Here is a 72,089-nt window from a genome sequence, read left to right as displayed (position 1 = left end):
TTGTACCCCTACATATGAATACACAGCCTGTTTGAGACCGAGCTTTATGCGGGTCAGATAAGTACCCAGCATCAGCATAACCAACAAGATCGGAACTGCAATTTTTAGAATAAAATAAGCCCATATCGGCAGTCTCCTTTAGATATCGTAATATGTGTTTGATCCCATTCTAATGTCTCCTAGTAGGTGCAGAACTATACCTTGATAGCAAATTTACTGAAAAGGAAATATCAATCTTTGTAGTATTTGCAAGATACATTAGTGCACCAATTGCACTAAGATATGGTATTTCAGGACTAAGGAGTTACTCATTCTTTTTTTGAGATCGGAATGGATCCTTATTCACATCAAGTGATTGAAAAACCATCGGAGTACTTAATGGATGTGCTCCATCCATATAGAATCGTTTCAACACCTTTTTGTGTAGGCAGATTGATGGACAAAGATACCGTTTGTCAAATGCTCAATTTGCAAATCAAGGCATAACTTTGACTTTCCGAGATCTTTCATCTCAAATTCTTTCTTTAGGTAATCAATTGCCTTTTGAAGCTCTATTAGCGTTCCAATAAGGTTTATTTCATCGACATAGACAGCAAGTATAACAAACTCCGACATTATTTTCTTTATGAAAACACATGGGCAAATTTCATCATTCATATAACCTTCTTTAGATAAATATTCACTAAGACGATTATACCACATGTGTCCAGATTGCTTCAAACCATATAATGATCTCTGCAATCTAATGGAATACATTTCCCGAGGCTTTGAACTATATGCTTTCGGCATTTTAAATCCTTTGAGAATTTTCATGTCTATCTCATTATTAAGTGATCCATATAGATAGGCTATTACCACATCCATCAAATGTATTTCAAGTCGTTCGTGGATAGTGAAACTAATAAGATAATGCAATGTTATTGCATCCATAACTGGTGAATATGTCTCATCATAATCGACACCAGGTCGTTGTAAAAATCCTAGTGCAACAAGGCGTGCTTTATACCTTTGTATTTCATTTTTCTCATTTCTTTTTCGCACAAAGACCCATTTATAGCTAACAGGCTTAACACCCTTAGGTGTTTGAGTTATAGGTCCAAAAACTTCACGTTTGGAAAGTGAATTCAATTCAGATTGAATTGTTTTTTGCCATTTTGGCCATTCATTACTTTGTCGACATTCTGTGACAGATCGAGGTCAAGATCCTCGATATGTTGCATAATTTTCATTGCAACATTGTATGCAAAGACATGATCCACTGCTATTTCAGATCGATTCAAATTAGTTTCAACATCACTTGAATTTATGAATAGTTCCTCATTTTCTTCAGTCTCAAACTCATTGATTCCTTCAGGAATATCAACATTGCTCAAATTTTAAGCTTCTATATGAGGATCTTTTGTAGTGTCATCTTGACCATTTATTTTTATTTTTCTAGGATTTCGATCCTTAGAACCTAATGGTCTGCCACGCTTTAAGCGTGCTTTAGATTCATTAGCTATGACACTAGTGGATGGTCCTTTAGAGACATCAATTTGAATCGGGACATTCTCTGCAGGAATATGTGATTTAGTGATCCTTTTAAAATCTGTAAATGCATTCGACATTTGATTTGCAATTCTCTACAGATGAATAATCTTTTTTACTTTTTGCTCACAAATAGAAGTACGTGGATCAAGATGAGATAGTGATGGATTTTTCCACAAAATTTCTCTTTTGATGTCTCTATTTTATCTCCCTAATTTTGGAAAAATTATCTCATCAAACCGACAATCTACAAATCGAGAAGTGAACATATCTCCCGTTAAGGGTTAAAGATAGCAAATAATGGAGGGTGATTCAAACCCAACATAAATTCCTAACCTTCTTTGGAGGCCCATTTTGGTGTGGTTTGGTGTTGTTATAGGTACATATACACCGCACCCAAAAATTCTCAGATGAGATATATTAGTCTCTTGACCCAAAATCAATTGTAACGGAGAAAATTTATGATAATATTTTGATCTAAGATGAACAAGTGTTGCAGCATGCAAAATTGCATGACCCAAAACAGAAGTAGGGAACTTAGTTTTCATAAGCAATGGTCTTGCTATTAACGATAAACATTTAATTAATGACTCAGAAAGGCCATTTTGAGTGTGAACATGGGGTACAGGATGTTCCACTCTTATCCCAAGTGATAAGCAATAGTCATTAAATGCTTGAAAAGAAAATTCTGCATCATTATCAAGGCGAATAGACTTAATTTGATTATCGGGAAACTATGTCCGTAATCGTATTATTTGTGCCAATAATTTTGCAAATGTCAAGTTGCGAGATGACAAAAGGCACACATGAGACCATCTAGATAAAGCATCTATTAGGACCATAAAGTATCTAAAAAACCCACTAGGTGGGTGAATGGGTCCACAAATATTCCCGTGTATGCATTCCAAGAACGCAGGGGACTCAATCCCAACTTTTGTTGGCGATGGCCTCACAATCAGCTTGCCTTGATGACAAGCATTGCATGAAAATTCACCATTCGAAAGAACCTTCAAGTTCTTTAATGGATGCCCATTTGAATTTTCTATGATTTGTCTCATCATTATTGATCCTGGATGTCCCAGACGGATCATGCCAACGTACGAAAGTATTGGAATTAGTAAACTTCTGATTTACTATAGAATGTGCCTCAATTGCACAAATCTTTGTCCAATACAGGCCAGAAGATAAAGCAGGAAACTTTTCAATAACACATGTCTACCCAGAGACATTCTTGGTGATACCAAGATATTCAAGATTCATCTCATCAATTGTTTTGATATGATAACCACTTTCACAGATATCTTTAAAACTCATCAAGTTTCTCCAAGACTTAAGAGAAAATATGGCATTATTTATGATGAGTTTAGTTCCCTTGGGCAAGATTATAATGGTTTTTCTAAAGCCTTCAATCAAATTAGCACTACCAGAAATTGTAGTGACATTAATCTTGCCTATGTTTAGATGAGAGAAATATTTCTCGTCTTTGAATATCGTATGTGTAGTGCCAGAATCAATCAAATATATATCTTCACAATTTGACAGCTTACTTTAAAAATTATTCATATCTTTAAATAAAATGACATACACCAAATAAGATATATATTAAATTTTTGTAAAGGCTTATACTATAAGAAATTATTAATCATACTTTACTAAGCAAAAAAAATAACTAGTACGTGATTAGCTTAGCTTAGCATTTTAGTTTTTAATAATTAAAAAAAATTAATACTTACTTATAGCTTTGCACAACTTTAATATAATAATTATATAAGTTAATAGTACCGTTAATTATTAGGTCACCTTATGCTCAAGTTAACTAGTACATTGTGTTGATGGAAGAATTGAAAAGAAACTGGCAGAGATTATTATTGCTGAAAGCATAGTTTTAAACAAATAATTATCACAGCAACAACAAAAAAAATAAAGTAATGGAAAGTGGAGTGCATCATCACAGCAGCATGCATGTTTGTTTTAATAACCAAAAATCACTATAACACATCCCCACAGATGCGCCTACCTTTTATGACGTCTTTTTTTTATACTTATTTTTTTCTTTACAATAAATAATGGCAATAAAAAATATTTAATGTAGTAATGAACTACAATAATATAATTGAACTTAATCAATACTAATCAAAAAATAATACTCATGCAAACAACTACTTTTACATAATTCTGTATTCACTAACTCTTATAAATAATTAAAAAAATTTTAAAAAAAACATTCATTCTTCCATGTTTACGGAACCATCACCAATCAAGTGACCAATCTTTCCTTGAGGATGCTTGAAAAAGTCTGTTACATTCAAGCATGTGATGTCAACATTATTTTAAAAGAGAAAGTTAGCCTCAGAATTTCTCTCTTTCTTCTTCAACGATGCTTGATAAAGGTCCACCGAGTGCTTGAGAGCACGAAAGTCACGTAAATAGTGTCCTTTTCCACCACATCAGAAACAAGTAATTGTTTCACGTTTCTCATCTTTTTTTTGTTAGATGAATGATTAACACCCGGACAGGGTTTCTTTCTTGGTCATCACGACCACGACCACGTCCGTGACCAGGGCCGCGACCTTTTCCACGCCTAGCATGGTGAGCGTGCACATCATTCACCTCAGGGAATGGTGCAGATCTAGTTGGTCGGTTCTCGTGATTTTTCATTAACAAATCATTATTTTTTTTAGCTGCGACAAGATGGGAACTCAGTTCAGTATACTTCTTGAAACCTTTTTCTCGATGTTGCTGTTGTAATAACACATTCAAGGCATGAAAAATGGAGAGTGTCTTTTCCATCATATCGTCATCATTGACCGTCTCTCCACATAGTTTCAATTGAGAAGAAATTTTGAACATGGCAGAATTGTATTCATGAACAGACTTGTAGTCTTGAAATCTTAGATGCATCTACTCATAGCGTACTTTCGAGTCTTTTAGGATATTCCACAATGCGAGTGAATCCTTAGTAGTAAGGTACTCAATTTTTAGAACTTCGTCAAGATGATGACGCAAGAAAATCATAGCCTTAGCACGATTTTGACTAGATGTTGTATTTTCATTCTTTATGGCGTCTCCAAGACCCATAGCATCTAGGTGGATTTCAACATCCAACACCCATGAAATATAGTTCTTTTTCGAACTTTGAAGGGCAACAAACTCACACTTCGTAAAATTGTTAGCCATAAAAAAAAAAAGAAAAATAATAATACCTTAGCCTTAACCTTCAAATTTGAGACGGTAGAGTCTCGTGCTGATAACGTGTTATAAAATAATAAAGAACAAGAAAGAAGAGTAGAGAAAACAGAGAGAGTAATTCTTATTTCTTCTCTTGAGGGATGATTTACAATGAAGGAAGCCCTTCTATTTATAGGAGGAATTTGCTCCTAGTTTCACACTAAAAAACAAATACATCAAATCCTAATAGACATCAAATAGATCTTGATATACATTCACTATAATTGATATATATCATAACACTTTTTATATTATAAATTTTATTTTAATTTAATTTTAATTTAACGCATTTTGATGGCAACTAATTCAATAAAGATTTCAATAATTGCATTGTATTATTTTGGGCAAAGTTCATATTCATAGTATTATTGTATGTTATATTATTTATTTTAATAAAATTTAATTTTAAAAATATTTTTTTAACAAAATACTTTTAGATAAAGATAGAGTGTGTTGAAAATTAGTTAGTTGAAATTGTGATAAACTTTCGAATGTTGAATTTGAATTAGAAGTAACAGATTTTTCTAAAATTTGTATAAAAAACAAGCTCTATACTAGATAAGGCATAATTTCAATTAACCTTTCCTATATAAATTCATTTTTCAATCAAATTTGCTTCTTAGTTCATTCTCTACTTATTTTTTTCTTTGAGCTTATTCCTTGATTGTCCAATCAAATTCATTTATTGATATATAATATTCATGGCTGACATATGCTTTTATTATTATATTTGTGCCTAATTTGCTTACTATTCAAAACTTAAGTTTAGATTATTTGATTATAATTTGCTAACAATTTTGTATTGTTTGGACGTGTGAAGAATTGAGATCAATGGTTTTCATGAAATAATTTTATATATTGGACGCTGACCTCTTTTTTTATTGTGCTAGGTTGCTTGGGTTAGTAAATATTTTTTATTATTAAATAAAAAGGTTGATTTCATATATACCTAGTTCAGAATAATCAATAAACTTTGAAAATGGCAAGCTGGAGTTGGAATGGTGGTAGATAAAAGGTGGGGGTGGGTATGGGATTTGATTGGGAGATGGGGATAGGGGTGGGGGTATATTGATAGTAGAATGAGAGCTTTTATTTGAATTAATTTAATAAATATAATAATAAATATAATTAAAATATTTAAAAATATTAATGATGAAACTAAACAATAGAACAAAGAGTAAAATTTAAAAGAAAATAATAAATATGTGCTTAGTTTTTGAATTGAGAGTTGTAAAATTTAAAATTTGGAATAAGAAATTTTGTAATTGATACAATTAAGTACTTTAAGTATTTGAAAAAGAATTTAAAGATAATTTTTTTAAAAAATAAAGTGTAATTAACTGTTAAAGTTGAATTGATAGACCTAAAAAAATTGAAATTTGAAATGAAAAATAAGAATATTATTACATGTCTTAACTGATTAAAAATATAAAAGTAAAAGACCAACAAAAAAAATTAAAAATTATTTAATATTTCATATTTTATAAATATTAAAAATCAGTCAATGGAATATGATTAAAAAATTTATTCATATTGTTCTTTTCATATCAAAATATCTAAAATGATTTAAATTATGATTAATTATTATATATCAGTTGTAATTTTACTATTAATAATTATTTTAATATTTCAATTATTTTTGAAATAGTTAATTTGATATAACAAAAATTGATTAATTTTATAATTTCAAAATAAATGAGCTAATATTTTCTTAATGAATATTTTTAAAATAATTCCGCGCATCGCGCGGGTACCTATCCTAGTAAAAATAATTAAAGAGAGGATATAATATATAGTTAAAAAAATGATATAAGGTAAATAATAATGTGACCCAAATTATTAGGAGATAAGTTAGAAAATTTTGTTTTCCATAAGAAATTATTCTCCAAAATTTGTTCCACTTCCCTACAATCCAATACTCACACATTTACTTTCTTCTATTTTAAATTTGTAATTAAATATAATATTTTTAATAAATATATATATAAGTACATTTTAAATAAAATATGGCCCTTAATTTTTTTGGTGATTGCTTTAGTGGCCTAGAATTTGAGTCGGCCCTGAATTCAATAGTAAAGCAAGATTGTATATAACTTGATATATACTCCCTCCGTCTCAAATTTTCTAATTTGATTCTCTATTTTACTTATCTTTTTTTATTAATCAAGACAAAAAAAAATCATGTTTTACCCTTTGCATTAATTACTTTTTCTTCAAATTAAATTGTAAACATCATTTAATAAGGATACTATGATAAACTAGGTATGTTATTAATTGTTTTTCTTAATTAATGTGTCATCTCAATTTGGGACGGAGGGAGTATTAGTTAGTTATAACGTGTAATGTTTTGGAAAAATTACCGGACTTAGCAAACATAAGTCCTCTAAATATTTTATTTATCTTAAGTTTTAATTAATGTATAAATAACATAAATTTCAACCCTATTAGACTTATTTACACTCTCTTTCACTTTATTAATTATTTTACTCTCTCCCGATTAATATACATCATACAACCGTCATATACATAAATTGCTACGTATATGTAAATCTTTAAACGTCTATTTAAAAGGAAAAAAACTGATTTCCTTCTATTAAGCACACAATTAACGCAGTATCATTAAAAATGGATTACTGCATCCCCAAAATTATGTAATAGCTCTACTAATTTAAATTTTGAAAACAACGAATACATAAAAAATAAATCAATCGAAAAACAAAATTCACCAAAAAAATTTGAACATTGATTTTTGATCTCTCTGAAAGAAAAATGTTTTTAATTGTATTGAAGAAGATGAATATTGCAATACTTTTGAGGCATTCTGGTGAATGAAAAATCGAAACAGAATATGTAAAGTACAAAAGTGAAGGAATTATTGTTGCAAAATCGATAATTAATTTGAAGTTTATTTTGTCAATTGTTGCTGAATTAGACATTGACGAATCTCAAAAAATTATTGATGTATGTTATGTTGTCTCTTTCATCAAGCACAAATCTATGTGGACGATCTGGACATGAGGATCACAATAGGCGTTTTCATAACTTTTTTTCAAAGGAGCAATAACTTTTAATTTTCCTCTACTTATATTGATTAATCAGTTGATTTTCATTATCTACTTTTATGTAATATTTTGTTGAACAATTTAAGTGGGTTATTGATTGTTTGACATAAATATCAGTTTTTCTTCACTTTGCCATGTGGTTGATGTCTTATTTTAATTTTATTTTATTGTATATGTTGTTGTTGCGTTATTATCTTGCTACTGCGTTATTAAGTTTCAATGACAAAATTAGAGTTAATATGTATTTATATACATATCTGTTATGTATTTGTCTAAGTCAGATATGTTGTTATATATAAAGCGATGTTAGATTTTATATGATATTTACAATAATCTTGTTAAATGTATGTATATTTTTTAGGTGACTTATGTCTATTGTATTTTTTATATTATGCATATGTTCATTGATTTTTTGATTGCTAATGTGTGTTGTATATGAATTTGTTATTCACTATTGTATATGTAGACATATACATACATCGCATTTATGAAATAAATAATTATCGATAAATATTATTTGTATGTATATGTAGACATATACACATACATTATAAGCAGTGTTACTATTTACCAATATTATGTTGTTTTCAGAAAAAAAATATTTATACAAACTAGCAATATGACGAATGTATATATGAATGAACATGACAAACTTATGTATATTCTCCTGGTTACTTATGTATATAATTATGTCGATATTTAACTATGAAAGACTACAAAATTTTAGATGTTAAAGTTAAAAAAAAAAAAAAAAAAAAAAAAAAAAAAAAAAAAACTAAGCTCAAATCTTAAAAATTACGAAATATTGAAAAATGGTGTTTTTGTTAGAATTGAATGCAATTAAGAGTTTGAATCAAACATGGTAATGAATTCAAAAATGGTAACGACTCATTGATTTTAGGCTTCTTTCAAGGAGAACAGACCTTACAAAAATTGAAAAGGTTATGTATATGTACTTTTAGAGAGAGAAATTAAAAAAGTGAAATTTTTGTAATATGTCTTTGAGAGTTGGATTTTGTGTAATGAGTGATACTTAAGTTGTGGTTTTATGTAATTTTTAGTTTAATTAATTACAATCAATAACTTCTCTTGTCAATTAAATACAATCTATAACCTCTCTCATCACTCTCCTCCCTCTCTCCCGATCTCACTCGCGTCCCTATCCCTCTCCGTACAAATTAAAGGCCGGAAAATATCGTATTTTATTTCAAAAAACCAAAAAAGTAAAAAATAAATAAAAAACAAAATATTATAAAGGAGAAATAGGATAGGATGGGAAACATTCACTGATTTAGTACTCATTCCTTCCTCCTTTGTTTATTTTTTTCCATCTCTTTAAAAATCCCTCTTGCGCCAATAATTCTTTTCATTTAGAGACCCATACATTGGGTCTAAATTTTTCCATAAAAGTCTAATCCTTAATTGCCTGGGAATGTCGACTTCTGTTTTCTAGTCATAAAGGATGTCTTTTTTCTTTGCCCTGAATTTATCAGACTGTTTTTATTAGGTATTTATTTATTATTCATCATTGGGTTTAATTTAGGGCTGTCTGTTCATTTATGTTTTGTATTTGTTTTTGTATATATGTTTGTATTTCTCTATACATTATTGATAAGGTATATATATTATTGATATTTGTATGTATGTATGTATATGCATATGTATATATATCCATTATTGGTACTAAATAAATGTATTAGTGGTACTGTATGTATATGTGTGTGTATGTATGTATATTGATGTGTTATTGATATGTCTATGTATAAATTGTACGTACTATCCTTTTTTTTATCAATAATATACTTGTATTTATATATAATACACTAGTATTCATATCCGCGCGATGCGTGGATAATATTAAAAATTTTAATTATGGGATCTTATTAAAACGCCTATCAACTTAATCCAAATATTTAGGTGGTGATTTTTTTATAAGCGTAAGATGACTTAATATCCTCGCTTATAATAATTGCAAATTATTACATCACTTATTTGAATGTTATTTTTTTTCTTTCTTTTTTCTAGATTTGAATGTTATAAATTATATAGTATGTGCTTTAAATAAATTACAATTGCTATTATGTTTTTCAATATAGTTTATGCGCTAACAAAATATATACTAAATTAAAGAAAATAAATTAAATAATTGTTGAATCAATTTTGTGTCCTTTATGTTATTTTGAAATTCGAATTCTATTATTTGGAACTTTTTGGTTGATTAACCTTATCATTAGTCAATAGTATATCTTAAATATCTAATGTATATTGTCTTTCTAAGCTAATTCAGATATATATAATCTCAAATTGTCTCTATTTTATTTTATTTGCATATATTTTTGTTTCTAGGTTTGTCTATTAAGACCTTAATTATGTGGTTTTATTAAAATAGTAAAATTATGATAATATAAAGGCACTTAAAAGATATTTATCTTCAATTCACATATACAACTAATCATATTGTTTTAATTTTATAAATAAATTTTGCAAATTATGTTGGAGAGATTATTTGGACTAATTCAAATTTAGGACAAAATTACCACTACAATTCATTCAAAATCACACAGTTTCAACCTCGATTAACCAACTTTTAAATTGGTATGGTCAAACTAATAATTGAAAATTTGATTAATTATTTGTTTTCGGCCTCTTCGGTGAAGAATAATGAGAAAAAAGGATCAATGCATTTTTTCAGGGGCGGCTCTACCTAGTAAAGAAAAAGACAACCGTCTAAGGCCCCAAATTTAAGATACCTTTTTATTTTAGTAATAATAGATTATGGGTTTTTATTTAAAAAATTATTAAATATTATTTATAGAAAAAATAAATTTCTTATATAAAAGTAAAGAATAATTAGATGAATTTTGATGTATTTAAAGTATGTCTCAATAAATATTAAATGCATTAGTTATATTAACGAAAAAAATTATTAAAAGAATTGTCTATAATAATTATAACTTTGCATCTCAAAATTTAAAATATAGACTTTATTAACAAAAATATTTTTTCTTAAAAGTTTAAGGCCTTCGTTTCATTTTTGCCTTAGGCCACCAATGTGGATCCAGCTCCTCTCCATTTTCACTCTCTCCATTTTTTCCAAGTTCCTATCCTGATTGTTGACATATGACAAAGTTCAAATTGAATGAATAAGATTTAATTATTCTAAAGTAAATCTCTAATCATGATTTAGATAATAAATACATTATATATTTAGTTTAAAAAATTATTGTAATCCCACAATTTTAGCAATATATTATCTTGTCCATACATATAGCAACGAAATTCTTTTCTTCCTAATTTTTTTTGCACACTCATGGTCCAACTTTTAATTTCTATTTAAATTAAACTTTTTATCGCATTTTGAAAATTCTCTTTAATAATTACTAGTTATTTTATTTTCTTTAAAATAGGCGAAATAAAATAGGAGAGCCGATAAGTTCTCCTATTTTATTTCGGCTATATTCCTCCTATTTATTTCACCTATTTTAGAGAAAATAAAATAGATAATTGTTAAAGAAAAAGTTTATTTTTTAAAAAAGATAAAAATAAAAAAATTAATTTATACTACGAGAGATTTCTCTCATTTTCTCCTATTTTATTTCACCTATTTTAAAAAACTAAAATATCTAATTTTAAGGAAAAAGTTCCAAAAAAGTGATAAAAAGTTAATCTAAAATAGAAAAGTCGATTATTTCTCCTACTTTATTTCACCTACTTTAAAGAAAATAAAATAGCTAATTGTTAAACCAAAGTTCAAAGAAAAATAATAAAAAAAGTTAATTGACAAATAAATTGAAATATGGAATTCTTGCGTAGGAAGAGAATTTTTTTTGTTACGTTATTTATGAACATATTTGTAAGAATGTGGGATCACAATATTTTTTAAACTAAATATATAATGTATTTATTATCTAAACTATAGTTAGTGTTGTATTTTAGAATAATAGTTTAGGTGTATACGTCTTGCGCGTGTACCTCACTTTAATGAGTTCAAACATTACACTAAATAGGATATTTGTACAAATAATAAAGATGAATATAATAATTAAATTTTCTTTTGAGTATGTAAAGATGAATTTATTTATTAAACTTAATTTTTACCAAAAATATTTTTAAAAATCGATCGACATTCATCTACCATCTGTAAAATGCAATAAAATAATATAATGATAGACACATCAAAATAATATAATTAAATCTAATCTTTACATACAAAAATTTTCTCAGAGTCGTCTAACACTCATTTACCACCTGTTAACAATAACAAAACAATATGATAATAGAGATATCAAAATAATACAACTAAACCTAACCTTTACATAAAAAAATCCTCAAAGCCGACCAACATTTATCTATCACCTGTAAACTGCAACAAAATAATACGATAAAAGTGACATCAAAACAATACAATTAAACTTAAATTTTACACACAAAAATTTCTCAAAGTCGATCGAGATTCGTCTACAAACGGTAAACTACTACAAAATAACAAACTAATAGAGATATTACGATAATACAATTAAATCTAACTTTTACCTAAAAAAAAATTTCAAAGTCGACCCACATTCATCTAGCATCTATAAATTAAAATAAACAATAAGATAATAAAGATATCAAAACAATACAATTAAACTTAATCTTTACACAATAATTTCTTCAAAGTCAACCGACATTCATCTACGACCTGTAAACTATAAAAAGATATAATAGAGATCACAAAGCTTCGATTTTGATTCAACTAATTCTATTATGCTGACAAAAACAGTGAAGAAGTTGATTTCTAGAATAGGATTTTTCAAAGGCAGACCATAGAAATAAGTGGACAACTTAATTGAATAAGTGGACACATTGTATTATTTTACATGATGATGGTTTTTCTGCACCAAAAAATACAAGTAATTTTTTGTTTAAAATGTGTCTCTTATATCATATCACGCCATCTCAACAAATATATTCATGAATTCAATAGGCAAATCAGTTTGTTCTCCAGTTTAACATATACATCTCAATGTTTATAGAAGTATTTTTTTAATAGAACGCTATTTTAGAAGTATTTTTCTAATTTAACAGTAGAAAGAAAAAAATTTAATTAACTCTCCTACTATATATTTTAGGAGTCCCATATATTTTAGGAAGTCCAGTAGAAAGAAAAATATTAATTAATTCTTCTACCATATATTTTAGGAGTCCCATATATTTTAGAAAGTCCCATTAATAGAAGAAAAATAATTAAATAATAGATTAAAAAATAGTGAAAAACAGTTTTGTCAAAAGAAGAGTCTTTTAATGAAGGGCCAAAAGTTCAAATAACTTTTCTAAGAGTTTTTACACTTTTAATATATTATAGATTATAGATTAAATCTTACTCATTCAATTTGAAATATGTCATATGTCACCAATCAAGATAACAGCTTTGGGGAAATGGAGAGAGGGAAAATAGAGAGGAGCCCAATCCACCAATGTGATTGAGCCGCCCCTACATTTTTTTAATTGAAAAAATGTGTATTTTATTCCCTTAGAACTACACCATGATCAATGCATAAACATAAATACTTTTAAAATTTATGATTATTGTAATATTAAAGTAAAAGATTTAGAATATAAAAATTATAAAATTACCTATTTTTTGATCAAAAAGAACTTAGAACCTACATGCATTTCTTCTTCAAGTGCATATTTAATAAAACATGCATTGTCATCTACTCCCGCCGTCCCAAATTACCCTGGAAAAAAATTATCTCTTCTTAATTAATGAAAAAAAAAAAGTAAAATGAGAAATCAAATTAGAAAATTTGGGATGGATGATTTGGGATGGAGGAAGTACTAAAGATGAAAACTGATTTTGTTGTATGAATTGTATAGCATTGATAATTAGGTTTGAACTTTTAAAGTTCTGTATTAATTGTTTTTTGTCGTACCAAGTTTTACATGTTTGATAAAATGATAATTTTGTATTCAATGTTTCATGCGTCGGATTCATATTCAATGTTTCATGCATCTATTCATGGAACTTTTAAATTTAATACATCAGTTGAGATATAATTAGAAAAATAAATAATACACCAAGTAAAATGAGCATCTAGTCTTTCGTAGCAAAAAAATCTTGATCAATAATATGATCTAACCTTTGCAACATGACAGAAGAAGCTTCTAACATTCATAAGCATAGAAGATTTACTCATGCATATGGTGTTTCTTGGTCTTTAGTGATAGTGAATGAATGCATCATCTTTTTGAAAATGTTTATCCAAAAAATGATTGAATTACTTGTTAAAAACGTGGGGAGAAAATGGGAGAACGGAGTTGGTTTTAGTTAGTTTTCAAATGGATAAATAAAATAATTTTAACCACTTTCAATTCAAAATTCAAAATATTTAAAAATCACTTTTGAATTTGATAAATCCTATAAATACGATAATGTTACGGATAAAAAGTTGTAACCACTTAATTTCATAACTGTAGGTATTAGATTAAAAATTTTAAATTTTATCTTAAATTTTTAAAAATCAAAAGTCGATTAAATATTTTTTAACAAATTAGCTTTTACTGATATAGAGAACGTACTTGTTTGATAATACTATTCCAGTGCTCCCTTTAAATCTTTTACCTTTTACTAAATGACTGCTCCTTTAGATAAGATAGCAGTAATAATTGGATAGATCTTTTTATCCCATTTAGTATGAACATAAAATTTATTTTATCAATCTATCCAAAAAAAAGTACCAAATTTAAAAAATAAGAGCCCAGAAAAACGCAAACATTAGCTACATGTAAAATTCATTATTTGATAAATAAAAATAAAAATATGTAATCTATAAACTTTGTAACTATCAAACATCATTTTTATATTTTTAAATAATTCCGATTATATATTATTTTGACAATTGAAAAATATTTAATTTATATTATTTTAAAAAAATTCAATTTTGGAAATTAGAAATATTTCATTATTTTATTTTAACTGGAAATTAAATTCCTAAGTGTGCTTTGCAACTAAATGTGCTTATTAAATTTATTTTTAAGTTAAAAAAGTTAAATACTTTTTTTAAAAAAAAAATTGATAACTTCCCATGGGAAAAAAAATCCAAATGTGCTTATTAAAATTTGTTTCTTAAATATTTTTAATTTAAACAAAATGTACTTTTTTGCTGTAAAGAAGGAAAAGTTGTAGGAAGATAGCTAGTTAAATATTTAGTATAAATATAAAAGATCTGATAACTTTCCACAAAAAAAGAGTCCTACACGTGTTTAGAAATTTATTTTTAAGTTTAAAAATTAATATAAACAATCTGAATTTTTTTCTTTGCTGTAAAGAAGCAGTTATAGAAATTTAGCTTAAAAGTTATTTTAATCTGATTGGAGTTTTTAAGCGATAAGTTTATATACCTTTAAAACTTTGAAAGGGGTTGATATTTTTGATAAGAACCTTTACAACACAATATTTTAATTCGAGAGCGACACTTGGTGAAGTTGCCTTCCATGAGTAAGATCAATAATGTGAGAAGTAAGTGGTTTGAAATTAGGTTCATAACGTAATCGTCTTTTAAATCTTTCCAAATTTCACTATTTCTTGCTTCAAACTGTTCATATTTTTATTTATTACTTTCAATCTCCTAACTGTAATTCTTTTTGGATTCAAATTTTCTATCTTCAATTTTTACTGTCTATTCATCAATTATGCTTTTTGATTAATATTTTGGGTTGCAAGAAAAAGAAAAATTAATGCCAAAGAAATAGATAAACAAACAGGGTACAAGAGAAACCCCAATCATTTGTGGAGAAAAATATGAATAATGAATATTGCAGAATCTCAAGTCTTCAATGAATTTTGATACGATTTCAAAAAAAATCTCAAAAAATACTATTGGTAAGATACACTTTAAATCATATTATCATACTATCTTATTATGAATTGCAACATGTTCTTGAAATTGAAAAAAACTATGAATAAGGGTGGTGAAATTCGGTGCACTTTTTCTGCGAAAGAATTTTTCATAAATATTTTTCCTAAAATATGAATTAAGTTTTAAATTTGTGTGTGTTAAATATTGAATTATTTAGAGATGTTATTTTTATCTTAATTAATTGAAATCATTTCATATAATATAAAAAATAATATAGATCTACAAATATGAGATATTAATAAATTGAAATGATAGGATGATGATGTTGCTTGCCGGGCTTTTAGATATATTTATTTATTTAGGATCCTTTTACATTATTTGTTGGGGAGGATTTTATTTTGATTCCCTTATGTTGAGAAATAGATACATTGAGTAGGAAACAAATAGGTAGAAAATGATATTGAGTGGTTATAGTGCGAATAAGATGCAATAAAACATAATCTTTCATAGCACATTGAAGATCAGCAAATAATTAACTAAGAAATTAAAGTATTAAATATTACATTTTATAATAAAATACGTCACTATTGGACGTAATAGGCATAATAATGTTTAAAGATTGGAGAATAGAGAATGCCTTAGCCTTGAGGCTAATTATTCTTTCCAGTAATAAAATAAAATAAAGTAAATACTACTCAAATATTTATAACTTCAAATAATGAATTAATTATGAGCTTTATAAAAAAAATTAAAAAAAATACATTTCATGAGTGTATTTAAAGGTGTCCAGTAGAAAAAATATAAAAATATATCAAGTTTACAAGATAATGGTAAAATTGCATGACAATGTAATAATATTATGTAAAGAATAATGCAAACGGAAAACAAGAAACGAGTAATAAATAAAAATTAAGAAAATCAGCCTAGAATAAATTAAAAGGCTTATTCGAATTTAAGTTTATAAGGTTATTTGAATTATGATATGAAAATTTAAATTAAGAAATTCTAAGCAACTCATTAAAATTTAGATATATAATATTTTTTTATATATGTCATTTAAATAATAATTGAGATTAAAATACAAAATATTATATTGAAAATAGTATGAAAAAAATGTAATTGCTAATAATATATACTACTAAAATATTAATATTAATTAAAAATACTATCATTACTCAAATTTTGAGTCTGGCTAAAACAAACTTATGAAACACTTGATCTTATCATTACATAAACTTTAGTTTGGCTAATACAACAACAACAAACCCAGTAAATTTCCACATCGTGGGGTCCGGGGAGGGTAGAGCGTACGCAGTCCATACCACTACCTCTACAGAGGTAGAGAGGCTGTTTTCGATAGACCCCTGTCTCAAGACAAAGGACAGTATATAAAACATTAAAAGCATGGAACACGATAAAAATAACATAGGTACGACATCCACATTAAATTGTACATTGCCAAATAAAGGACACCGAAGCCCTCCTACCTACTGAATACGACTCATCCACCCACCTTATCCCTCTACCCTAATGCTTTTCCTCCATACCTTCCCATCCAGGGTTATGTCCTCAATCAGTTGTAATCGCTCCAAGTCACGTTTAGTCACTTCCCTCCAGTATCTCTTCGGTCTACCCCTACCCCATTTGAAACCATCCAAGGCCAACCTCTCACACCCACGAACCAGGGCATCTGTGCCCCTCCTCATCACATGATCAAACCATCTTAATCTCACTTTCCGCATTTTATCCTCCATCAACACCACTCCCACCTTCTCTCGAATAATCTCATTCCTAACCCTGTCAACCCTAGTAAATCTGCACATCCAACGTAACATCCGCATTTCTGTCAGCATCAATTTTTGGATATGAGAATTCTTAACCGGCCAACACTCCGCTCCATAAAGCATAGCCGGTCAGACTGCAGCTCTATAGAATTTGCCTTTCAGCTTATGGGGCACCTTCTTATGGCATAAGATTCTCGAAGCGAGCCTCCAAAAGTAAGTGAAGTCTGAAGGCTAATTATAATGAGATTATCAAAATAAAATATGTCTATTTTGAGTTTTAATGCTTATATAAATTGATATTAAAGTTAATTTTTTTATAAAGTCAAACTTTTTAAGTTCTAAATCTATGCATTTATAAAGGAACTATTAGTTTAATTTCTAGAAAAAAAATACTAAAGGGAGTAGAAGGATAAACTAAGGTTTAAAAGAATTTAAGTCATGTACAATTAATAAAATGAATATATGATGTAATAATTTACTGAAATATATGCGTAAAAGATAGTATGGGTAATGGACAATACTGATTATTATAGAACTTATCAAAGCTAAGATTTCATCTAAAAATATGTTGAACAAATATTATCATCTCAATATTATGGTGAATTTCGTTTAAGTATATTTTAAATCCAAATGAAAATAATTTAATATCTGATTATTCTTCTGTCATTATCAAAAGTCATAACAAAAATTAGGGGTGTACATAGGTCGGGTTGGTTTGTTTTTTATTAAAAAAATAAACCAATCATGTCAGTTTATTAAAGTTATAAACCAAATCAAACCAATATAAAATTAATTTTTTCGATTTAGGTTTTAGTCGATTCTTTCAATTTTTTTATTTTTTGGGGTTTTCCCAATTTTTTATAATCTTTAGTTTTTACAATTATATTTTGATTGAAAACTAGATCAAATATGTTTTCACTCATGTTCTAATGAAAAATCACAATTATGAAAAAATGAGGAGCAGAAAACTCTCTTAAAACTAAAAAGTAAGATGAAGAGTGAAAAGTTTAGGTTTTAAGTTTATCTTGAATTTTGGATAATTTAATTAGCAATTAATGAACAAATATTACAACTTAAAGATTAAAATATGAATATATATCTACATCTACTTTCAAAATACTGAAAATTAATAAAATTAGTTGAAAAAAAGTAGATTATAACTATTATTTTCTGTATAAAAAGTTAATTATATATATATATATATATATATATATATTATGTCGGTCTGATTCAGGTTCGGTTTAACTTTTTTTTTTGTTAACACCAAACCAAACAATGAATGATCGTTTTTTTTTTCTAACGCCAAACCAAACCATAAGTCGATTTTTTTCTCGATTTGATTTGGTTCGTCAATTCGGTTTGACTTGATTGTTTGGTCTGTACATCCAGAACAAAAATTATCTCATATGATGGGACTATTTTTAAATAAATATCAGTTTACAAAAGAACCACCTTATGATTTTTACTACGATTTCTCATTAAATTAAAGTTATTAATGATGATTGTGAACAACTACCAAATAAGTAAAAAAAAAATAGAAATAAAGAAGTTTTAAGAAATATTTAATTATAATATTTTTTTGTTAAGTAATTATAGCGTATTATTAAACTATATTTAAATTCAATTTAAATTATTTATAGCGCAAACTATATAAAAATTGAGCCGGGGGTCTATCGGAAACAACCTCTCTACTTCTTCGGAGGTAGCAGTATGGACTGCGTACATCTTACCCTCCAGACCCTACTTGGTGGGAATACACTGAATTTATTGTTGTTGTTGTTGTTGCAAATTATATAATTATGACATTTGAGTTTCATCAAAAAGATATACAAGAATTATTGTATATAACATTACGGGTGTATTCTGTATGAACGAAAATATTTTTCATGAAAAGTGTTTTATTAAAAAATATGTTCAAGGAAATTAAATAAATGAGTTTCTTATTTATTTTCTTGTATTTGATATGTAAACAAAAAACAATTATTCTAAAAATATTTATATAAAATTTAGACAATTAATACTTGGGAGATAGGGGTAGTGGGCAGAGGCAAAGCTACCCTTAGGGTAATGTGGTCATGAGCACCCGTAACATCAGAAAAATTGTATGTATATATCTCAACTAGTGTATATATTTTTGTAGTGGCACCTAGCAACAAAGGTACAATGGTTCCACTAGTTACAACCCAATTTTTTGTTGTTTTTTTCTTTAGTTTTCAGAGAGTTCCATCCAAAACTTTGTAGTTAGTAGTTGATAGGTAAAAAGTTATATGCATCCGGTGTATATATCAAATTAATATTTTTTATCATGATTAAGTGATTAAATTAAGTAAAATACTTGTTAATTAATCATGATTAAATAACATGAACTCAGGAGTCGTTTGGTTTGGAAATTGTTATCCCGGGATAACTAATTATCTCGGGATAAAATAAAAGAACATATTTTCCTTTGTTTGGTTGGAGGGATTAATCTAACTCGGGATAACTTATCCCATCATTTTCCTCTTAGTGATGGGATAACTTATCCCATATACATGGTGGGATAAGTTATCCCGAGTAATTCCGGGATAACTAATCCCGGTATTAGTTATCCCGGGATAACAATTTTCAAACCAAACGATCCCTAAATTCAAACAACTGTCATGCATGTATTAATTTGGTGTATACACTGAGTGCGTGTAAGTTTTAACCGTAGTTAATATGTCTACGTTATTTAAAGAAAGAAATTGTATGTATTAAAGGCGGCGCCTTTGCTTTCTATTTCTGAGTTCGTCTCCGGTGGTGGCCGCGGATGGTACTAACAGGAGTGAATGTGAAATGAGGTATGTTGGATGGTGTGGAGTGTAATTAATACAACCAATGTGAAATGTCATGTGCAGAACTTGTTTTCCTACTTTCACTAGGAAGATCATTTTTAAGGAATTTATTTTTTCGTGAGAAAATGCTCCCAAGAAATGGTGATCAATAGAAACTTAGAAAAGTGAAAACTCCATGTCGGACACATCCTAAGTTGTATTAGTCTATCATGACTTGCATGCCACAATTCTGCAACATGTTTTTTCTTCTTATTGCTTGTAACTTTGAGATAATGAGGATCTAATATAACACGTCAGGCTGATTTACAGTAGAGAATGGGGGTTTTCAGGAACCCCTTATTCGCTATCGTAAATTTTATAATTATATAAAAAATATATTAAGATAACATGTATACGCAATGAAAATTCATAACCAAATAGGTAGTCTTGTTCAGTGACGAGTATATATATGCATATATATCTGTATATGTATTTATAGGAATACATATTTAACTCGTATATATATATGAGTTAGATATGTATTTTTGTAAATACATATGCAGATATATATGTATGTTTTGTACTTTAAATAAATATGATTACCTATATGTATATGTATATAGTTGGCTTTTTTGTTATAAAGATTTTGTATCCTATATGTTTATATATACATATGAAATATGTATTTGTATAAATACATATACAAATATATATGTATGTTTTGTACTGTAAATACATATGCAGATTTGTATGTCTATTTATTTTTATATATTTTTTTGAATATGTATATGTATATAGATATTTGTCTTTTAAAAATAAAAGATAGAGATAGAAAAAAATAGAAAAAGACAAAAAACGGAAAAGAAAAATCCCAAAAAATAAAAGAGAAAAAAAGAAGAAGAAAGAGAAAAAGAAGTTAAAAAAAAAAGAAAAAAAATAAAAGAAAAAAAAAGAAAAAAAAAAAAAAAAAAAGAAGAGAAAAAAATATGAGAAAAGAAAAAATAAGAAAACGAAAAAGAAAAAAAACGAAAAAGGAAAAAAAAGAGAAATAGAAGAGACAAAATAAAGTGTAAAGAAAAAGTGGAAAAGAAAAAAGAAATCAAAATTAAAAAAATAAAACTATAAAAAAAGAAGATGAAGAAAAATTTACAAGAAAAAAGAGTTAAGATTTAAGAAAGTGAAAGAGAGAAAAAAAATAGTAATGATTATTTTTTTTTTTTGAATTTTTGAAGTTGAGTTTGGTTTGAAAAATGAATCTAATAATTTAAATAAAAGTAATTTATGAAAAAGAATTGCTTTAAAAGATATTTAATATTTTAAATACATGAGATAATTATTCCTTATTTAACTCAACTGATTTGAGTAAAAGTAAGACAGTAAATCTTTACTGTATATGTATTTTAGTAGCAATATTTTTATAAAATATAAATATAAGTTGCTATTTCAGGTAATTATGAAATAATTGATATGAAACTCCTAATTATGAGGTTAAATTTGCTACTTATGGAATTTTTCCTAATTAATATGCTATAAAATCGGAAAAGTTGCTAAGAAGTTGGAAGAAAATCAATGCAAGTTTTTTTAGCCTAAGGAAAGAAAAAAGTGAGGTTTTGTGTTTTAGAACTATAAAAATAAAAATAAAAAAGATTTTTACTAGAAATAAAAAAAAGGTGTATTTTTAGAATCTAAAACCGAAAAGGGATTTTAATTTTTTTTTTTTTCAGAAAAAGGGTATGTTTTAGAGCTAAAACTGAAAAAGAATTTTACTTTAAAAGAAAGGTAAATATCAATTGACAAGGCACACATTTACAGGGGTTCACAAGCTGCTTATGAATTTCAAAGGCTCCTTAAATTGGAGAGAGGTAAAATAATAGAGTGAAAAATAGGAAAAAAGAGTGAAACACCCGTGTATAGAGTTAATGGGTAAAAAAATACTATTTTTACTATAAAATATAATTTTGAGAAAGTGTTGCTATTTATTATAATTATGATCTTAAGTTTGTCACTTCCTGTAATTTTTCATATTAATTTGCTCTCTCCATTTGATTTTACTTGTACTTGTCATATTCACTAAGAAAAATAATTAATAATATAGTTATTTTATCATAGCATATAATATGATGTTTATATTGTATACTAAAATTAATTTGAAGAAAAAGATAATTAATATTTAGAATAAAATAAAAAAAATAAGAAAAAAGAAGTTATAGAAATAAAATTAAAAAATTTGTGCGAAGTAAAAATGAATGAGTAGCAGTTTATTGAATATTCCCCAAGACAAAAGATTCTCAAAGCCCATGAGAGTGAGAGTGACAGTGACCCTTTGAATCTATGACTGCCAACTTGGAGATTCATCTAATACTTCCAATGAACTGAAAGCTTCATCTTATCTTTGACTTAAAAAATTTCCATAGACTTTTGTTACTTCATAACATCACTAGAAAATGACTTACTTTGTTGGCATCAACTTATTATTTGTTGACATATCATGATTTTATTTTTAGTACTAGAAAGATTCTAAGTTTGTTGCTTATAAATGGTTTGTTTTGTTCAGATGTACTATAATTAGGAGATCCTTAAATGGCTTCCTTCCTTACAAGGTGTCCACCTTTCCAATTTTCATCAAAATATTATACTGCAAGTGTTTCTGGAGATAGTTGTGTGAGGCAAAGCAGCTTTTTTGGAGGAAAGCCTGTTCTTAATCAGCAAATTGGCTACTCTGTCATTCTTGGTTTTGGAGCTTTTTTAGCTGTCTTCACTTCCTTCCTGGTAATTCTTGTTTAACCTTTCTTTTGAATCGAAAAAAGTCTTTCTAACCCGGACTACATTAGTTATGCTGTTGCTGATGTTATTGTTGACTCACTCTGTTTCATGTTTTAGTCAGTCCCAAGAGGAGCTTGTATATTTACTGGCAATTTAACAATAAATTTTTCATTTTACGATTAATGAGATGCTTTATAGTTTTTAGCCACATAAACTCTATTGCTTGTTTTAGACTACAAGTTTCAAAAATCTTTTTTTACATTCTTGAACTCTGAATTAGTCAAACACTGTTACATAAATGGGAACTGAGGGAGTACTAATTATATATAGAAATCTTCAAATTTAACTTTTCATTTTACTCTTTATAACATGTTCTTATAGACATCAAATTGTTATACCATGTTTAGAGCATAAAGATACTTTTGATATATTCCAAAAATATGCCTTCTTTCTTAAACTTAATGTTTACTCAAATACATAAAATGAAACAGAGGGAGTATCTCTTTTACCGGAAATCTTTGGTGGGGGGGGGCAGTTATTTTGGTCTTAGGAGCAACCTTTTCCACTTTTCCTTCTTTTATAAGTTTTCAGAAGAACTGGCTTTATAAATTTAGTAGCTAGTCTTTCTTGATTCTGTAGAATGCACATGTACAAGAATTACTTGGCCTATTTGATTCTCTTTGACAATATGGAATTTATGTATATTTCTTCTTTTGTTTGTGTACTTATTTTGTTGTGATGTTATAAGGTTTGGCTGGAAAAAGGATATGTTGGTTCACGTCATACTTCGGAATGGTTCAACACAGCTGGTAGAAATGTCAAAACAGGACTTATTGCAAGTGTGATTGTGTCGCAGGTACCATGTTTTGTTGCTGCCTAATGCCAATCCAGCCAAGAATTTGAAACTTTTGTGTTTCTCTAAGTTATAATCAACTTAATATTAACCGCTTTTGCAGTGGACTTGGGCAGCTACAATCTTGCAAAGTTCTAATGTAGCTTGGGAGTATGGAATTAGTGGACCCTTTTGGTATGCAAGTGGAGCTACTATTCAGGCACGTTGACAATCATCCTTTGATATTTTGACCTCAGAAAGATAAATTCTTTTGGTTGTTTCTAAAAAAATTTGTTACAACAGGTCCTCCTTTTTGGCGTGATAGCAATAGAGATCAAACGGAAAGCCCCTTATGCTCATACAGTGTGTGAAATCGTAAAAGCAAGGTTTGTGGTGAACTATACTAAAGATGAACATGACTCTGCTGTATATGTATAGTCTGTTGACTAGTATTTACTCATCTTTTCAGGTGGGGAACTGCTGCTCATCTGGTTTTTCTGGGGTTTTGCTTCCTGACAAACATTATAGTAACAGCCATGTTGCTTCTCGGTGGCTCTTCTGTTGTCAATGCACTCACTGGTGTTAACATTTATGCTGCTAGTTTTCTTATCCCTCTTGGTGTTATAGTTTACACCTTAGCAGGAGGGCTAAAAGCCACTTTCTTGGCTAGCTATATACATTCCGTCATAGGTATCTACTTTTTACTCTTTATATCGGCTTTACTCTTTTTCACGCGCTCATCTAAAACCAATCTGCGGCTGTTGATTTCAGTACACGTGGTCTTAGTCATCTTTGTGTTCCTAGTATACGTTGCAAGCGGTGAACTTGGCAGCCCAAGCATCGTTTACAGACGTTTATTAGAAGTAGCAAGCAAATCAAGAAGTTGTCTAGAGCCAATCTCCCATGTTAGACAATCTTGTGGTCCTGTTACTGGGAATTTCAAGGGGTCTTATGTTACTATGTTGAGTTCAGGTGGTCTCGTCTTTGGTATCATCAACATTGTTGGCAATTTTGGTACAGTCTTCGTTGACAATGTAAGTTTTTCATAGAATATATACAAGAACTAGCTTATATAAGTTTCTGCAACAATCCTTTCCTGATAAAAAAAGTATGACATTGCAGGGATATTGGGTAAGTGCAATTGCTGCAAGACCATCATCAACACATAAGGGCTATTTGTTGGGTGGTCTTGTTTGGTTTGCTGTGCCATTCTCCTTGGCGACATCGTTAGGTCTTGGAGCACTAGCTCTTGATCTACCAATAACAGCAAGTGAGGCTAGCCACGGACTTGTTCCTCCGGCTACAGCTATTGCTTTGATGGGAAAAGGGGGATCAATTCTTCTCCTCACGATGCTCTTTATGTAAGTGCCTAATCAAGAATTACTCATGGAAAATGTTCTGTTAACTGTCAATTGCATGACTTCGTCTGTGTTGATTAGGGCTGTCACATCAGCTGGTTCGTCTGAGTTAATCGCAGTCTCTTCATTATGTACGTATGACATCTATCGTTCTTACATCAACCCGGATGCAAGTGGAAGACAAATCCTAAATGTCTCAAGAGGAGTTGTCTTAGGCTTTGGCTGTTTCATGGGCATTTTAGCAGTAATTTTGAACATGGCTGGGGTCTCTCTAGGTTGGATGTATTTAGCAATGGGAGTTTTCATAGGATCAGCTGTTCTCCCAATAGCTTTCATGCTTTTATGGAGAAAAGCAAATGGTTTTGGTGCAATCCTAGGGACAGTTAGTGGCTGTTTGTTAGGTATTATCACTTGGTTATCGGTCGCTAAGATCGAGTATGGAAGGATAAATCTTGATACAACTGGTAGAAATGCACCAATGCTTGCAGGAAACCTCGTTTCCATACTTACTGGTGGAGCTATTCATGCTGTTTGCAGCATTTTAAGACCTCAGAATTATGATTGGCAGACCACAAAACAGATCACTGTAGTTGAAAAAGAAAAGAGTGAGTTGCCACCAGAAGAGTTCAAAGAGGAAAAACTCAAGAGAGCCAAATCCTGGATAATCAAATGGGGCATCGGTTTCACAATCGTGATAGTAATTCTCTGGCCTATTCTTACACTTCCTGTGGGTAAGTCAAAAAGATTCAATCTTTCTTCAGCTTCAATGTATTTCACAATATGAGTGCTTGATGATTAACTAAGTTGCTAACTTGATAATGCAGGGCAATTTAGCAAGGGATACTTCACATTCTGGGCTGTAATATGTATTGCATGGGGTACAGTAGGATCGGCAGTGATTATTGCTTTGCCATTGATGGAAAGCTGGACAACAATCCAAAGTGTGCTTAATGGCATGTTTACAAATGACAGAGTGATGCAAAAATTAGAAGACTTAAACTCCAAAATGAATGCATTCGTTGTAGCAATGCCTGAAGTAGAGAGGGTGTATTTACTTGAGAAAGAAAGAAGCAAGAAAAAGGAAGCATCAGAATCTGATCAAATTGTTGCTTCACCAAGTCACTGAATTTCCAGATTAAAAATGGGGATCAGTGTGTATTTGAAGTCTTAAAAAATCACAGGGAGCTGCTTAGTTCACGTGCAAAATATAAAGGCCTATACATATAAGAGGCAAATCCAGAATCTTAGATCTGATAGATTTCAATCTTTTAGAGTTTTTAGCACTGAGCTCACTGTATATATTCCATGTAAAAATACCAAATTTGATTGAACCCATAGCACTAAGGCTACTATATCTGCCGCAGATACATACTATCTATCATTTTCTGTGAAGTAATGGGGAACTACATTGATTGAATAGTAGTATGCTTCATGCCCAGAACAAAGTGTGCTTTTGTTTTTTTAAAGTACAACCATGTCATGTTCGAATTTATTTTGGATCGATTGTTTTAAATGTTGTAAGTACTCAAGATTCCATGTTTCAATGCTTTGACTATCTCTGGGAGTAAAGCTTTTGGGGTCGTTTGATGGTGGAACAAGGATAATAATCCTTGGATATCCCATGAGATTATTTTATCTTGTATTTGATAATGGGTATCATTTAGTCTCAGGATTATTTTTTCCCACTATTTTAATATAAATGGTGGGATAAGTTATCACATATAGTAGAATAAAATAATTCCATGGATCTCGTCTATCCCATCCCACCAACCAAATGACCCCTCAGTCTCTACTGAAATAAATTGAGACAACAGAATGACTTGTTCATGTGACATTTAACTACCTGATAACAATATGATATATGTTAAAAGTCAAGAAAGTTTGTGAAAGTTGCCATCACACTTCAGATTTCAGAGAGGCTGCAATCTTCTTATGAGCACAAGGTTAGCATTATCAAAAAAAATATTCTGATCACCCTGTTCCTAACACAAAAACACGACAAGGTTCAACTTAATTCAAATATCATAAGAGAATCTTAAAAACTTCCCAAAGGGGTTTTTTCTGGATAAGGGTGATCAGGAAGTTGCTTTCATCAAAACTTCAAAAAGCAACATGCATGCGGCAGTATAGTGTACTTCGGATTTACTAATCAGAAGTCATCAAAATTCTACATTCAACCATTTAGTGTAGTAGACACAGAATTGTGGGGATATAATTCCATCTGGTGTACATAGACTAATCCTAGGGCAAGCACCACATGGAATTGCAGCCTTTGATCCTATTGTTTTCAGCCCTGAAGCATCTCTCCTGCTACAGTTCGATAACAAACCGATCCAACAGGAATATTATGATATTCTCCCAATCCAGTGCTCTTTACCTCTATAACAGCATCATCCAGAACCATAGCATTCAATATTACCCCGACTTGTTGACTCGTGCACTCAACAACTTTCCTTTTCTTCAAAAACTCATAAATACCTTCCACAGTAGCAACTTTATAATCAATTAATTTTTTATAAAGCTTTTTTATTATTTAAATTATTTTTTTGATGCGTGGTTAAACATAGCAATTTCATGTAAATTATGAATACAATTAGTCGAGCAGCAACTTAACAATTTCACTACTAAAAATACTGTAAAAAGAGACCTAAAAAAAGAGACCTTAAAAATACGTCGCACAAAAGAGACTTCATGAGGTCACTTTTCTTTTTATTTTTTTAAACTTTTTTTAAAAATCAAAAGCGACCTCATGAGGTCGGTTTAACAAAAAATAAATTTCACCAAATAATAATAGGAACCTCACGAAATCGGAATGAAATTCTGAAAAAAATAGCAACCTCATGAGGTTGCAAAATATTTTTTAATCAATTAAACATATATTACAAAAATATCTCACTAAAAAAAATTCCACTAAATATTACACTTCATTTAAAAAATTATTTTTCCTCCCACCGAGCCAACCCAAAAAAACACGTCAAAATCAAGCCAACCCCCCACCCCGACCCCACCCCTCACACACAAAAAAAAACTCACTCTCTTTCCCTCTCACTCCAAAGAACTTACGGCCGCCATCCACCACCAAGTTTTCCAGCGCCACATAATATTAGGTTTTTTTTTAAAGAAAAAATTATTTTTTGCGAATTTCGCCCCTCATATCTTTAGTTTGTGCTTAATGAGTTTCATAATGAAATTTAATTTTGTTTTTGGCTTCTAATTTTGTGATTAGGGATGGTGTTTGCGAGTGGAATGGGAGTTTGTTAGCAAAGTGTAACAACTTGAAGTTCAATTGATATTAATTTCCTGATCTGCATCTTTATTTCAGGTAATCTTTTCTTCTCATATAAATGTTATTTTTCAAAGATTCATTTCTTGCTTATTTTGTTGTTTTGTTAAATTCTTTGAGTTTGTACAACTAGCTAGTGAAGCAGCTCATTTTTTTTTTTTGTTGATGAATAATAGGAATATTAGTTGAATGACATTTTTTCTGATAAATTGACTGTTTCTGCTAATGAATTTGTGTAATTTAATGAAGTAAAGTGTTTTTGGTGTGAATTTTCTTAGGTTTAAGTTGTCTTGGTGTAAATTTAATTGGGGTTTAGTTCAATTTGAGAATTGTTAATTGACTATTATTAAAATTTGGTTCTTGAATAGATGGATACTGATTGAAAATTCTATAAACAGGTGCATTAGCAAGTTTGGCTACACTTAGTTGTTTTGGTTGATAGTCTATCTGTGCTTCTACTTCATTAGTTTAAATTGTGATGTGCGTGGAGAACATGATGATTACTAATTTAGTGAATTAGATGAAATTTTGACACTGAAGCATAACTGGAAAAGTCTAGTTTAAGTTACTCTCATGATCTGCAAAAAATTGAAGCATAATTTTACATGAATGAGATGAAAATAAAAAGATTATACATTTGGTTAAGAACAAGTGAACCTCATTTATCGAGAATTGTGTTTTGAAGATAGATGAGCTAGGTCCGAGAAGATATACTAACTGTAATTTTCACACTAAAGGGCTATTGTTTTATCAAGATACAGTGGATGTTGTCGACTTGCTAAGTGTTTGAATAGATGTAGATGTAATCCAAGAAAATCTACCGATTCAAAAAGTGCTATCAAGTCGATATATCTCCATAATATATGAATTTGTATCATTCAAGTAAATAATTTACATTTAATTGGTGAAGTGTTGCATCATTCAATCTAGTAAGTCGTTTTCCACTGGCACATCATTCCTCTCGAGTATTAGGGGATACCATTAAAGCTTGTTCAGTTTTTTTTTTTGTGTCATGCATCACACATCAGTGATTACTATCCTCATTAGTGTCACCTTAGGTTTAAATATACACTTTGATATTCGGATACATAAATTTGACAGGGATGTCTTCCCAACCTTCTTGAGGATATTAAAATATTTCAAGTCGTACAATCTACAAAAATTGAAACATATTAGAAGCACTTGTTCTAAAGGCATTAGTACGAGTGCAAGAATATTGTAGTTTTTTTCAAACTGTGCTCGGATCTACGTGATTCATGGTATCTGGAGCCAAGTGTGTCTTTTCGTTAGATCTTTCTTTGAGAAGGGAAGACTGGATCTTTCTTTGGTGATTTTTATTGAATTATGACTGCTTAGTGATACCTTATCCCCAGACAACCGATAATTCTGGGGTATTTAACATGAGATTCTATAATGAACCGGTGCATTTTTATAGAGATTATATATATATCTTTTCAATAATCGAAAAATCTTTCCCATTGCATGCTATAAGGGAAGCAGATGCATGCTAGTTAAACACACTTTTCTTTCCCGTTGGTCACCAATCTAGCATATCCAAATATCCATCTTAGCATTAATTTTTATTATTAACAGTGGTGTCCGGGTCATCTTGCTCCATCTTAGCATCAATATCTTTTTTACAATGTTCATCTTTTGGATATGTTATGCATTAGTGACACAATATTCACTCCCTTAGAGCATTACATATCTCAAGAATGTCATATAGGACTTCCCTTTTACCAGCATCTAGGAATTCAATGGTTTATGAAAAAAATACAGTGAAATTTTTTCTAGTGTCCTATGGAAAAAGAAATGCAAAAGTTTTTGAAGACAAAAGCAACAATGTTATTAATCTGAAGCTCAAATATTTATTTTTGCTCAGTCTCTTGTGTAACGATACCACAGGATATGCTTTAGAGCCAAAAGTTATTGTTTGACTTTCTTAGTTCCTTACACACATTGTGAAGTTCTCTTTTGAATGCACTTTTGTCTTCTTTTTTATTCTTTCTTCTTTCTCTGTTTTTAGGTTTCTTCTTTCTTCTCTGTTTCTAACATTAACCACAGCTGTGTGCACACAAAGTTTTTCTTGCTTTGTTTTTTGTCATGTATTCTATATCTGCTAATCTATCCATTTTTTCTCTTTTAAATTTTCAATCTATTTAGTTTAGGTGTATACTAATTACTACACAAATTTCTGCCTATAAACAATAAATTGAGATGGTGTCATCTGAATTATTGCTAGACTTTTAGTATCTACATGAGAGAAATATAAGAGAAGAATATTATTAAATTGTGTATCTACATTATATAAAGAACCTTTTTGATACATAAGTTATTCAGAATGAGACACCAACTTCAGTCAATATACATGCAATATGTTTGATGTTTTAGTCAATGTTTCGTAATCATTGTTTTATAGCAATTAAAATTCAATTAATTTTATTTGCAGGAAAAGGAACTTGGGAGGCCAATAACTCAGGCTGAGACATTCAAGGCTATACACACAAGGAAGAAGAAAATTCCTGGAGATCCTGATGTTTGAGCCACAAGCTCAGCTGACCTATGTAAGACTCTATTTCTAGTAGTAATTACTTTATTTTCTAAATTTATATTCTAATATTATTATCATTAAATCAGAATTCAATCCACTGCTTGCTTCGGGGGATTCTTCTTTTTCCCGGTAATGTAGGACGTCCTCCCTCCCTTGTCTCTATCTATTTGTATATGGTCAATATAGAGGTGTGACTGAGGACCCCAACAGTGATAAAGATGATGAAGATTACTATGTGGACAATACACCGTCACGTTGTTAATGTTAAATGTTGTGTTAAATATTCTAAACGATATACTTTATGGCGGTTTATTTGAATTATTAAGTGTTTTTGAATGCATTAAAACTTTAAAGTAATCTGAACAATAGTATTGTATAAATAACTTATATTTCTATGTTTTGTTCGTTCAATTTCAATGTATTTAAATTTAATTCTCATTTAGTGTTCATATGTTGTAGTTTTATTGATTGTTGGGAGCTAGAGCTCGATTTAATTGATTATATTGCATATATTATTGAATTAAATTAAAATGACAGGTATTTGCAAAAGCTATTGTTTTGCAAAAAGAGACCTCATGAGATTGCTATTTCGCATTTTTGTTTTTTCGTAAATGCACTAAAGCAACTTAATGAGGTCTCTTTTTCACGATTTTATTTTCTACATGCTCAAATAAGAGACTACAAGAGGTCGCTTATGTTATAAATAAATTGTTTATAATAAAAAATTAAGAAATAATAGTCACCCCATGAGGTGTCTGTTAATTAAAAAAATAAAAATAAAAAAATCAAATAGAGACTTCATGAGGTCTTTTTTTAATAAAATAATAATAATTATAAAAAATAATTTAGAGACCTCACGAGGTCTCTTTTTTGTAAAATTCAAAAAATAACCTAGTGATCTCGTGAGGTTGCTTTTAAGTGAGCTCATGAGGTCTCTTACAAAAAGCGACCTATGTTTTAGAGACCGTCAATTGAAGTCTCTTTTTGAGGGAAAGAGACCTCATGAGATCTCTTTTTACAACTTTTTTAGTAGTGTTTAAACTCAAACTAACAGGAAATTTTTCTAACCTGTAAAAAGAAAAAATCAAAAATTTGCCTCATAATCCTTTGCATGAGATATTAACATACGTTATAATTTAATACACGCCCACACCTATGAAAAATTTCAATCGTTCTATTAACCAAGCACATATAAATATAAATATTTTTGTTCACAAGAAAACAAATTTGAAAAACACAAAATTGAAGATCCATTCAAAAAATTACAGCTTTAATTCAGAAAGTTCTAAGATCAAAAATATATTCATAAACCTAGAAAATTGTTGAACTTGAAGTTGAAATAACATGACATTATGTGGCGCTTACATTGCAAATATTCACAAAATAAAATTACAAAGAAAATTATAATAAAAACATTATAAGATTTAATATGCTTTAGTCAAGTGATCTACACATATCCAAAAACTAATATTACAAACATAAAACTTAGAGAGAATAATCTCCCCCAAACAAAATTCTTTACTTGTGGATGCTATTGTATTATTTGTAGCAACAAAGAATCCTCAATCTATGGAAGTCCAAATTTTTTACCTCCAAAAAAGAAATAATCAAATATGAAAGAAATTCTTTCAAAAAAATAAAATATTTTTCATAAGAAAAAAACTTTAATTATGATAGAAAATTTGAGCAAATCCTAATAAAAAGGAAAAACTTTTCAACTTGGAAAAAAACGTGATCATTAATAATTATTAAAAATCAAAATTTTGTTTAAAACTTTTCTTGATTAGAAAGTCCATAAACTCCAAAAATAAATATTTTTAAAGTACGATTAATTATTAGGACTTTGAAAAGAACTCAAGTTGAGTAATATTTTAAATTTACCATATATTTTTCCTTTTCGATGTTTTTAGGATTCTTTAAATTTTTAATAATTAATTAATAATTAAAGGAAATAAGTGAAAAGACAATTTCATCTATTATAAATTATTTTAATGAATGATAAAAAGTTCAAATCACTTTTCTAATGGTCTTCACACTTTTAATATATTATAGATTATAGATTAACTTCTCTACATAATGAGTACTTGTGAACACACTGAGAGATTTTTCAAAATGTGCACCTAAAATTGTCTTAATAAGAATATTTTATCATGTTTCAAGTGCTCAATTAAAATAAATCATTGTTCATTTAAACGAAACTTACTGTCAAGTTTAAGAGATTATTGATGTAGTCATTAAGTATGAAATGTTGTAATAACATTTTTTTAAGGAAAAGATTTAAATATTCCATCGAACCAGGGGCGGATCTATGTATATACGTGAGGATGCCATGGTACCCGGTAACCTCGATTAAAACGTTGTATATATATGTGTATACACAGAAGAAATTAGATATAGATTAACCTTGCCACCCTTAATAGCAATCAGCTAGATAGTGCCAATGGCAAGGGGAGCTTCCTACCACCCAATTGATTTGAGTTCAAATCTCTCCTGGTGCATGTATCTTATTTTTTTTTTTATGTTGTCCTTCCTTAGGAACGGCTTCAGCCCTATATTCTTTACTAATCCAAACTTTTGCTTTAATTGATTCTTAATTTTTTTAACTTTCTCTTTTGATAATTACTATTAATCTCTTGATACGAGTATTATGTGTATTCCATATCAATGAGCACTACATTTTATATTGTCAGTAATAAAAATATATATAAATAGTAAAAACAACAACAAACTTAGTGTATACCCACAAAGTGGGATCTGGGGAGGGTAAGATGTACGCAGTCCATATCGCTACCTTCGAAGAAGTAGAGAGACTGTTTCCGATAGAACCCCGGCTAAAGATAAAGAATAGAATATATAAATAGTAAATTGTTTTAAAAAATTAAGTTTTAAAAATGATTTATTATCATGCTAAAGTTTTTTTAAATTTAAAGATCAGTTTAATCTTTCATCAAAGTTCACGCTAAGTGAAGATGACTATATTGAAACTATAATTTTTACTCCTTCTCAATTATATATCTATAACAACATATAAAGATAATGGAATATGAATATGTTGAAGTAACGATATTAGATGGTTTATACAAAGTTTGTTTTTTTAACATGATTTTTTTTTCTCAGAGTTTTAGAGTAAATTTCTCTTATTCGTAAAAAAATTTTGGACTAATTAGGTATCTTGAATCTCAGACTATCTTGAAAGAGAATATAACTAAATATCCATATTCGATTAATTAGTATATAAAAATAAAAAAAGATAAATAATTCAAAATGTAACTCAAAATTTTAAAAATCGACCCGTTAATTCAGTGGATAATTTGGCACCCGGAACTTACGAATTCTGGATCTGCCTCTGCATCGAACTATTAGAAATGACCCATCTATGTCATCCATTAAAAGTTTGGCTCATCTATGCCACTGTCGTTATAAAACACGTTCATTGACACTTTTTTCTGACGTTAATCTTGTAAAATTATTTTTGTCACATTATCTCTTTTAGAAGTCTACATCGTCAAATTCAAATCAACCAATTTTACATAAAATCAAAATTAAAATCGACCCACCCTACCCATTAACTAATTACTCTTATTTCTTACTCATCTATTTCGTTTGACCTAATTTCTTTTTTAGTTCTTTACTAAAAGAAGAACCATTTTCCTTTATAGCAACTATTTAATTTTTTTTTTAAGACCACAAGATTAAAGTAAATTTTAGTACACCGGACTTATCTTTAAATTAAAATCATAACATTTAAAAATCTTCTCTATTTTCTTGATCTCTATGTTTAGTCAAAACAGGATAATCAGTTTGAAATCAAGATTATTATTATTATACTTTTTTTGGCGGGGGGAAGGGGGAGGTATTACTGTCATTTGTCTATTAAAATTGAAAATTGGAATCAGAATAATTTGCCCCTTCTAATGTATTTTTAAATCAATTCATTTTATAAATACGGATAAATAAATTCAAAAGTATTTCCTCAATTGATTGAAATAGGCCTCTTGAAATAATAAATATACAAAAGTTAATAGACCTCCACCTTATCCAAAGAAAAGTAATTGCTTCATTGGTTATACTAGTAATTAATTTGGTTGTACTTCCATATACTTGAAAGTACAAAATCACTGCATTTGTTTTCTTGCAAATAGAAAGTACTCTTTTAAGTACGAACGCCCCAACATTAATTTACCTTGTCATTCAGTTTTGTTGATGTAGGGGGAGGAGGGGGGTCTTTCTCCTTCTCTTATTTATTTTTCTACTTCAAAGCTCTACACCTTTTGCCAACAACAGTGAAGTCATTGTAGGGAATCAAAAGATTAAGTATCATAATGAAATGACTTCTATATCAATGGTTGGACCTCTTTAATTGTAGGGAGGCCATGAGGGTATGAAGTTACATTTTCACTAGCTACCATGCTTCGTTGCAAAAAAAAGGCATATAGAAGAGAATTAAGTTGTAAGTCAGTCGTAGAACTTTACTTCCTCATCCTTTCCCCTATTTTGTCCTCACCATGAACCTTTTAACTTCCACTTTGGCTTGTTGATGGACAATGCAATAAGTTGGTTTGAATATTGTTGAGTCTAATTACAAGGACGTCTTTCATACTGATTCTATCTTGAGGTGATTCAGATGTACATTGTAAGGTTAATTCCATTAGCAACTTAACGCAAGTCTCTTTGGAAGAAAACTGCTCATCCTGTCTTGAAAATAGATTAGCATCCACAACATTCACCACTCTATCAGGGAATGATTCAAAAACCCATCTCTTCAAGCTGAGTTCTTCAACGAAACTTTCTTGTAAAGGTCTCTGTTACGATTCAGAATAAGCAAATCACAAGTAAAAGAAAACAAGAACTACACATAGTGGAAATCCTTGCGGAAAAAATCACGGTCAGAGGCAGAGGAGGTTTCACTATAATAGAGAGAGTACAATGTGGACAAGCTGAATTTTCTGAAAAAATGAAAATAACCCACTAAATCGCACTTATATAGTATGTGTGTACAAATAGGTCCTAGGCCCAAAAACATAAAGGTCCATATCGGCCCGATCCCGGAGTCCACCACTGACCCTATTGAAAATCACAAACATGGATCGCATCGCAAAACTTTCAGGACCAGACCAACAAAATTCGGGTCACAACTCTAACAGTCTCCGTTAACATGATACTATAGCTGTAAACATCTCCCATGGTTGACACTAAGCCTTCTGATTCATATTCTGCAAACATTTGTCATATATTCATCTTCTTAATCAACAAAAAGTGACATAATGCTACTTCGTAATTATGTTTCTATCTAGTTAACAAAATGTGACACTAATAAAAATGAGACAAATTAATATTATTTAACATAAGAAAAACTTGATAACAGTTGTATACCTGGTGCCATGTACCCAATAGTGCCTAATGTCTTTGTTTGTGGGGGCTTTGAGCTGTAGGTGACAAAAAAGTTTGAAAATGAGGTGTAGGTGACACAAGTCTTAATAATTGAGTCTAAGTGACAATTTCTTTATTATAGATTAAGAAAGTTGGGTAAGTTTGAGAATAACCCACAAATTTTTAAATTTATACTTTGATCCAAATATTTACCTAATATAACGAAAAATGGAGAAAAAAAAAGGCCCGTTTCTCTCTCTTCTCATCCATTGTTGTTTTCTCTCTCTTAGCGATTTTTGTTGTTCATTATTGCTGCTACTTTTTTCATCATCTTCTGCTTCATTACCATCATCTTCTGCTTCATTATCATCTTCATCTTCTTCTTGTTGACCATTGTTTTTGTTGTTGTTACCGCTACTGCTGCTATTTGACCAATTTCTTAGATCAAATTTTGTTTCGTACATCACTTTCCACTTTGGCATTACTTCATAGGAGACTTTGGTAAGTCAAATTATGATTTTTAGTTGAATTTGTCATATGGGTAACTGCTATTGTATTGTTTTTTCAACAATAGATAGCACGCGAATATTAATGCAACATAAGAGCCATCTGTTTAAACAGATCAATCATCTGTTGCGACAATGAGACATCTGTTTCAATGGAAGACTCATATGTTGAATTTATATTTATGGTTCTATAGTACCGTAATATGAATCGAACAGATGGGTCATCTATTGCAACATATGACCCATCTGTTACAACAGATTAGTTATCTGGTGCAATATGATAAATATCTGTTGCAACAGATTAGTAACCTGTTGCAACAGAACCTGAACCCAATTCCAACAGACGACATGTCTGTTTCAATAGGGTAAATATTTGTTGCAACATATTAGTAACCTATTGTAATAGAACCTAAACTCGATTCCAACAGAAACGTCGTCTGTTGCAACAGGTAAGTCATCTGTCGCAACAAGTTAATTATCTGTTGCAACATGTCACTCATCTGTTGGAATCAACTTCAAAAGTGTCTTAGTACTGTAACATCTATCCCAACAGGTGCTTCATCTATTGCAATAGATATATAGTCTGTTGCAACATATGATTCACCTGTTACAACAGATGACTCGTGTGTTGAAATCAACTTCAGGAGCATAACATGAATCTCAATAGGTAAGTAATCTATTACGACTGATCACTTACCTGTTGCAACTTATTTTTCACCTATTGTAACAGGTTACACATCTGTTGGGATTCATATATGGTACTATGAATTCACTATTAAATTTTTTTAACAAATGACTTTATTTAGGTACCACTAATGGAGGGATCAATAACAATAGGGGTGGATTGTCATGGTCAATAGATTGAGAAGAGCAATCGATATGCATGACGTTGAAAGGATGGTGAAATGCTAGAGATGATAGCTATGCCAGTCCAAAGTGATGTTTCATATCATGATTTTGTGAACTTAATCATCATTTATTATGGACTGAATTATCACTCAGAAGAACTCGTCATCAGCTACATGCACAGCTTCTTTGAAAATTAGAGGGTACTACATTCCAAGATAACTGATCAGTTTTGGTTGCGTGCTTATCTTAGTGATTCATCTAGGCTGGTTTTAGTGGTTGAAAAGATGAGAGAGAATGAGAACCAAAATATAGAAGAAGAAGAACAACAAGACATCTTTGATCATAGGTTGGATGATCTAGACATAAATATTCCAGATGATGATCAAACACCTACGCCCGTTGATGCGACCAATACGGTGGGCAGTTCTTCTCGATCGATATAGTCTGGAAATCTTCAAGACAATGGGATTGGCTTTTACAATGGAATGTCATTCAAGGACAAGAAAGAATTATCTACCATTTTGTTTATTTCTTGCTTGAAAAAAGACTTCAGAATAAAGAAGGTGATTAATTCAAGTAGTGTCTTTTGCTACAAATGTGCTAATCTGAACTGCAAGTAGTGGTTTAGAGCGGTGCAGTACATAAGTTCCAACAAATTCGTCATTCATAAACATGAAAATTATCACACATGTGGTTTGGAGCACATCTCGGGCCCAAATCCTCATGCCACGTCAAAGGTCCTCGGTGAATATTTCAAGAATAGTTTTCCTGATGGAAAAGGTCCTTCTACAAGGGTTATGACCAATCAACTCCTTACGGAATTGGGTATCCTGGTCAGTTATTGGAAGATATATACGGCCATGAGGATTTCTAAGGACTTGGTTAGGGGGACATACGACCATGGGTATGCAGTCCTGGAAGTCTACCATTACATGATCGAGTCCATAAATCTCGAAAGTAAGACGGCATTGCATGTTGATGAAAACGGAAGGTTCAAGTACTTTTTTGTATCCTATGGTGCTTGGATTCAAGGTTTTTGATATTTGAGAAAAGGCATAGCCATCGACGGAACCTTCTTGAGAGCAGGTATAACGGAGTTCTGCTAGTGACGGTGGCGCAAAATGCGGAGAATCACATCTTTTCTATTGCTTTTTGTGTAGTGGACAAGAAGTGTGAAACGTCTTATGGATTTTTTTTGAACAACTGCGAAGTTGCATCGAAGATACCAAAAAGTTGTATTTTATTTTGGATAGGCATCCAAGATTCTAAAGATGGATTCAATTTTCTTCACTTCAGCTTACTTTGGTTGTTACATCAGTCATCTTGGAGAGAATATTAGAACCAACTATCACAACGAAAGGGTCATGATCCTTTTTTATAGAGCAGCTAAAGCATATAGAATAGAGGAGTTTTTAGATCATTTCAATCAAATAGTGGATATACATCCCAAGGCAGCAGAACATCTCATACGTGTCAGTTTCGAGAGATGGAGCCGGGCATTCTGTCCGGCAGATAGGTACATTCTTATGAATTTATTGTCTTGTTTGAGTTACAAGTTTAGTATGATATCGTAGTAAGCGATTCTTTTGTATAGGTACAATATTATGACATCAAACATAGCTGAATCGGTGAATTCATTGTTTGACGATGAAAGAGAATTTTCCATCAAGGCTCTGCTTGAAATAATAAACAAGAAGTATGACCAATTTTTTAACGAAAGGTATGTGCAGTTTGAGGGCGCACAAATCCCATTTGTTCTAAAAATTTAAAAAATAATATCAACGAACATTAGTCTGGGGAATAGGTTATTATCTCATCAAATAGCAGATTACAAATTCAGTATCACGGGTATGGTGATGTTGCCACGATTGATCTTCAAACAAGATTTTATATGCGCAGAGGTTTTGACTTGGATAAAATACCCTGTCCATATGCTATGGCAGCGCTTCGAGCTCAATACGGTGTAAAATATGGACCTAAAATTTATGAGCATTTCTCTCCATATTATTCGGTAAAAAATTATAAAATGGCATATAGTGGGCATATTCTCCAGTGCCTCTCGAAGAATCTTGGATTATTCTTGCTGAGCTTTTGGGGAGATTAATATCTCTTTCATATATTGACCCAAACACTATCAAATAAAAAAAAAACTATATAAGAGGAGGCGTGGAGTCGGAGAATCATTTCCATCAAGAAGAAAAAAGTGCTCCGTATGTAAGCGCGCTGGTCACATAGAACTACATGCCCCAATCGCAATCTACTATGATCGTTGTAATTGCAAAAACTTGTGTTGTTGTTTATTGTGAATTTGTATATATTTAAATCATTGTTATGAATGTAATGTTATCATTTATTATATATAAAATATCTTTTTTAATAACTTGTGCATCAATTAAAAGCGGCAAAACATGAACTAAATACAATAGACCACGATTATTTTCAACAGATTACCCATTTGTTACAACAGATGGACATTAGGTGGAATAACACAATATAGTTCATCAAACTGGAATGTTTTCCTCCAACAGTTGACAAATCTATCGAAACAAATAGATAATCTTGAAAAATCTATCGAAACAAATAGATAATCTGTTGACCAAAACCTAATCGATGACCAATTTGTTCCAACACATGGTCCATCTGTTGAAAGAACTGAAAAACTAAAGTTGCTATTTCTACTGGATTCAAAATTGCTCCTTACCTCCATCCATTGACATGTTAACATATATGTTTTGAAGTAGAAATAGACAGAATGAAAATTGAATTGAATAAGAATTGAAAAACCAGAGTCGACTAAAAATAAATTTTTTATTAAATAAAAAATAAAATACATTAGGTATAGATCCGATAGAAAAATTAAAATACATATGCTAAAAGAAAAAATACATTCTAATTATTATTATTATTATTATCATCAGCATCATTATTATTACCCGTCGACCAATCTTCAATCGAAAGTAGCAGGACCCTCTCCAGCCTGCTAATCTCTCGGAGCATCCTTGCTCGCACAACGCCCAACTCCCACTGCAGGCCATTAACCTGCCTCTGAAGTCCCACACCGTGTCGTGTAGAATAGCATTGTCCCAAACAATATCATCCATAACTAGAACACACATGAATTGATAAAAAATATAGACATAAGAGTAAAGAAAAGAGTTCGAATGTAATACAACGTATACTACTAACTGGTAGATTTACACAGGAAAAAAACTTACCTCAATGATAAAGGAATATGCTCTTTGAAGAGAAGTGGTTGAAGATGTCATACGAAAAGAAAAAATACAAGAAATAAATAAAGTGGGGTAGAATAAAGATTAAGGAGGGACCTATTTATAAAGGATTGAATCTGAATGTGTTAGGCCAAAAGGCACGACTATTCAACTCCATTGTATTAATTACATTCAAACTCCTGGCTTTTTATTTTCTGGGAAAAGTCGCGACTTTTTATTTTACATTCAAACTTTTCACCTTTTCAAAATGGTTTGAGACTTAATAACAGTCGTTATTATTGAGCTGTTGCAACAGATCGTCCATCTGTCACAATAGATAACCTGCTGTTGCAATAGATTTATCATCTGTTGCAGCAGATGGTATCTATGTACAATAAATGAGAAATTTGTTATAATATATGGATTATTTGTTGCGATAGATGGACCATCTGTTAGAAGAGATGTTTTAATTTCTTCTAATAGCTGCTTCATCAGTTGCAACAGATAGAGAATTTGATTCATCAACTGTTTTGAATGTGTTAGATAAAAAGTCATGACTGTTCACCTCTATTTTAATAGTCATCACATGTGTGTGGATGAATAAACACTGTCTGACATTGATGGAAAAGGAGGAATAAGGTGCGTTCAGATGAATGGGTCCACTTTCATGCGTAGGAGTTATGTATTATTGATCAAGCTACCTTGATAGACATATAAAGTACAATGATTTTGTGAATGCAGTTTTTTACCGATTAGACATTGATCCTTCAAACAAGATTATGTTTTTTATAGTTTAGTTTGACAGGTGTGAACTGATAAGGCCAAAGGGTTCCAAGACAATGGTTTTGCTACCTTATTACAATTTAGTAACGGTTTATGCTAATGTTTATGTGTCAAGTTTGGAGAAGAGTTCAAGTTTTTGGCAGTAGTGTAAATATTCAAATAGTGATTGGACTGATTTTAAGGGTTCAGTGTACTTTTGAAAGGCCTCCGAAGCCTCGTACTGCAACAAACAACAATGGAAGACCAATAAAAATTTCCCTGGTTTAAATTTTTATGAATGGGTTGCTCGAGGAGACTATTATACAACAGAAGGTGCTTGGAAGAATACCTGTGCGGGAAGGAAAAGGTGGAGAAGACCATATATCATCTCAGACCTTGTTTAAGAGGAAACACAGAAAAGTAAGTAAGGAACTTCTAGCGAATTTGGCCAATGAAATTGACTTCAGAGATGAAAAAAATGAATGAGCTTCAAATATGAAAGTGTATCCAAATATTAAAATCCGTTTGTGAAAAGGAAAAATGCTAAAGAGGACTGGAGTTGGACACTTTGCCCGAGACTGCGACTAGTGAGCGTGGCCTCAATGAAGACCCACAATGTGCAGGACCAGAACTCTAAGAAAGCAGTTTGGCAAGCATAGAGGATTGGTAAGATTTTCAGTCAAGAATAAAACCTGAACCAACAACTCCAGAAGTAAAAATAAGGGAAGCCAAGGTGTCAGTTTCTGAAGTCTAACTCGCATCCCATGCCTTCCGTCTGTGGTTCTGATCAGGTTAATGGTAGTAGAAACAAGAAGGTCTGAAGTTGGGCAGAAATCCCATGCATTGTTGTTTCCACTACCTTTGACCTGACCAGAATCACAAGCGGAAGGCCTGGGATGCAAGTTTAACTTCAGAAATTACCACTTTGGCTTGATCCCTTATTTTTACTTCAGGAGTTGTTGGTTCAGATTTTAATACTGACCAAAAATCTTACCACCATCGGTGCTCGTAAATCTGCAACCTTAGAGTTCTGGGCCTATATTTTGTGGGTCTTCATTCAGACCACGCTAGCTAGTTGCAGTCCCCGAACAAAGTGCACAACTTCAGTCCACTTCAGCATTTTTCTTTTCAAAATGGACTGAAGTATTTTCATTTTTGGATACACTTTCACATTCGTAGCTCATTCATTTTTTTTTTTCATTTTTCATGTGAATTTCATCAGCAAGTTTCACTACACTTTCCTTCCCACCCTATGTTTCTTCTTAAATAAGGTCTGAGTTGATATATGATCTTCTCCACCTACCCCTTTCTGCACAAGTATTTTTTCAATCACCTCTTGCTATATAATAGTCTCCTCGAGTAATCCATTCATATAAATTTGGACCAGAGGAATTTTTATTGTTTTTTCATTATTGTTTGCTACAGTGCAAGGCTTCAGAGGCCTTTCAAAAGTCCATTGAACCCTTTAAATTAGTCCAATCACTATTTAAATATTTACTCTGCCGCCAAAAACTTAAACCTTTCTCTAAACTTGACATATAAACATTAGCAAAATCTTCATTAAACTGTAACAGGGTATCGACACCACCTACTTGGTCCCTCAGCCTTACCAGTTCAAACCTAACAATTTTAACTGTAAAATGCCATATCTTGTTTGAAGGATTAACGCCTAATAGGTAAAGAACCAACATTCACAAAATTATTATACTGGATGTGTGTTTTCACGATAGGTTGATCAGTAATACATACCTCCCATATATGAAGTGGTTCGATTTGCAAGTAGTTTATTTCTCCGAACCCATCTTTATTCTAACCTTTAATGTTGGTCGGGCAAAAGTTGATCCAGTTTCACTTCCTTTTATTTGCAAACAAGAGAAATACATTTGATGTCAAACAAGAGAAAAACAAAAAGAACATTATAAAAGGGTAACACAAAATTGAATGAATCAACAGATGACCTATCTGATGCAATAGATTCCTCATCTGTTCAATCGATGAGTCATCTGTTGAAATAGGAGACACATCTGTGGAAAAAAATTGATGACATATTGCAACAGATAGGTCATCTGTTGGAATAAATCAAACTAACCTTGCTACTGGTTTGATTTCTTCCAACAGTTACTCCGTCTGTTCCAATAGCTGATTCATCAGTTGAAACAGTTGAGGAAACTATTGGAAAACCACCACCAACATTAACAATAGCATCAACAACAAATAAAGAACCATATGTTCCAACATTATCAACAACACAAACACCACATATTCCACCCCCCAACAATAGCACCACCAAAGTAACAAACAAAAGACATAAAAAAAACTATACTGACAATAAGGCTTTTTAAGTTCTCCCAACATATGACTTTTTTTTGCATATTTTAATAAAAACAACGGTTCATTCATTAGAGACTTAAAAGTCACCTTTTCTTCAATTTTCTCAATAAATAGAAAACTGGTAATGGGTAAGTCATTAATAACAACAGTTGTAAATATCTAATTTAAATGACATATAAAGAAAAAGACGAGAAGGAAAGAGCAATAGTAAACCATACCTGCAATGTCAAAAAATCAAAGTAATTAGAACATCTAGTTCAGTCGAAGAAAGATATTGATCGGTTAAGATCTGAAAGGATCCTCATCCAAAAGAGGAGAGAAAAAAGAGAAACAAGGGAAAAAAAAGAGAATTATGAATAAAAAAGAGAGATGAGTTAAGTTAATTTATGGATGAAGGAGAGAGTATTCTAGATATGGGTTTTAAATATTCATAATAACTTTTGAGGGGCACGATGAGACAGTGTCATTGAAAAGACCAGATAAGACTACTCAATGAGGAGATTTTTGAGTTATCCAAGTAATATTTTTTACCGCCTTTGTATTTTATCCCTTTTTTTATCTCGGACAGGAAATACCTAAATTGCTTTAAAAAAATCTTAAAACATCTAAGTCATACTCTGTAACAGAAGACAATTTCTGTTTGAAAATTTTCAAAGCTCGGTCATCTGTCATAACAGATGGCAGCACCTATTTGATAATTTACAACAGATGGGTAATCTGTTGTAACAGATAACTTAATCTCTTTGATAAATTCCAACAAATAAGTCATCTGTTGTAACAGATTTAACATTTGTTTTTATACAATTTTTAATTGATTTCATATATTCAACTAATACCTTAATTGATTAATCTAAGACTAGAGTGACTTCTCACAGGGTCAACTACAACTTCAATTGAGTCTTTTGCCAATTGCATGATGAGATGGTATTGCGTATCTCCCGACCAGAGTCGTCGATCGATCACTCTAAGTTGAAGCAATTCTTATTGCCTTATATGTTCAACTAATACGTTAATTGATTAATCTAGGACTAGGGGTGAGTTCTCATAGGTGAGTCTTTTGGCAATTGCATAATAAGATGAAATTATGTTTCTCCCGACTAGAGTCGTCGATCGATTACTCTGAGTTGAAGTGATTCTTATTTCCTTATATGTTCAACAAATACCTTAATTGATTAACATAGGAATAAGAGTCAGTTCTCATAGGGTCAACTATAACTTCACTTGAGTCTTTTGGTAATTGCATGATGAGACGGTATTGAGTTTCTCTCGACCAGAGTCATTGATCGATCACTCTGAATTGAAGAAATTCTTATTACCTTATATGTTCAACTAATACCTTAATTGATTAATCTAGGACTAGGGGTGAGTTATCATAAGGTCAACCACAACTTCAATTGAGTCTTTTGGCAATTACATGATGAGACGATATTGCGTTCCTCCCAACTAGAGTCGTCGATCGATCACTCTAAGTTAAAGTGATTCTTAATACCTTATATGTTCAAATAATACCCTAATTGATTAATCTAGGACTAGGGGTGAGTTTTATAGGGTCAACTACAACTTTTATTGAGTATTTTTGTAATTGCATGATGAGACGGTATTGCGTTCCTTTCGACCAGAGTCGTCGATCGATCACTCTGAGTTAAAGCGATTCTTATTACCTTATATATTCAACTAATACCTTGATTGATTAATATAGGATTAGGGGTGATTCTCATAGGGTCAACTATAACTTCAATTGAGTCTTTGGGCAATTACATGATGAGACGGTATTGCATTCCTCCCGACCAGAGTCGTCAATCGATCACTCTGATTTGAAGTGATTCTTTTTACCTAATATGTTTAACTAATCCTAAATTTCTTTAAAATAAATAAATAAAAAGAGATCTTAAAACATATAAGTCATACTTTGCAATAATGACAATTTCTGTTTGCAAATTTCCAACGGCTCGATCATATGTCGCAACAATGTCAATGCCTATTTGACAATTTACAATAGATAGTTAATCTGTTGGAACCGATGACTTAATCTATTTAATAAATTCCAATAACTAAGTCATTTGTTGCAATAGGTTGAACATTTATTTTTATACAATTTCAATTGAGTTCATATGTTCAACAAATATCTAAATTAATTAATCTAGGACTAGGGGTGAGTTCATAGGATCAACCACAACTTCAATTGAGTCTTTTGGCAATTTCATGATGAGAGGGTTAAAAATTATGCATATCTTTTAAAATTTAAAAAATAATTAAGATCAATTTGGACCAAATTAATATTTTCAAAACTTATCATTATTTTCTAAAATACAAATCAACCCATACAAATCATCCATTTGCGAGAAAAATGTTTCATCATTTTAAATCTTGAGTTCTTGCTCTTTTCTCTCCCTCAACAATACAATAACAACTACTCAACAAATTGCCAACTCTTCATAACAGATCGATTTTCTTCTCATTTTCGACCACATAGGTGTTATTTTTGACTTGATTCTTGCTTGTATCAGTCATTTTTCTGTCATCGTAGGTAACAAAGTTCAAGAAGATTTATATATTTGTTATTTTTCTAAAAATTTTGGATTTTAAGTTAATGATGAAAAAATGACTTTTAGTTGTATTATCTTTGAGAATGAGTTTATAATTTTGAGTTTAGATGGTAAAATCGTAGGAAGAACTCGAGAAAATCCTAATTTTTGTCACAGTTTTCCGTTGACTGTAGTGGTGTTGTTGGATGGTATTTGTCATATTAGTGGTTGTGTTGGTGGACGTCGTGGTGGTACTGGTGGTGTTTGTGGTGGTTGTTGGTGGCATTGGTTGGTGGTGTTTGTGGTTGCTGTTGGTGGTGTTTGTAATGTATTTTTTAAAATTTATGCATACATCAATTGTAATGTAATTTTTCTTTTTCTATTGTTTGTAGGTAAAACATGTCTAAAGGGATTCAGAAGATCTTCTCAAACAATCTCAGTTAGGGAAAAATAAAGCTGAGAAAAGTTATGAAAATAATATTGAGAGAGGTGGACAAGGGTTTGTAGACGATGATGAGAAAAATGAAAGTTAGGAGGAGGAAGAAAAAAAAAACAAGAAGAGGGGGAGGGGGAAGAAAGTGAGAAAGAGGATGATAATGCATCACCAATGAGGCGTGAATTAATAACAAAATCCCAGCATGCTGTCAAAACTATTGGTATTGACAGGTTTCAAGTTGTGATTCTGATAGATCACCCTGCAAAACTAACTGGTGATTTTGTTCTTAAATGTCAGTTGGGAAAACATTTTGACAAATTTAGGAATATTATGAAGAATGAAAACATAGACGAACTCTTTAAGAAGAGCTGCTTTGGATACTTTCTTAAGCTGCCTGAGGACCATACTATCCATTTCCAAATGATCATGGTATATGGTCTTCTCAAGCACAATACCAAGTACGTGAGGGGATGATAAAGATTCGGAAGAGGGGGAAAAATGGATGAAATCTGGATCAACTACTGTGGCATATCATTTTTTTTTGGATTGAAAGAGTTTGCCATAGTGACAGGCTTGAGATGCGATTATCCAGAAGAACCTCTCACCAATAAAACACCATGCAAAAGGTCTAAGGAAAGTAGGACAACCAAACCACCACCATCAAATAGTGGTAGGGCATTGTCTAAGCGACCACCCACCAAAACCGACAAACGCAAGAAAAAAATAGATGAGTTGTTGGATATTGCTGGACGTAGGTGCAAAGCCAATGAGTTTTTAGAACATCTCAAGGATAAAGCCATACCAAATTAGTACAAGGAGAAGTTGTGCTTGGTTTGGTTTGCCCATGCCATTGTATTGGCAAGAAACGTCAACAAAGTCATAAAAGATGATTTGTTGAAGCTTGCTGATGATTTTGAGAAATTCAACAATCATCCTTGGGGATATGACAACTACTAATTGACTGTCAAATATTTATTGACAAAGATATCCCCAAAGACGATCACATTATATGGCTTTCCTTGGGTTTTCATGGTAAATTTAATCACTATTTGTTTAGTCATCCATTAATTTATATTGAAGAATTACTATGACTTTTTTTTGCTTGCCTCCTATTTAAATTTATTAGGATTGGGCATTTGAATCCATTCCTCACCTCCGAAAGTAGTTTAAGGATTACCCGGATGAGGTTTCTCATCCAAGGATCCTTAGGTGGTTGACTGAAAAGGGCAGCCCAAAAATTAAGCAGGCTGATCTCTTTAAACCTCTGGATGATGTAGTGCATCTTCTTTTAAGTAAAATAATTTGACTCAAACAAAGATATTGAAACAGATGTGCCATCTGTTGCGACAGATGGGTCATCTATTGCAATAGATTACCCGTCTACTGCAACTGGTGAAACAAATAGGTAATCTATTATGACAGATGATCCATATTTTGCAATAGATTAACCATCTGTTGCTCTAGTTCTCTGAACCCGACTCAAAAGATTACCCATCTACTACAAATTATGCAATAAATGGGCAATCTGATGCAATATTTTACTAATCTTTTGCGACATATAGATTAGCTATTACGACAGATAGATCATCTATTGCATAAGTTGTCTGTGTTAACATGTAACCCTACTGACTGCAAATTATTATATGATTTAAATGTATTTATTTTATATAGGTTGTGCATTCGTAGATCGTGCCTACTGAGCAGGAGTTGGGGATAACTTCTTTTATTACTCTAGGTCTTGTTGATATAATAGCAGACCCAACGGTGGAGTTAATAAAGAAGGAATTAGCTGGAGCAATAACAATAAAAAGAGCAGTTAGGCAAGGTTAGCCTAGTGTTGAGGGTCTTTATGACCAAACTACTACAAAAGATCCGGGTGCTTCTTCTGAGGGTGTTGCCAGTGGATTTGATATTGGTGGAAGGCATACTGATGCTACTGCCAGTCATGATGTTGAGTATGTTGATGCTTAAGAAAAAGTAAATATATTTAAAACACACCTTTCATAGGTCCCTCTCACCCTTACATGGGTCTCTCTCACCCCTATTCACCCTCATATTCTCATTGTAAATGCGAAGAGTGTAAGGACAGCCAAGATAAAATGAAAAAGTAGAGGCTATCGCTAATGTTGTTGGGGAATTGAAATCCAAGAGGGGTTTTATACCATCCAATAAGGTGAGGGAGCCATACACTCCTACAGTGGCGGTTGGGAGGAAGAAAAGAGCAATTAGCCAAGTACTCTCCAATCGAAAATAAAAAAATTGCAACTCTTTCCTCTCCAAAAGCTGTTAAGTTCAGGGGCCATTCAAAAAGGTAGACATATATGTAGAACTTGGCACCAAAGAGAAGAGGGATCTGTGATTGAGTAAGGTGCAAAAGATTACCCCATCTGTACCTTTTCTGCCCAAAACTTCAGAAGTATGATAGATATGCGTATGCAATACGTGGACAGGGTAAGTTTACTTTTCCTAACCTAGCCTTCAAATCTACTTGTCATCTGTTGCAACATATGTGTATTCTGGTGCAACTTGTGGTGTTCTGTTGCAATATTTTACCCATCTCATACATAAGTTGCATTAGATGGGTAATTTGTGAACAGATTCAGAGAACCCTTTGCAATAGATGGACCATTTGTTGCATCTTTCACTATATTTTCCTTCTTTATAATTACTAACCTATTTAAAAATTGACTTTTTATATCACAGTATGTTGAAGAAATTCTCTGCCTAATAAGAGGCGGGTAATTAGCGTACCCGGAAGCTTATGATGCTGCTGATAAGATAATGGACCTCAACTTCTATAGGAATCTCATAGATAGGTACGATTATATCAGTAAGCTAGCGTTAACTCCCGGTGGTAAGGCATTTCATTCGTTACTTTCTAGGTTCCAATGGGATGAAGAAATAATAAAATATGTTAGAGGGGAGAGGTCAAATCCACATGGTAAGAGATGGATTGAGGCAAAGAGGATTCTTGGAGTCATGAACGTGGACGGCGTACATTATTGGGTTGTTGAGATACTTCTAAAGGAGGAAAAAATCAAGGTTTATGACTGCAACTTACCTGCCTTAGACAAGGTCGATTTTTTTACCTACATGGAGCCACTGTTGGTGTTGTTCCCCATCTTGTTGAGGTAGATAAACTAAAGAATCATTTGCCAATGGAAGTGTTGATGAAACAACTATAGGATTTTAAAGGTCAAAACAAGGACATGGACCTCCCAAAAAATGAAATCGCTGTCGTGTGCGGGTCGCACGCTTTTGTACACATCGAATATTTGTTGACCGACATAGAAATGACCGAGCCAATGACCTTTTTTTGCGACAATGCTGTGGTAAACATACAAGAGGTCTGGGCTTATAGGGTACTAACTGGATGTTTGGGGCCTGTGTATAAAGAAGAGCCTGTGAAATAACAATTTTTTTATTTCAAGTCACTTCACTTTACATACTTACTTTACATTACATACATGTAGGGGCAATTTTTTTTGTTTGATGAAAGTTAAATTTTTTAGAATACAACAAATTGTCATTCTATTGTAAAATATATTTTATCTGTTTGGATAGATAGTTTATCTGTTGCAATAGGTTGGTCATCTATTGCATTATGCTTATATAGTCTTATCTGTTACAACAGTGGAAAGACCTGTTTTATAATTTCCATCAGACGACCTACATGTTGTAACATATGTCTATATCTGTTTGATATTTTTCAATAATTACGCTTGAATATCCATGTGCTCAACAACACCAAACCAGTTGTAACTACAAATACACCACCATCAAAATTTTAGCAATTAGGCTTGAATATCCATGTGCTCAACAACACCAAACTAGTAGAAAATACAAATACACCACTATAAAAATTTCAGCAATTAGGCTTGAATATCTATGTTTCCAACAACACCAAACCAGTAGCAATAATGCCAATAATGTAGTATCTTCTTGCTCGATTTTGTTTCTCTTCAAAAGCCTTGAATCTCTTCAACAAATACCAGATTACATGATTTTCTTGTGAAGAGTGTCGTTCTTTAAAACAATCAAAGTAATCACATATACCTAACTTTTACAAAAATAAGACCACAATTACAAAACAATTATAAGTCAATACTTAATCAACTAATTAAATAAAAAAATATTACCTTTGAAATCTTACAAGTAAAAAACCTATGATGAGTCCAAGAAGTCTTCAATAGAGCTTCATGACCACACTTACATTATCAAAAATCTTTATCACAAAAAACAGTGGAAGATAAGCTCGATATTGTCAAGCTCAGTGGGAAAAAATGAAAAAAATATGCAGAAAAACTAAATACAAATAATTTGAAGAATTTGGATAGAGCAAAACAGATGAAGAAGAGAAAGAAGATTGGAGAATTTAGGGTTAAATTTTAGGGAAAAGATGAATATATAAGACAATGGGAGAAAAATAATCGTTGGGGGCCAAATCAGATGCCAAGTCAGCAAAAATGGGGGTTCAACGAGCCTTGGCTGCATGAATTATACGCGAGCAGACAACAGGGAAAAAAATACCAAACTGACACATTTGTCGCCTATTTTATTTTACGTGTTTGAAATGAACACTGTCTACTTGATGCCTATTTTATTTTAGGTGTTTAAAATGAACACTGTCGATGGGTTTCACCTTTTTTATTTTAAGTCACTCCACGTTACATGTAATGACAATTTTTTTATGTCTAATGAAAGTTGAATTTTTATAATGCGACAGATTGTCTATCTGTTGTAACAAATATTCTACCTGTTCTGACATATAGTTTATCTGTTGCAATAGGTTGATAATTTGTTGTATTATATCGATGTTTCTATCTAATTTTATCTTTTGCAACAGTGGAAAAAACTGTTTGATAATTTTCAATAGATTACCTACCTATTGTAACATATGTCTAAATCTGTTTAATATTTTCCAACAGATGTGTCGTCTGTTGTAACGGATACATTATCTGTTGCAATATTTGAATCTAATATTCTATTTCAATTAATAAGTTCAAATATAAGGAAAAAATAAAATTCATAGACAAAATAAAATAAATCAAAGACTTCAGAAATTATATGAAATAAATCAATAAATAAGTGCAATATAAAAAAATTGTTATGGGTGCAGATCTCAACAAATACATCAACAATTTAAGTATTGATGCCAATAATTTCTAAGGAGAGGTGAGATTATTACTTTGACAGACTCAATCTATAAAGATCTACTCAATATGGATAAGTTATTTTTCATCCGGTGCTATGAAATTCGGCTTTGGTCGTCGTAGATCTTTATTGTCGCTTACATATGATTTCTGTGCTTTTTGTTCTCTGTATTTTCATAAAAAAAGTACCATATTGTTAATGCTATTTAGCAGTAGCTTCTACATCCACCTGAAAAGCCAGAATTAGTCAATGCTAATCACGAAGATACAACAAAATGAAAAAGGATAATTCATCTGTTCTAGCAAATCAAACAGGTCTTTCTCCTTCTTTAAATTATCCCAAACAAATATATTTCTATTGCAATAGATGAATCAACTATTGGGATAAATTTCTACATGAGGAAAGACCTGTATGATAATTTCAAATGGATGAACCATCTGTTGCAACTATGACTCATCTGCTTAGAAAAACTAAAACGGTAGGAAGTTTTGTGTTGTTCCAAGAAATCCTCTTTAATGGAAGGACACCCCCCTTATATTTCAATTCCTTTACAGAAGTAGTTAATACATTAATAACATTAATTACTACATCATGTTTCGCCTTGCAGTCTTGACATTTACATGCAGAACATTCGTTGGGAGAGGCAAAATCTATATAACCAGTATGATCATACTCATAATAGTTTGTTTTAAATATTATAAGAGGATCATCATTAGCACCAACAACAATACCACTACCACTACCAACAACTCTATCACCGCTAACACCATCAATAACAGCAAGCCCATCCTCCAAAATTATTTTTCTTGTAATGGTTGTTGCTCCAACCAATTTCATTTTTATTCTGTCAATGACCTTAGGGTCCGATAAAGTTTGCACAGACCGTAAAGTAAGAAAAAATAAAATCTTCAACTCTTAATTGGTCGGAACAAGCGACGGATGCACAATCTAACATAAATAATTACATATATTAGAATGATGATTTGATCATTCAAAAAAATCATTAATTAAAATAAAAACTTAATTATAATTATACTTACTGAATCCTTCGGGGGTTGAAGAGATCAAGAAATTTTACATTTTTATCAGTTTTGGCCGACAACTATCTCAAGATTCTTGGACAGAAAACTTCTTCTTGGTAGTTCACTTATTGTCTCAAATAAAGAATGGCTTCAAACACCCAAGCCATAAAATAACGCCAATAAATCAAAATCATTATTGAGTGAAAAAATGAAAGATATCATAATAAAAAAATATTTATCATGAAAGCCCATGGAAAGCCATATAAATTAGCTGTCTTTGGAGCTAACGGAGTCAACAAATATGTGACAATCATTTTGAAGCTTTCATAACCCCAAGGATAGCTGTAAAATGCCTCAAAATCCTCGGAGAGCTTTGTTAAATCAACACTTATGCTGTTGTTAACGTCTCTCGCCCAAGGAATATTATGTACAAACCAAACCAAGACCAATGATTGCTTGTTCTTCTTTGAAATTCTTTTACCTGTCAACGCTTCTATCAAAATTTTTTTTTGAAGCTTAGACCAACGGACACCAGGTCATTATGATCACACAACTTGTCTTCACCTTTTTTGGATATGTGGGGTGATTTTTTGGGTTAGAATAGGTGTAACATGAGAAAGAGAAAAGGGATAACATTTTATTCTAATAACTATCGTAAACTCTTTTCATCCAAAACAAACAGGCATGGCACAATAATTTATCCACATCCCATCTATCTTATCTTTATTTTCATACATAAACCTACACTTGAGAAGTTCATATACCATTTTCATTTGAAAATGAGCACTGTTGTTCTTTAGCAAATCAAGATATTTTCCAGAGCATCTATCCTTGAAATAAGTATCTCATTTTTATTCTCAAAGTATTTTTTTATGGAGTCAAAAGATTTTCCCATGGCCTACTTAACCACTAAATCACCCGTTAAATCTGTGGCACTATCGCACTGCATTCTCACAGGATAATGATCAATGCTGAAGGTTTTGACCAACTCTTCGATAAAAGGGCTATTAGCATTTGGATCATCTCTTTTGAAATATTCCTCCTCCCCAAATTCATTATATTCTGCTCCTGATTGAGATAAAGCTTGTAAAGCAAGCTCATAGAGTGGTGGATGTAGCCTAACTGCTTCACTTGTTCCTTTACTTGGACTTGATTCAGTTTCTATTTTTTAGAAGCCATATTATCTAAAATTAATAGAAACATAAAAAAATATATTATAGTTGATTAATGCATCATTAAAAAAGGATAACAGTAAATCTAACATACAAAATAATAAAATAACAGTTGCAATAAATCACGCATCTATTGCACTAGGTATGTTATCTATTGCACCAACTAACTAACTTGTTATAATGGATGAGTAATCTGTTGTAACAATACAAAACATATCACTCATCTATTGAGACAAATAAATGGTTGGTGCAACAGATCATACATCTATTATAATAGATGGGTGATCTGTTGGAACAGTTAACTAACTTATTACAATGGGTGAGTAATCTGTTGTGACAATACAAAATATATCACTCATCTGTTGAGATAGATGAATGGTCTGTGCAATAGATCATACATCTGTTGCAATATATGAGTGATCTATTGGAATAGTTAACTAACCTGAAGTAATGACTGAGTAATATGTTACAATAATATAAAACATATCACTTATCTATTGAGATAGATGAATGGTCTGTGTAACAGATCATATAGCTGTTGTAATACATGAGTGATCTGTTGGAACAATTATCAATGTTGTAGCAATGGTTGAGTAATCTATTGCGATAATACATCACATATCTGTTGCAACATATGAGTGATCCATTGGAATAATTATTAATGGTCAATATTATTTAGAGTCATTTATCGCGGCAGATGAATAAGTCTTAGACATGTCTCACGGGAATAGTTAATAGGATTTTATTCAACAGGAGGTTCATCTGTTGTATCGGATCTTTAATTTGATGGTTCATCCATTGCATCAGATGGATAATCTGTTACGTCAGATTTTTAATTGATGGTTCCTCTGTTGCATCTGATAGTAAATTTGTTGTATCAGATAATTAATCTATTGCAATATATGGTTAATCTGCTGCATCAGATGGATGAATTATTGGATCATATGGTTAATTTGTTGCATCAAATTTTTTATCTGATGGTTCCTTTGTTGCATTAGGTGATTAATTTATTGCATCAGATGGTTAATCTGTTGCATCACATGGTTAATTTATTGTATCAAATTTTTAATCTGATGGTTCCTCTGTTGCATCAGATGATTAATCTATTGCATCATATGCTAAATCTATTATATCGAATGGTTAATCTGTTGGAGAAAAAAATAGCACAATTTTATTCGTCAGAACAACAACAATATTACTATTTTTACCAAGAACAAGAAGAAATCAACCCAGCAATGGACGCAACACGAAAAACACCAACATCATTATTTTGTTTGTATAAACACAAACAAAAATCAAACTTCAAAAAATGCAACAAATAATAAAAATTCATAATTCACTTCGAAAAGAAAATAGAAGAAATACCAGAAATTAGGATTTTATTCAGACCGTATTTCAAATTAAAGCAACAAATATTGAAATTGTCAACCAATACTATAAGAGAAGTTGGCTCAAGTTCCTCATTTTCTTCAAAACTAAAAAGACCATAATTTTTTACATGTGAAAGAAGAAAAGAAATGATGAAGAATTCAAAGTTGTTGTGGCCGGAGAGCAAGGTTGTCACGCAATTGATGGTTGAAGTCGAAAAGGTACTCAAGACTCAATTATTTATCATCGGAGGTTGAAGTCGCAGGAGATTGAAAGGAGAAATTTGTAGAACTGATGGTTGGAGAAACTGTCGAGAGAAGAGAGAGACAGTTGATTTGGATTGAAGAGGAGTATGGGTTGGGTTGATTTGTATTTTTGAAAAGATTAGAAAGTTTTAAAAATATTAATCATGTCCACAATTAACTTAATCAAGTTTTCTAATTATGTTTGACCCTTTAAGTTGGTCAATGTCACCAATTCATCATTCAAGACTTGAAAGAAACCTTTCCTTTATTTTTCTCTTATTTGTGCTATCAATTTATCACCCGTCATAAGTTTGGATATACCAAAATCCCTGACTCTTGTAACCATGTCTCCATTCAAAAGTATGTCACATGGTTTTAGATTACAATTTAGAACAACAAAAGAATGACCTTTTGTAAATATTCCATTGCAGAAGACACATCAATACCCTCCCTTTCAATTTATATGTCTTACTTTCCTTTAGTCTATTTCAGAAAGAAAAAAGCCTCATTCCTTTTACAACACTCTTATTTCATTTTCACACAGCATATGTCAGAATATGGTAGAAGAAGGAATAGTATGCAGAATTCTACTTGGAAAAGGATTTTAATCTAGTGTCTACTTGAAAAAAGATTGGAAGTAGTGCCTGTTAGAATATGAGATTTTTTTAGATAGTTTTTTATTTAATAGTTTCTTTTAAATATTATGTTTAGTTTATTAAATGAATGGTAGTCCTTATTTTGTGAAGTGTGTCTCGTAAGATAGTGTGTCTTGTAAGAAAGTGGTTGGAAGTGTGTCTCTTAAGATGTATGTAAATATATCTGTAGTCTTTGTAATATGTTGGTATGTATGAATGAAAAAAAATTGGTATGTTTGAATGAAAAAAAACCTACCACTGAACCTTATCTTTTTTCCTTATCTTTAGTTCCAAATTCTAACAGTGGTATCAGAGCCATTCTTCTTGAGGGATCTGTGAAGGCTTAAAGATAAGTTTTTTCTTCAATTCTTCTAAGTTTAGAGAGCTGAACAACAACAACATGGCATCCATCAGCTTTTTGGGTGCAGGCCCTTCTATGTTTACTAGAGAAAATTATCATATATGGGAAATAAAGATGAATGCTTATCTCAAAGCTCTTAGTCTATGGGAAGCAGTTGAAAGTGAAAATTATTCCTCTCCACTTGGTCCAAATCCAACTGTCACACAAATGAAGAATTATGAAGATGCTAAGTCTAAGAAACCAAAGACTCTCGCTTGTCTTCATTCAACATTTTTAGATGTGATTTTTACAAGAATAATGGTTTGTGAAACACCTAAAGAAGTATGGGAGAAGATAAAAGAGGAGTTCGATGAAAGTGATAGAGTGAGAACTGTCAAGCTCTTAACTCTCAAAAGAGAATTTGAGATGTTAAGAATGAAAGAAGGAGATACTGTGAAAGAGTACTCTGCCGAACTTCTAAAAATTGTAAGCAAGATAAGATTATTTGGTGAAACTTTTCCATATTCAAAAGTGGTGGAGAAGATGATGATAAGCTTACCGGCAAGGTTTGAGTCTAAGATTCTAGCAATAGATTTGAAGACTTTATCCATCGCAGAACTGATTCGCAAGTTGCAAGCCCAAGAATAAAGAACAAGTATAAAAGATGAAAAAATAGTAGAAGTGTCATTTCAAGCAAAGCATAAAGGCAAGCAACTAGTGAAAGACCATGGGAGAATGGAGGGAGATAAAGTATCAAAGAGAAAACCATTGCCGGAATCTTCACAGAAAGGAAAGTTTCCACCTTGCATCCACTGTAAAAGAACCAATCATCAGGAAAAGGACTGTTGGTTCAAGGGAAAGCCATCAATCTAATACAAGTTTTATAGAAAAATGGGTCATATTGAGAAGAATTGCAGGGCCAAGCAGAATCAACCACAACAACACTATGTTGAACAGGAAAATTTCACTAAAGAGTCAGAAAACGAAGAAAGCTTGTTTATGGATATTTATGAAGAAAACAAATCCAACAAATCCAAATGGTTCCTAGACAGTAGGTGTACGAGTCATATGTCATATAATGAGCTCATATTTCATACACTTGACAAGCGACTCAAAGCTAAAGTTAGGATGGAAAATGGTGCAACAGTAGAAGCACATGGAAAGGGTTCAGTTGCCTTTCAAACTAAACAAGGTACAATGTTTATACATAATGTGTTGTATGTTCCTTCTTTAGCATGTAACTTGTTGAGTGTTGGCCAAATGATGTCTAAAGGTTACTCCTTATTTTTTAAGAGAAAGCATTGTTTGGTTTTTTATTCTAATGATACTTTGATTGATAAAGTAGAAATGGTGGATAGGGTCTTTCCAGTAGATGGAAAGTTAGATAGTGAAAATTTTTCAAGATTGGACGATTCATGGTTATGGCGCAGAAGATATGGACATTTTAACTATGCTACTTTAAAATCTATGTATGAGAATGGCTTGACTAAGGATTCACCTGTTATCTCACTATCTAAAGAATTTTATGGGTAATGTCAGATAAGTAAGGTTCATATGAAAGCATTTCCTAAAAGTTCTACCTGGAGGGCAACTGAAAAACTTAAACTTGTTCACACTGATGTATGTGGACCTATGAAGACATCATCCTAGGGTCAAAATAAATATTTTGTGTTGTTATTGATGACTTAACATGGATGACTTGGGTATATTTTTTGAGTAACAAGTCTCATGTATTTTTGGTTTTCAAGAAGTTTAAAGATTTAGCTAAAAGACAGAAAGCTGTAAGATGAAGTCTTTAAGGTCAGACAATGAAGATGAATACACTTCAAATGAGTTCAATAAGTATCGTGAAGATGTGGGGATTGATCATAAGCTGATAGTAAGTTATTCACCAGAACAAATTGGAGTTTTAGAGAGAAAGAAAAGGATAGTAGTTGAAATGGCTAAATGTTTGTTGCTTGAAAAGAAACTACCATAAAGTTTTTAGACAGAAGCTATTTCTACTTCAGTTTATTTGTTGAATAGGCTGTCAACTAAAGCTGTGGGTGATAAAACTCCTATTAAGGCATAGAGTGGAAAGAAACTATCAATCAATGTCACGACCCAAATCGGGGCCCTGGCCATGATAGGCATCCCGAACCATAAAGGCCCGAGAGCCCTTCTAACTTGCAATTACATACACCATTCACATACAAAGAGAAAATGCAGACATACATAACAAAACGGAATCATGGTCAACTTTTATTTCAAACTACTCAATACTGAAATGAGTTCATAAGATCAACAACATCTAACAATAGTTTGCGAAATCTCTAACAATTGAAATGACATCTATCTGACATCTGGGACAAGGCCCCCAGTCGGACCATAAATCAAAATGAAATAACAATAACAAGTTCTAATACAGGCCTTTCAAAGTAAGGGAGGCTCACCAGCTGCAAACTTCTTACAAGTCAATCTACTGCTTAACAGGACCCCAAGACTGTGTCTCAGAATCCTGAAATATAGGGGGTCAATACAGATATACTGGTATGCAAAACAATCCAAAAACAAAATATGCATTTTTAAAAAACATAGGTGAGAGCATTTCATAAATCTCATATCATCTTGAAAACAGTTGAAAACACATGGGCATAATCTGAAATGTTAGAAACACATTCAACTGTTCATGACTCTACTCTTTATCTTACTTCTGATTCAGATGGTACACCCTATAATTCTGCTACCCCATGGGCTATATGGGACCTCCCTTGACTCGGCGGCCAAGCCCCCAACCCAAGTTTGCCTCATGGGTTGGAGTTTTTGCTTATTCTACTATGCCATAGGGCCATCGCCAATGTACAATTTCTCTTTCAGTTATCATAAAGCCATGTCAGCAAATCACGATTTTGGGCAATGAGTCATTTGACTCGTGGCTTCTTTGGGTAACCATCTAACTCTCTTAAGCCCAGTTTTAGATTCATTAAATCATATCTTCTTTGAAATATTCTTTCTTTCTTAATATTATTCGGGCACATAAAAAATAGGACATCATCATACCCCGACTTGCAAGTCGAGTTACAACATATCTACTGCCCTTATCTTATTTCAAAATAGATTTATTGACCACCCAAAGGCTCTACTATTTGAATAAAAATTCATATTTCAAAAACAGTTGAAAAATCAAACCATTCTCAATATTTATTTTGCGATGGTCACCCTTTTTCAATCACTTCAAGACCATTCAAAATAAGAATTATGATAATTATACAACAAGTAAAAACACTCTTTCATTACTTCATGAAAACAACCAATACAATTCATTCGTAATAATCCATCTACAGATCCAAGCTTTCAATAGTTTGTAAATTCAATTCACAATATGTAAATCTAATGAAATTTGTAGTAAAATAGGAAATCACAAGTCTCATGCTCTCATTAAATTCTCAATATTGACACCACAAGATCACACGAAAGTATTTCGAGTTAAAAACACTTCATGACAATCTCCACAATTTATTTACAACAATATGAAATCCTTGACGCATAATCATCAACAATCTTGAAACCCAATTCGTTTGTAGAGATATATATATACTTTAAAGCTAATTTAAAAACAGTAAAATCCATGCCCATGGTGTTTAGGATAATCCCACGTACCTTAATTGCGAAGAATCACGAAGAAATTTAGAAAAGGTTGGACCATTAAGCTTGATTGCCCAAACCCTAGTTGTTTTCTCCTCTTGTGTCCTTGAGAGATGAACTAGGGATTTTTTTGAGAGTTAATATGTTATTGATAAGCATAATTTCGTTTAAGGATGATTAGGGACGGAATTTGGGTGAGGGAATATGAATAAAGTTCCCCTAGACCCTTTTGGAATTGAAATAACTCGTAAAACCACTTTAGATTAGCGTCAGGTTTCGTGTCGGGGCGCAGTCGACGCGATGCATCAAGATCGCATCAGCTTACTGCCTCACACGAAAAATGCCATAACTTTTTGCTAGGGTGTCGGATTTTGGAAAAATTGATATTGTTGGAAAGCTAATTCAATTATCTATAATTTGGTGCATCTTGAGCTACAAAATTCTACATGTATACATAGTTATGCACGTTCAAAGTGGAATCTTGTAGAATCGAATATCAAACTTTGAACGAATGAAGGATTCTTAGCTCAACTTTGCTTTAAGCAATTTCTATGAACACTTTTAACCTCTTAATCACTTTATACACTAGGAGAAGGATCATGGCACATGAAATGCGAAGACCATTTAAAAATAGAGAAGCTTTTAGAAAAATTAAAGAATCTTTAATTAGTAATTATTCAGAATATATAAGTCTAAATAAAACAAAAGAAAATCCACAAAAATTAGCCTACTTAATTACATTAATATCTAGTATTGAATCAAAATTAATAACACATTTAAAATCCAGAAGAATGAGATACATACCACCTAATTATGATAAGTAAGAAAAGTAAGAAAAGCAATAATTGCTTTACATTATTGTATCGTAAGAAAATTTTATACAATAAGTCCAAATATCTTCCGTTGTCGTATCTGCTCCATTATTGCTCTGTATCTGCTCCATTATTGCTCTTTATCTTTATCTTTATCTTTATCTTTCCAGCTGGCATTTTGTCTTCTTTATTCTAGATGTACCTCTGGAATAATATTATCTTCTCCATTGCACCTCGAACATTGGTGGTCTGGATGTTTATGTCCAATTATCTTACAGTATCTTGTTAGCAGTCTGTCTGAAATAAATCCACGTAGGAATGACAATTTGATTTCTAGCTCGAAAATATGGGGTGTTACATTATCTCCCCCTTGGGATCATTCATCCCCGAATGATGGGTAGGGACTTGTTGAAGTTATAAAAGTGTAGAATAAAGAACGAAACCTCGCATTGAACATTTTTCCCTAACAAAATATGCAAAGGCATCAAACGAGCTTCATGATAACCCCTAGTGAAACGTGAAAGCACGAAACATGGGATAATGAGGCTTTACATAGGGATGATCTTGCACATGAGTTATATACACCATAATAATCACAACATAAGGCATGGATTTGATGATCATAGACCAGATTTATATTGGTACTAGTCATGAAATAAGATTTCACGGAAGATAGCGATTGAAGCATTCTCCACCTCTCATGATACAACGAATAGACTTAGCTTAAAGGCACAACTAAACTATGCCCCTACATTAAATAACACACTTCGTCCTTTCCATATTACTATTCCCCCATCACAGATCTAACTACAAGAGTTTGAGTTTCACTGCAATGTGTTTTTATGTTGAAGCCTAACTCAGAGTAACAAGGTGATAACTTAAGCTATAGGACCCTGTACTTTACATCCCTTTAAGAATATTTCTTCACCTTATCACTACCATCAAACATACTTGATATTTTATTTAGAGAGTACTAACCACATAACACATAGGTTTGTGTTTTCAACAATCACAACGTTCAAGCCTAATCATTGCTACACCAACTTCATGGATCTTCCCACCAAGACCAACAATTTCTATTTCTCTTAAAATTATTTTTGCTACATTTCTCCTTCTTAACAATTTCACACAACAAAATTCCTCTCCTTCTTTTCCCTTTTCACCTATAACCTTAGCTCGAGAATCATATAAAAATTTTCACCTTTAAGAACATCTACTCCCCCCCACCTAACACACTACTAGGGTTTCACAACCACCATTATACTAACTTATGGAGGGTCATTAAGGGACCCGAGCATAACGTCATGAATGGAAGTAATGCTATTAGACCACAACTTATACTTATTGCACTACTCAAGGAGGGACATGAGAAAATAGACACGAAGTGCTCCATATATCGAGTGTCTAGATCATAAGTAGAGAGTTGTTCGGAAGAAATACAATACCGCATGAATTCTTAGGATAGAGCACAGTGAGAAAACATTGGTGCACATATCAAGATAAAATGAGGGAAAGAGATTGAATTACCCTCCTGGAACCGGAAATTGGTAAGACAAATGAGGCACCCAATGCGTTAAGTGCCGCGTCGTGTCAGTCCCTACCGACGCGATTCCTGGCAGGACGCATTGACATCGTGTTGGCCTACTATTTTGATCATCAAAACATTCCTCAAACATCGTCTGAAAAATTTGAAACTTTTTTGAGACACCCTCGATCATGAATCAACTCAAAAATATACGTCTCGGGGTCAGGAAGATCAATTTGAAAATTATGGAAGTTAATATCTCAAAAATATGACTAAGTATTTTAACAATTAGTAAAAAAAATTCAGGTTGTCAGCTCTCCATACATGCAACCAAGAGTGGTATTGAGTTGAGAATGCTATGGGGTGTTACATTACAACTAAAACAAAGATTTTTGCTTGACGCGATTATTCCTTATTTAAGGAACTGAGATTTGTCATGAATTTGCATAAACTTTATCACTTTGGCTAAACCTAACATAGAATGCATTGGTGACATATAGAAACATATTTCCTTAGAACTAAGCATGCTTAGAGACATAGATTTTCATGAATCACGAACAGCACAACATATGGCTTGAATACATGAAAGAGTGGAATACTGAGAGACATAATTTCTTTTAGTTTTGGAGATCAGATTATAAACATAAGTCAATAGAGAACTCAAACCATAGGCATAGGCATGACTTGAACAGATGTAAGACATTAGCAGGATACTCTCCTAAATTGAAGTAGAAGGATTATGTTTGAGTAGAAATAAGTTTAGCATGGTTCCTTCCCGTAACTTGCCACACTGAGAACATTCGGGAACTACCTTAATTCACCATCTCCCCCTTAAATCAAAGTCACAATCCTAGACTTACGGAAATATTCCCACATCAAAATCTATAGCCACAACTCTCAACATAAAAGAGACATCACCACATACTTAAACTCTAAACTCTCTCTGAAGAACTATACTCTGAAGGCCTTGATTTTTTGTAAATGCTACTTTTAACTTTCACTAGCCTCTATAGCCATCACTCCACAACTCACACCCACTTGGGTATACATTTCCACATCCATTATCACATAACCACTTGTTCTGTACCACTTAAGACACTCGCATTAAACCTCTATTCACAAAACTTAATACTTAATGAAATTTGCACAACTATACCAAAGGCGCATATTGCCTACCTATATTTCCTCAAGTTTAAATTTAATGAACACTATACAACAACTCACCAGACTTCTTGGTACTACAAAATTAAAAAACACAAGCTGGGTACACATGCCACTTATACTATACAACCTTATCTAACAACATGCTATCTGGGGTTCAACTTATTCTTATATACTCACGCTATTATACACTTAATGACTCACTCATAATTTATCATTTTAACATTAGTGCTCATGTACATAAATAACATGATTATCCACTCCTTTTTTTTCACAAGATTCCAACCTAAACTATTTCACACCTCACATCAAGCCTACTAATTCATTCCCACAAAACATATTTCACTAATCTTAAGCTACTATCCACCACTGCCCACATCTCAAGTTCAAGCCTATAGTCTACAATCAATCATGTACCATCGATTAAGCATGTCATATACTATACTGGTCTATTAAGTTGGGGAAATTTCACTTAACTACTACCTACAATCATATCCTCTCCATATCCTTACTATTACAACTCAGAATCCACTACATACCTTTTCACATTAAGTCTAGTTACCCATGCATACATTCTCACTATCACCATATCCCATAAACACTAATGACTCTTTACCCAAAACTTATTAACTAATCTACCCCTTTTCCATTCACAACCTATAACTGATTTCTATAACCACCATAACTATCCACTCTAGGCTCCTTCCCTAATTTGAATAGATAATAATCATAGCCAGCTATTACGCCTCTCTACACATACAAGTGTACGTGATCGTATAAGTAGTATAAAGACTTAGACAGTCAGATATTGTTCCCACGAGGATCAATAAACTAGAAATTTATTCAATCTTTAGTTTAAGAAATTAGGTATTAAGTTCTTGAAAGTATTAAGATGATTTGATTTTGTACATAAAATCTAAAATTATTAAACAAGAAATAATTAGTGACGACTAGAGCAAAGCAAGCAACAGTTGTAATCAATAATGAGGATGATTCCAGGGTTGAGGTATTTCGAACAATCATACAATTCTCTATTCTTATCACAATCTAATTGGTTATCAGGTTATGATTCGCAAGGTTTATGCAACGATCTTAGTCTCCCAACCTCAAATATTTTATCTATTGAATGTTGTAGCTATAACTCCCGCAGAGATACAATAATTCTTCTAGATTCGTAAAGCTGTTTTCTTGAAATTAAACCAAGCAAGGCTTCTAGGTATATCCCTATCCTAGATGCTAATTCAAATCCCTTATTTCATAAAAGAATAAGAACCTTGCTCCCTAATTTCTTCATTCTATCCTACGATTTTCCTCCCGTATGCACATAGAAATATAGATTTATTCTAATGGTGGCCAATCATTAAAATAGTAAGCTCAGGAAATTAAGAACAACCCAAATAATAATCCAAAAAGAAACTATGAATAAGAATATCAAAGAGTAATCATGTTTTTAGCCTCAACCCCAGAAATAGGGTGCTTAGCTACTCATGTTTGAATTCATCATCCAAAATAAGTAATTAATCATACCCAAAACAAGTCTTGAAGTAAAGAAATTGAAAAGAATGTATAAGAACCCTAAAAGATAGAATTTTCTACTTTTTCGCCACTGCTATCTTTGCCAAAAAGTCTCCTAAAATTATCTTGGATTTTCCTTTTATAGCTGGGACAAAACACTTAAAATCTTCCCAATTTTGCCACACGTCGCGTTGTGCCATGCCTTCAATTTCTATTTTCCATAAAAAATCAAGGCAATCACAGAGCTCAAGTATTCCTTGAAATTTGTAAAATGCACCCTCACCGCAATGCGTCACTATCGCGGTGGGCCACTGGATTTGGACAATTTTGAAATATCCATCCTCCGCAATGCGCTAAACTTCCAAGTCACACAATTTGATAAGTCGAACTGCTCTGTGATGTGGTGGCTTCCCGAACCTTTACTGGAAAGTGCCAAGTGAGAATTTACACCTCTCCAAGATGCGTTAATTTCAAGAACCTTCACTAGAATTTGACCATTTCTATTTTGTTGGTCAGTACAACGTGGAGTGTCTTTAAATGAGGATTCCTACTTTCCAGCTTCCCTTTTTAGCTTTATTTCACTCTCTTGTATTCCTTCAATCCTTCTATATCATCATTGTATCCAAATCCACACAATTCTTCATGGTTTTTAGGCTGAAAGTACTAATCATATCCATTAGGTACGAAACGGAATAAAAGCTTAATTATAATTAAGAATTCATACAAAAGTTCTTGGACTAAGTCTAAATCTAGGTGCATATTGGAGTTTTGAGCATATAAATATGCCCAAGATCACCACCCCACACATAAAACCTTGTTCTTCCTCGAACACTTTAATTCAAAAGCACAATTACTTCCTCTTTCCATCATAATCTCAAAGTTATGTCGCAATGGGCACTTACACTTTGCAATAGTGTATTCTTACACCATCATGTCAAAATAATTTTAGCATATGAAGCAATTTAGTACAAATTTCTGTATATCGATAAAGAATTTCTAACATGTCGGCAAACTCAATCAATGAAACACAATAAGTAATTTGGCTTTCATCCGCATGTATCCTCACTCAAGAAAATTTCCCCATATTAACTCACACTGATATCTATGCAAAAATAGGGGAGTATCAACATCAAATCACTCGCTCTCAACAAAGAATTCATACATTCTAGTGAACAAACCATAAGCTTGCCCTTAGTGTACTACTCCACTAATAGTCGACTGTTTAGGTGAAGGATCAACTAGGTCTTTTTCGGGTTCTAATAAAGGCTTGGGGACAGTTAGGTACTATTTGGGGAACTAGTGACTATTGCTCCTAAGCATTTTAGTACAAGAATTATCAATTAACTCTGTTCTCCAACACCAATTTATCCTTTTATTTTCTCCCCATTCTTTCATTTTTCAACTCCTCTTTCAATTAGCTTATTTACTCAAACCGGGTTGGGAGTATTAGTCATTCCTTCCACATACTTTTATTTTTTCGTACCTATTTCATGTTACACACCCCTATTACAGCCACCCTTAACTTAAGCAAAAAGCCTTCGTTAAGGTGCACATTATCCAATTGGACCAGGGCCAAAATAGGTTCATTGTAACATTTCTATTTACCAACTCCCAATTGCACCCATCATCTTTAAACATCAATAACAACTACTTTGGGGACATTAAATTTTACCTTTTTCTCCCCCCTTTTATGCTCTTAATCTCCTCTAAGTTTTATATTAAAACGCTCAGGATCTTATTTGGATAAAATTAAGATTTATCGAAGAAAGGATAGATTTACATAACTGGCTACCAAAGAAGAGGCTAAAGGCTCAATGGGGATGACTAAGACTATGCACCAAGGTAGTTATATTTAGGTTAGAAACACGACTGTCAAAGAAATGCCTACATCACTTCCTACACCCAACACCTTTTATTTCGCTTTATAAACACACTGGGAAAGTTCTAGTCATTTGTATTCATGTAGAATATACACAAATCCTCACACTCACAATTCATGCACAGAATCAAACCAAGGTTCCCAATCATGTTCTTTATAGAATTCAAAATTAAGCCAACACATCAAATTTCATTTATCAAGATTAAATCATCGGTACTCAAATCAAGATACTCTTATGCTTATTTGTACTCAATTTAATTTCCATTACCGTGAAGATGGCCCATTCCACACACTCCTCTAAGATAGTGATTAGGTTCTCATTTATTCTTTACTTCCTACGACCACTCCCCTTAAGAAAGTCATTATCTATCTATCATAGGGGATGACAACTAACTATGACTGTTTATTCCTAATTACCAAAGTAGGCAAAAGTAATTTCTTGAAACTGAAACTTGCCAATGAGGGAGAGATAAAAAGAAATAACCATAAAATAATCCTTTAAACTGAAGCAACATGCGATAAATGCCAAAAAGGAAAAATTGCAATCCACAACGTTACTAACTATTACAGACTAGTGTTTCAAATAGCTAGTACTCACAAAATCAACAAAATAGAAAATAAAAAGAAGTTCAACCAGCCAATTACTTAAAAGAAAGAAAATGAAGTAGAATAAGAAACCACCACCCCACACTTAAATAAAACACTGTCTCAGTGCTTCCAAATAATCCTATGGTAGGGTGGCAGTATACTCCCTGATCACTTAAACAGAACTATGGCAGTCATATCCTCAGGAGTTCCATCTATGTTATCACCATCATCATCAACTCCATCATCTTTAGACTGGTCCTCTTCCTTCGACTCCATGTCTGAATCGCTGTACCTGTGATCTTCATCTGTTGGTATATCATCATCAATCGGCTCAACATAATCTGGACCAATATTTAATATCGTCCTAGCATGGTTCCCGAGTGGATAATCGAGCTCTACATAGAACTCCTCTGGTGTAGCTGGTTTGCCTCCCATCATGGACAACATCATCATAAGACCATACAACCTGTCCAGTACCTTATCAGTCCTCGTTTATTACTCCATTATGGTCAAAATCGGGATAGTTTCTCCAGATATTCTCCGTGTAGTAGTTGTATCCACAGGGCGAGTAAGAACCTCAGGCTTATAATCTAGCTCCTCTTCATCAACTCTGTGCCTTCGCAAAAATCTAGTAATCAAACCTTCAAACCCAAAACTATGCCCCGCCTGGGTACGCTCTTTCTTCATCGTAGAAAAAATCATATTAACTACATTTATCTCCACATCAGGACACATCAGGGCATAGATCAAACATACCCTATCCTGAGTAACCTCCATCATATGCTTGCCTTGAATCAAGCATGAATAAACAATACAACCTCACATCCTTTCTTCCTTATTCATCTGAGCATAAGGGAAGGAAGAGTGCAAACCTATAACACGATGCCTAGTCCAATGAGCTGAGGATCACTGACCACACAATAGATGCCTGATATGTGCATACAAAGGAGAAACAATAAAATGCCTCAAAAAATTTGGGTTTGCTTCTGGTATACCCAACAAGTCATTAATATGAGCAGCAGTGAAATGAATTACTTTCCCGTGAACCTTCAGCAAATTATCAGGATGACTAGGGTCCCAATTGGCGTAAAATTCTCTAACTAAGTGTAGATTGAACTCAGTCGGCTGATGGAAGATGAAATTTATGTTGATTGCCTCAATTCTTTGTACCATGGATGGACATTATATCATAAGGCTAGCACGATCAATATACACCTCTGGGATATACTTTGTGTCTGTATGCTTGGAATACCATTGCTTCCCGTCCTTACGTACAACTTTGAACCCAAACTTGTGAACCTTCCCCCTTTGAAGTGGTGGAGCAATAGGTATCCTTGTCAGTTGAGTTTTAGATGGTCTGCTCCTTTTCTCATAGGTGTAGAAGGACCTGCCTTTGCCCTGCCTTTAACTGGTTGTGGTTCCATAATTCCTGTAATACAGAATAAGCAACAAATATTTGAGTATGTTAAATGTGGGACTAGCTAAACTGAGTGTGCATTACAAATGACTTTCCACCCCACACTTAGTTGTTATCTATAACACATACCTCAAAATCCAAGGTACTCAGACTTCCCTTTAATGACCTTATCATATTTAAAGACATTATATTGCTCTTCGAGACACTTTAGCCTTAGTCTTTTTCTCAACACACAACACTGTCTCATCTATTCCCATCTAATTACTCAATAAGAGACTATGAATGAGATCATGTTGCTACAACATCACTCATCAAAAGAGTATTTTTATAGAATTTGACTAAATCAACTAACATCAGACAGAAAGGGTATAACACGATTTCATCCGGAATGAAATTAACCCCAACTTCCTAAACCTTCTTGCTTCACACATCTAGCTATAATGCCCCTATATTCCTTGACCTTGAAACTAACATTTGAAAAAATAATTTCCCCAAATACCAACTGCATATAACCATTCTATTATCATCTTAACAACTCAAAATTATGAAGACTATATTAAGACATCACAAAGATTGCAAGATAATCTATCAAAGACAATGCTAAAATTCACAACTACCATGATAGGGAAAAACAAGATTATGCCCCAAAATGCTAGCCAACATCATAGGATTTATTTAGAAACAGATCCTGTAGTGATGGAAATGGTGTAGCTTGTTACCGAGATTAGTAGACAGGATTTTCCTTTGACATATTTGGGATGTTCGATATTTTATAGAAAACGAAACATGTCGTTTTACTCAGACCTTATTCAGAAAGTGTTGGGTAGATTGCAATCTTGGAAAGGGAAATTACTTTCTCACGAGGGAAGAGCAGTTCTTATTTCTCATGTATTACAAAGTATGCCGATTCATTTGTTATCGGCCATGGACCCTCCTGATTATGTAATTGAAAAATTACATAAGATTTTTTCTCAATTCTTTTGGAGCAACTCTGTGGGAAATAGAAGCAGGCATTGGGAAAAATAGTTGAAGCTTTGTTTGCCATAGGATGAAGGTGGCTTGGGGTTCAGGTCTATGTTCGATGTGTCGAAGGCTTTATTTGCCAAATTGTGGTGGAACTTTAGGGCGAAACTATCCTTGTGGAGCATGTTCATGAGCAACAAATATTCTAAGAAGATTAATCCGGTTATTGTATTATAGAAGGAAGGGTCACACGTTTGGTGGAAAATATTGGAAGCCAGGGATTTGATTGAGCATCAGATTTACTGGAAGCCTAGGATGGGATCTTCTCAATTTTGGTTTGATAATTGGATGGGTCTTGGAGCATTATACCATGTTACTCCATCTGATTCTTATTGTGACGAGTCGATTCTTAATGTGGCTACTGTCGTGAGTGATAACAAGTCGAACGAACAATTGTTGAGGAACTTTTTGCCTGCTGATTTAGCTGAATACATAATAGAAAATATCCAAGTTCCATCACAGTTGCAGGAATTGGATACACCATACTGGATGCTCGAGACTACTAGAGAATTCTCTGTAAAATTTGCTTGGGATTATATTAGATTGAGGGGTGTAAAATCTAATATATACAAGCACATATGGATAAAGGGGCTGCCTTATAAAATTGAACTCATGATGTGGAGAGCGTGGAAGTTTAAAATTCCATTGGACGCTGGCGTGAAGAATATTGGATTTAGCTTGGCGTCAAGGTGTAGTTGCTGCACCAGGCCGCAGAGGAGACATTTGCCCATGTGTTCCTGAAAGAACCCATCGCTAAAAGAACCTGGGAATATTTTAATTCCTATGCAGGTATATCAATTGGAGGTCTACAACTTCAACAGGTTATTCTTAAATGGTGGGATGGTCCTGTTCTCCCAAAACTCCAACCAATCTTTTGCGCAATTCTGGACATAATCATTTGGGAGCTGTGGAAGAAAAGAAATAGCAATAAGCATGGAGAGAAGGTGACTGTCAATAGAATTATCTGCCAGGTTTCTCACACTCTTCAGTTGCTTGTCAAGGTCAGAAAACCAGCAATCAAGCAGGTTCCACATAGATGGCCAGACATAATCCTAGTCTTGGAAAAATTTGTGCCAGCGTTGAAGGTTACTCAGGTGAGTTGGAATCTACCTCTGGATAATTGGTTAAAATATAATACGGATGGAATCTCCAGAGGTAATCCAGGTAGAAGTTCCTATGTGTTTTGTATTAGAGATCCTCTTGGTGATTTGATATATGCAGAAGCTAAGGAAATTGTGAAAGGCACAAACACATTTTCAAAGACTTGCAATTCTGGAGGCCGCTCGATATTGCATTGCTCATAATGTGTTCAATTTGATATTAGAAATGGATTCTTTGTTTCTAAAAAACATAATTACGGGTACCTGGAAGCCGCCATGGAGTGTAACTATGGAATTGGAGGAAATAGGCGAGCTACTGGAGAATCTAAATGTCCAGGTGACTCACGTTATGAGGAAAGGCAACCAGCTTGCTGACTACTTGGAAAATAATGCAATTGAACGTGGCGACATTATAGAGCATTCCTTTAACGAGCTGGACTCACAAGGAAGGAAGATAATTAATAGTGACAAGCTTCAATGTCCATATTTGCGAGTACGCA

General features: G+C 32.0%; 2 protein-coding genes and 1 long non-coding RNA gene across 3 annotated transcripts; all 3 read left to right on the top strand.

Annotated features, from left to right (window-relative positions):
• The first annotated feature begins 22,613 nt into the window (after positions 1–22,613).
• On the top strand, positions 22,614–26,731 carry LOC107870432 (urea-proton symporter DUR3). The gene is made up of 9 exons (XM_016716966.2): positions 22,614–23,003; positions 23,746–23,853; positions 23,954–24,049; positions 24,133–24,215; positions 24,299–24,519; positions 24,601–24,863; positions 24,952–25,190; positions 25,269–25,918; positions 26,012–26,731. Exons 1-9 carry the CDS (start codon positions 22,815–22,817, stop codon positions 26,311–26,313), a joined length of 2,151 nt encoding a protein of 716 aa, XP_016572452.2. The 5' UTR covers positions 22,614–22,814; the 3' UTR covers positions 26,314–26,731.
• A 1,414-nt stretch (positions 26,732–28,145) lies between these two features.
• On the top strand, positions 28,146–31,459 carry LOC107853546. Its single transcript, XR_001669811.2, has 4 exons — positions 28,146–28,294; positions 28,414–28,509; positions 30,920–31,034; positions 31,108–31,459. It is a non-coding gene; the product is annotated as an uncharacterized LOC107853546 (long non-coding RNA).
• Positions 31,460–57,005: 25,546 nt separating this feature from the next.
• Positions 57,006–57,593, top strand: LOC124897303. The gene has a single exon (XM_047410275.1). The coding sequence runs from the start codon at positions 57,006–57,008 to the stop codon at positions 57,591–57,593; it is 588 nt and encodes a 195-aa protein (XP_047266231.1).
• Positions 57,594–72,089: the final 14,496 nt, after the last annotated feature.

The sequence above is a fragment of the Capsicum annuum genome, chromosome 1 (genome assembly GCF_002878395.1).
Source record: "Capsicum annuum cultivar UCD-10X-F1 chromosome 1, UCD10Xv1.1, whole genome shotgun sequence".
Classification (NCBI taxonomy): Eukaryota; Viridiplantae; Streptophyta; class Magnoliopsida; order Solanales; family Solanaceae; genus Capsicum; species Capsicum annuum.
This window is presented reverse-complemented; position numbering and strand designations above follow the sequence as displayed.

What these genes read in the sequence shown, in the direction of transcription:
- LOC107870432 (XM_016716966.2), top strand. Translation starts at nt 22,815, where the DNA reads ATGGCTTCCTTCCTTACAAGGTGTCCACCTTTCCAATTTTCATCAAAA. An exon ending in CTATATACATTCCGTCATAG is followed by an intron (nt 24,520 to 24,600) that starts GTATCTACTTTT and finishes TGTTGATTTCAG; the next exon opens with TACACGTGGTCTTAGTCATC. An exon ending in TATTCTTACACTTCCTGTGG is followed by an intron (nt 25,919 to 26,011) that starts GTAAGTCAAAAA and finishes TTGATAATGCAG; the next exon opens with GGCAATTTAGCAAGGGATAC.
- LOC124897303 (XM_047410275.1), top strand. Translation starts at nt 57,006, where the DNA reads ATGGCATCCATCAGCTTTTTGGGTGCAGGCCCTTCTATGTTTACTAGA.